At 38.6% G+C, this 66,289-nt stretch overlaps 2 protein-coding genes across 9 annotated transcripts; one reads left to right on the forward strand and one right to left on the reverse strand.

Annotated features, from left to right (window-relative positions):
• Positions 1–9,428: 9,428 nt before the first annotated feature.
• Positions 9,429–44,461, reverse strand: LOC485121 (lysine-specific demethylase 4D). Of its 4 annotated transcripts, XM_038568272.1 has the most exons (4): positions 44,035–44,427; positions 42,682–42,741; positions 42,334–42,427; positions 9,429–11,920 (listed from the first exon to the last, which is right to left on the reverse strand). In XM_038568272.1, the coding sequence occupies exon 4, from the start codon at positions 11,574–11,576 to the stop codon at positions 10,002–10,004; it is 1,575 nt and encodes a 524-aa protein (XP_038424200.1). In that variant the 5' UTR covers positions 11,577–11,920; positions 42,334–42,427; positions 42,682–42,741; positions 44,035–44,427; the 3' UTR covers positions 9,429–10,001. The 4 variants fall into 4 exon arrangements, with proteins under 4 accessions (XP_038424200.1, XP_038424201.1, XP_038424199.1 ...); XM_038568273.1 differs by lacking the exons at positions 42,682–42,741; positions 44,035–44,427 and adding an exon at positions 44,434–44,461; XM_038568271.1 differs by lacking the exon at positions 42,682–42,741.
• On the forward strand, positions 44,424–55,863 carry CWC15 (CWC15 spliceosome associated protein homolog). Of its 5 annotated transcripts, XR_005375475.1 has the most exons (8): positions 44,502–44,637; positions 46,014–46,152; positions 46,710–46,822; positions 47,643–47,731; positions 50,096–50,209; positions 50,467–50,599; positions 54,307–54,425; positions 55,395–55,863. XR_005375475.1 is itself a non-coding variant. In XM_038568276.1 (7 exons), exons 2-7 carry the CDS (start codon positions 46,022–46,024, stop codon positions 55,522–55,524), a joined length of 696 nt encoding a protein of 231 aa, XP_038424204.1. In that variant the 5' UTR covers positions 44,424–44,554; positions 46,014–46,021; the 3' UTR covers positions 55,525–55,858. The 5 variants fall into 5 exon arrangements, 4 of the variants coding, with proteins under 4 accessions (XP_038424204.1, XP_038424203.1, XP_038424205.1 ...); XM_038568276.1 differs by lacking the exon at positions 50,467–50,599 and having other exon boundaries at positions 44,424–44,554; positions 55,395–55,858; XM_038568275.1 differs by lacking the exon at positions 50,467–50,599 and having other exon boundaries at positions 44,503–44,637; positions 55,395–55,858.
• The last annotated feature ends 10,426 nt before the right edge of the window (positions 55,864–66,289 follow it).

The raw sequence follows: 66,289 nt of genomic DNA on the forward strand, positions 1-66,289 counted from the left end.
GAGGCAAAAATACAGAATATAAATGTCCATATTAATTATGCACTTAATGTACACACCCGTTATTCTTAATGGGTAAACACTTGAAGCAATCTATTTAAAACCTAACCATATCACATTAAAAGACAAGTTATTAGACATAATAGTGTTCAGCAAAGTTTCTGGACACAGATTAGCATCCAGAAATCTGTAGCATTCTGTTTGAATCCAGTTAATAACCACCTGGACAGTAGTCTCCACTGATCTTCCGGGGATACATTCCAAGACTTCCCACGGATGTCTGAGACTAAGGATGGTACTGAACCCTATATGTACTGTGTTTTTCCTATGCATGTGTATCTCTGCTAAAGTTTGATGTAAAAATTAGGCACAGTAAGAGATAAACAACTGTAATTATAAAATAGAACAAGTATAACAATACGGTGAAGTAGAAGTTATGTGAATGTTATCTCTTCTTCTCTCCCAAAAGATCTTATTGTTTGTACACATCTTTCTTATGAGATGATAAAACGCCTATGTGACCAGTGAAGTGAGGGGAGTGACAATGCACTAGGATGTAGCATTAGGCTACTATTGACTTTCTGACCAAGCATCAGAAGGAGGACCCTCTGCTTCTGGACCCTGGTGACCACAAGTCCCTGGAGCTGAGGAAAGCGACACTGTGGATTAAGACTACTATAATGTGAGATAGCAAAAAGATTTCAATCCCTTTCAGCAGCAGAAATACAAGATTTCAGGGAAGAAATCTAAGAATGATATGCACATAATATTTGTACTTTGAAGGCATAAGTAAAGAAGAATTTTGGGGCACCTGGGTGGGTCAGTCGGTTAAGTATCTGCCTTCAGCTCAAGTCATGATCCTGGAGTCCCAGGATCGAGGCCTGCATCGGGCTCCCTGCTCAGCAGGGAGTCTGCTTCTCCCTCTGCTCCTCACCCTGCTCGTGCTCTCTCTCCCCCCTGCTCCCAAATAAATGAATAAAATCTTTTTTAAAAATAGGAATTTTACCAGGAAAAAGTTGCTCCCTGATATAAAATGTCATTGTTTCATTTGTTTTATGCTTTAAAGGAAAAACCCAAAGCAAAACCAAAACAAATGCTTGCTTACTACTAATTTAAGATCTTGATTCCAAATGATGATCCACTAGGACCTAGAAAATGGTCCCCTTTAAGGATTCAGCCTCTAAATGAAACAGGTTTTGCTTAAACTCCAGCTCAGTATGTCCCACTCTAATTCTAATCCAATTAGCACCACCCAATTCTGCTACTCCCATATCCAATCCAGGTCTCTAATTTAGTCTCACAAATTTCCCAGTTCCCTTTCAATTGGCTCACTCCTTGGCCGGTTCTAGAAACCTCTCTTGATTCTGTTGGATACCAGCCTGCTACATGCAGTGCTTTCTCCTGAAAATCTGTGTTTTTTACCAAGAAGATATTAAGAAAAAAGCTAACTCTGCAAGTCTGAAAACAAGTTTAAAAATTAAAAAACTCTTTTAACTCAAGGAAATGATAATCCCAATGCATATTTCTCAATTGTAAATATAGATATAAAACTAGTCACTTACTGAAACTTGTAACAGAAAAATAACTCTTTTGCAAGCAAGCACAAATAAAAGAAAGTGACCTACCTTCCACCAACAAAATCCTGATTCCAGTTGAAGGTACTCCAGGACCCAGAGAGGCAGTTGCCCTCTTGGTAGCCAGACTCCAAATGTAGCCGCCAAGTCCTTATGGCTCTGGTTTTATACCTGAGCTGCAGCCTAGTTTGATTCAATCACTGCCCATATAATGTAATCATGGGGCTAGGGTCTTGAGTAGTCATCCTACTTCCTCTAAGCTCTTTCATTTTTGGAAATTAATCTTTAAACAAAGCAAACTAAGAGATTAAAAATAAAGGAGTGGGAAAGTCAAACCCTGCAAATAGCAAAAGATAGTGATTAACATTAAATGTATGTATAGGATAAAAGAAAGACATTTTATCGTTATCAAGTCAAAAAGCTCACTAGGAATTATTACAGTGATGCACTTCATGTACCTAACCACATAGCACTGAGACATAGAAGGCAAAGATGGGAGAATTCTATGGGAAATGATTTTCAATACATATAAAATATTTATAAAATTGACTGATATAAGACCACAAAATAGGGACACCTGGGTGGCTCAGGGGTTGAGCATCTTCTTTCGGCTCAGGTTGTGATCTGGGATTCCAGGATCGAGTCCCACATCGGGCTCCCCACAGGGAGCCTGTTTCTCCTTCTGCCCCTGTCTCTGCCTATTTCTGTGTCTCTCATGAATAAATAAATAAAATCTTATTTTAAAAAAAGACCACAAAATAAATAACAATGAAAATTCCATAGAATCAACCCATTGAGCAAAATCTGGGCCACAATGAAATAAAATTGCAAGTCAACAATAAAAAAAAAAAAGACTGCACACAACTGTATTTATTTGAAAGTTAATATCCACATCATATCTACAATAATATCCATATAAAAATCTATTGATTTTTGTGTTCAACTGCATCAATTGGTAAAAAAAAAAACAAAAAAAAACAAAAAAAAAAAAACAGTATTATGCAAAAGAAAAGGAAAAAATCAAAATAATGATAATGTGACAAAGAAACAGAAGGGAAAATGAACATTGCAAAAGTAGCATTGATTAATAAAACAGAAAACTGATACTTTTAAAGAAAATAAAATAAAGAACTGGCACCACCATGAAGGAAAGGAAGTTTCTAGGACTGGGGCAGGAAATAGATAACATGACCCTGGGGCTTCTTGCTATGCTTGAAATTAAGGACACACTAAACATTGATGGGGGCATCACAAAGGAGCAGAGGAGCCAGAAGAGACAACTCCTATTGGCCAGAACTCAAACAATATGGGCAGCAGAATAATTAAAGTACTATTGAATTGTAACTCAAATTATAAGATGAAAATCTGAGTCACATTAATATAAATGATTAACAAATTGAGGGAAATAAATCTGTCCTGCAGAAGATTCCAGATAAACTGCACATACCTCGCCCTAAAGGAAGAGAATATGACACCCTGATCCCTGAGTGTGGGCTGGGAATACTGGCTGCCCTCAGGAGTACAGAATGGCCCGTGGGGGTGGGGGCAGTAACTGGACAATGGAGAGCCTTGACAAACTATTTCAGTCAAGTCAACCTCAAGAGCCATAAATTATGCTGATAGTATATGGCCTGATAAGATGTGATAAAAATGGCACTGTACCTCTGTAATCTTCCTCCAAAGAACACATAAACCAGAGGGTAATCATAAGAAAAACAAATTTTTACAGAGGACATCCTATAGTATAGCTGAGCAGTACTCCCCCATGTTGTCAAGTTTCTATATACGCATTTTTGTGAAAAATAAAGACTGAGAATTGGTTACAGTCAAGAGAAACCTAAGGAGATATTTAAAAACTGAATGTAATATGGTAGCTTGGATGGGATCTTGGAACAGAAAAAGAACATTGGGTAAAACCTGAGGAAATCCAAATATACCATGGCCTTCAGTAAATAATAATAACATTGATGTTCATTCATTAATTGTAACAAATGGATCATAAAAATTAAGATGTTAGGGGGAAAGAGGTCATGATCCCGGGGTCCCGGAATTGAGCCCCACATCAGGCTCCCTGCTCAGCAGGAGTCTGCTTCTCCCTTTCCTTCTGATCCTCCCCCCACTGCTCCTGCTCTCACTTGTACTCTCTTTCTCTCTCTCTCTCTCACGAATGAAAAAAATTATTTAAAAAAAATACTAGGGAAAACGGTGTGTGGGAGGGGTTGGGAGATATGGGAACTCTTTGAATTAATTACCTTCTTAATTTTTCATAAATCTAAAACTGTTCTAAAAAATAAAGTATTACTAAATATAATAAACCACAAATAAGAGAAACCATCCATAAATGACATTAGAATGAAAAATATTAAAAATATAATCTAGATTTTTAACAGTCTACAAAAGAATACAAAACAATATAAATCAAATGATTTTACGAGCCACTGAATGACTTAATTTTTTTAGAGTAGATTTTGTTAAACACTTTAAAATTATGAAATATAGAGTGCTTACAGAAATTTATAAAGTATATATGTACTGTTTAACAAACAACTATAGAGTAAGCAAAAATAGAACTACTGAGCAGGTCAAGAAAAGAAAACGTCACCAGGTACCTGGGAACCTGACTTGTGTTCCTCCTCTGGGATTACGGCCTCCACTGCATTCTAGACTAATCTTATCCTAACAATAGGCATATTGATTTTGGTAAGCACATACAATTAAAATTCTGTCCATTTTTGAAAACTTTATATAAACATATCAATAGAATCCTACTTTGTGTAGCTAAATGTACTCTTCTACTTTAGGGGTCATTTTTTATGTTACTGCATGTAGCTGGACTTTGTTCTGCTTCAGGGCTGTCAAGTGTTCAGCCATATAAACATTTATGCTGTTGGCGTTCCTGCAAGTTGCCTCCACTTCTGGTCTCTTACAAACATCGTTGCACTGAAAATCCTCCAACAAGTCTGTTGGAGCACACACATGCATTCATACCGAAAAATGGATTTCTTGATCATAGAATGTGAATTCACACTTTATCATGCCCAACTGTTTTTTGGTCGTTTTCACCAATTTATACACTCACTAGCAGCGTATGAGGATGCTAGCTGTTCTTCACTCATGCAAACCTTTGATGATTTATCAGCCTTTTAAGTTTTAGCCAATTGGATAATGGTGTAGGAGTATCCCATTATGCTCTGTATTTCCCTGACCACTAATGAGGGTGAGCGATTTTTTCATATGTTTGTAAGTCACTTGGGTTTGCCCCTTTGTTAAGGACTTAACCAAGTATTTTATCCATGTTTCTGCTGGGTTGCCCATCTTTCTGTGCTGTTCTTTATTCTAGATACTAGCTCTTTATTGTATATGAGTAATGCAATGTCTGTTTCCTCTCCATGATTTGTCTTTCACTTTCTTTTTCATATTTTTTTTTTTTGAGAGAGAGAGAGAGAGAGAAAGAGAGAGTTCTGGGGGTAGGGGCAGAGGAAGATGGAAAGAGAGAATCTTAAGCAGTCTCCATGCCTGCACAGGGCCTCATCTTACGTCCCTGAGATCATGACCTGAGCCAAAATCAAGTCAGCTGCTTGACAAACTGGGCTACCCAGGTGCCCCTCTTTTCCATATTTTTGATGAACAGAAGTCCCTCTTTACCTCTAATAGTACATATTTTATTAAAAGTAGCTAATACATATGGTGACTATCAAATGCTAGACACTGTTCAAAATAGGCTGCATAGATAATTCATTGAGTCTTCATAATGACCCTGTCAGGAAAATTCTATTAATCATCAGCTTTCTCATGTAAGGAAATTGAGTCAAGGTGACACTAAGCAATTTGCTCAAGGTGACAGATCTAGGAAGTGGTGGAGTCAGATATTCAGACAAGAATCTCCAAGATAATTCTTTATAAGGAGGACAGAGAAGGGTTACTTCTCCACTATCAGACTGTGATAGTTGAGTTGCAATGGACAAATACATCTATGTACAAGACAGAGAGACCAGACACAGATACCTTGTAAGCGGAAATCTATATATAATGGAGGTGGTGCACCAAACTGGTTGGGGGGAAATGGACTATTTTTAAGAGGGAAAAAATAGAGCTCTACCTTACACCACTTCCAAAGATTTGAGGTGGATTTCAGACTAAGATTCAAAACAGAGCTTTAAGACTAATAGAGAAAATATTCAAGAATGTCTTTTTGACCTCAGGGTGAAAAAAAAATATCTTAAAGAACCAACAGCACCATGATAGAAATATCTGGTATATTCAGCTGATTCCAATGTCATGACTCTGATGGTTAATTTTATATGTCAACTCAATTGGGCTAAGAGATATCCTGGCAGCTGGTAAAGAAATTATTTCTGGTGTGTCTGCATAGGTGTCTCAGGAAGAGATTAGCATTTGTGGTCAGCAAACTGCGTAAAGACCACCTTTACCAACATGGGTGGGATGATCCAAGCCATCAAGAGCCATAATAGAAAAAAAGAGCAGAGAAAAGGTAAATTCAGTCTCTCTGCTTGAGCTGACACATTGTCTTTGCTGGTCCTGGAGCATCAGACATAGGTCCCTCTGGTTCCCAGGCTATTGGACTGTGAAAATTAGCAATGGGAAACCTCAGTAAAATGGAGTTGGTAAGTTTTGGCAGGGGGAGATCTCATGCCCTACCACTCATAGTTAATGGCAGATTCAACAGGAAGAAACAGACTTGACCTTATAGTCTGTCTTGCAGGTGAATACTACTGTACTCTAGCTGGAGGAAGAGACGCTTTCCTCATCTCAGGCCAAACCCAGCCAATGAAAAACCACCACACTTGAGACTTTGTTTACTCCAGTGGACTTAATTTATAACATCTTTCCCAACTTACCTTTCTTCTTAAAAAGCAGGTCTCCTTTGTTCCCTGGACTTGCCTACAGTTTTGCCTTGGCTTGCTTGTCCCAAACTGCAGTCCTCTTTCATTCCCAAATCAACCTATCTTTTGCTAGTAAAATAACTGTTTTTTGTTTTTAAGGTTGATGGGACCCAGACCCAGACTTAGACCACTGGCTCCCACATTCTCAGGTCTATGGACTTATGCTGAATTTCACATTTCTGGTTCTCCAACTTGCAGAACATCAGTCCCGCAGATTATGGGATTTCTTGGCCTCTGTGAATCAATTCCTATAACAAAAGCTCCTCTAATGTGTATCTAGATACCCTATTGGTTCTGTTTCTCTACAGAACCCTAATTCAATTACATAAAAAAATTAAAAGATATTACAGTCTAGAAGTTTTTCATCATATAAAAAACAAGGAATTAGTATCCTGAATATCACAAAACTTCTACAGATTAAAAAAAAAAAAGTCAACTCCCAAAAAGTAGGCAAAGCCTGAGAATAGGCAATATACAAAAGAAAAAAAAATCCAAATGGCCAATAAATATTAAAAGATGTTGCAGGATCAATAACAATGAGACAAATACAATGAAATACTAATTTTTATTCATTTACATTAGGAATAATAAAAGTATGTGATAATTTTTTAAATGGGCCAAGATATGGAGAAACCAGAACTCTCCCACAATGCCAGTGGAGATATAAATTGGAGGCCAATATTGACTGTTCTAAGAAAGTTGAAAATGAACATAAATACAACTCAGTCATCCAATGTCTTTGTACAAAGCTGTTCAGTAAAGCATTGTTTGAATTATGAAATATTTGGAAATAATCTGGTTGTTCATCAGCAGAAGATGAATAAAATAAAAATTGACACCAGATGATTTCTTTTTGGATTAAGATCTATATATAGCAATGTCTTTAGAGCTTGTGAATGTCATATTTTTTAAAAAGGTAATGGGATAAAAGTGATAAAACCACACATGCCATATTACCTTTGGCTGCATATATTTTTGTCTGTAAACTTGAATATACACTGAATATTTCTCAGAACTGAAGAGAGGCCTAGGAAAGAGCATGGCATGAAAACAAAGGTGGCACTCTCCTGGCCTTCGTACAACTGTTATACCTCTTGCTTTTCCAAGATTGAGTATAGGAAAAACTTATTGGACAAAGAGAAACAGCAAGAGATGAGTGTCTTTTACTGAGAAGAGAAGTCCAAACTGAAGGTCCAAATTGAGTGTGTTGACACAAAGTAAAATAGGATTTTGAATAAAATTACTTGAAGAAGCCCCTTCAATACCACCCCACCTCCGGTCATTTCAAGAATACTAGTTTAGAAAACAGTGTATCGATACAGCTAAACTATATTCTTAATATTGTTTGTCCCTACTGAGCCAAAGAAATAGAAAATCACATTCAATACATAGAGGAGGGGACACCTGGGTGGCTCAGTGGTTGAGGGTCTGCCTTCGGCTCAGGGCGTGATCCTTAAGTTCCAGGATCGAGTCCCACATTGGGCTCCCTGCATGGAGTCTGCTTCTCCCTCTGCCTATGTCTCTGCTTCCCTCTTTGTGTCTCTCATGAATAAATAAAACCTTAAAAAAAATAGGAGTGCAATGAGAAAAATATTTTCTGAAAATTGTTTTTTCCCCCTTTAATCCTTCCCTCGACCCTATTTTAATGCCAGACTTTCCAGGGCATCTATCTGCCGGGGAAGAAGAGATTGTGATATTACTGACATATAATGAGAATTTCAATTTCTAAAATGGAAAATAGGAATATGTCTGCTACCAAGTAGACTTCCACCTCCCATTAGGAAAGACAAAGCTGCCTAGCTGCGTAGTGTAGAAATGAGACACAGGTTTTGGCTGCCCCACAATCAGCACTTCAGACCAGCACTACCTTTCATTACTCTTGCCTTCAGGTTTATATGGGGCTTCCAATTCCAGAGCTTTGCTGAATTTCTGTGGGGGAGAGCTGGAGGGAGGGGAGGGGTGGTTTGCTTCTCTGAAATGTTTCCTTCTGTAGCCAAACCATCATTTTCGATTTCCAAGGTTTATTCTGAGTTTTTCCACTTCTGTGCATTTTCAATACTAACATTGAAATAACCATCAATTCTCCCTAGTGTTACTTAGACCTTCTAAGTACTTCTTCTGCCCCCCAATTGTCACAGAAAAACTGCTTGTTTAAAAATGTAAATCACAGCATGTCGAGGGCTGCTTCAAACTTCCATGCCTTCTCATTTCAAGGTGAAAAAGAGTTCAAATACTTTACATGAGCCACAAGAGCCTGCTCCCTGTACCCTGTCTCTCTCTTTCTTCCTCTCCATGCCTCAAATGAGCTTTCTAATTCTTCCTGAGAAAACATAAGTTCCATGTTCAGTCTATTACAATGCTTGTTTCCTCTAAGGGGAAATCAGCTGTAGACCTTCCTGTTAGGTCTTGGAAAGGGTCTCCTGCTCAATGAAACCTCCCCCTGACTACTGGAACCCTGACCAGCCTCTGCCCATTCTGCTCTAGCATCCCATCCCCTTTTAGTTTCTTCACAGCACATATTATCAGGTGAAGTTATCTTGTTCATTTATTTGTGCACATGTTTACTGGGATGAATTGATGAACTTGCTACGTGAAATATGCAGACAGCATTGAAAAGGCAGTGCACACTCGGGGAGATGATATTCAGATGATGGTACGTTAGCCTTCTGCACGCTCACCCCCCAGCAGCTTCAGTGCTTCTGCCCAGCAAAGTACCAGGGGATTCTTGCCAAGTCATCCTTAAGGCAGAGTTGCAAATCAAACCCCCTCACCCCACCAGGCAGCTAGTACCCAATAACCATCCACCAAACTCATTCATCAATGAATGAATGCAGAGATGATTGCATACACAGTGCAGCCAGCCAATAAAAATCAGTCTTGTTTTGATGAATCAGAAATGTTTTGATACAATTATCCAAAAAAAGTACAGAAAAGAACAACCTTCATCCCTCAATTGGTTGAATGGACAATATTTATTAGAAACAGTCAGATTTGAACATTTTGGTTACCTTTAATATGTTTGTGAACAAATACTGATGAGAACACAGTTTGAATAACATCAAAGACTCAGAAAGATGATGAATTATTTTCCGAGTCTCTACTGACCATTTGGTCAAAAGGCCCTAGTTTTTTCAAGAAAATGGGAAAGGGGAGGGGGGAGTGGACAGGGAAGGAGATTGAGGAGAACCAAACCCAGCAGCATTTATAGTTGACCCAGAGGATAGGAGATGAGGCTCTGGTGACCTTGGCAGGACCCAGTTCACAGAGACACAAGAGTGCCTAGTGGATGAAACCTGCTGGCAACATGGGAAATCAGCATGTCCAAAGACATCCTAGGGTCTGGCAGGAAGAACAACTATGGCAAACTTGGTAAGGAACATGGACTCAACGTCTCAGTGGCAACATCAAAGGACTCTCAAGCAAGACCTGTGACTTGCAAGCTCGCCCAAAGATCTGTTGTTAATGTGGCCAGTCTCCAGCAGCCTCCACACACAAGAGCAGTGGGTTACAAAGGTGCCCCCTGGGTTTAAGGAACAGGGGCACAGGCAGACCAGGAAGCCTCAGCGGGTTGCTGGAGCCCGGGACTCAGCGGTGCAGGGCTGTGCATCCAGCCTCCACCCACAGGCGGGGGCTGAGCCTCCGAGTGCTGAGCCGTGTGCCCGGTTCCCACCGAGAGGCGCCTCTTGGCCCGGGCCTGGGTGCCAGATCCCTGAGCCCCCTGTTCCCGGGGACGACGACCAGGACCACACCTACCGGTCGAGGGCTGCAGATCTGGGGCAGAGGGAGTGAGGGTCGGTGGCCGGGTGGGGCCGGGGCCCCGGGAGGTGCGGCCGGCAACAGCACCAGCCCGGCCGGCAGAGGAGCTCTGGGTGGGCGAGGGGCGCGGAGAGGCCGGGCGCAGAGGGGCGCGGCGGCGGGTGCCCTGACCTGCCGCCACGGGGCGAGGGGCACGCGGGGCGCGGCGCGGTGGGAGGTGCCTCAGGCCCAGCGCGGCCCTCCCCGGGGCTCGCACCCCCCGCCAGGCGCTCAGCTCCCGGCTGTCCGCGGCCGTGGGCTCCGTGTGGTCCACAGCAGCCCGGTCCTGCCCGCGCTTCCACAGCTCATAGCGCTCAGGCTGCAGGATGCGCACGAAGGCGTCCATGGAGAAGGTGACCCTGGCCTCCCCGCAGCTGCACTGAGAGGCCACTTTGCCGTAGTCGATCCAGCGCGCGGTGGCGAAGTTGATGGCCTCTGCGCAGTTGAAGCCGTGGTTGAAGCCAGAGTGGTAGCCGTAGGGAAACGTCACCATGAACTCGCCAGCCTCCTGGGTGACCCGACTGAAGGGGATCCCGCTGTCCCTGAGGACCGTGGGCGAGATGAGAGCCACCTTGTGCCTCAGGAAGGCCTCGCAGGTGCGGGCGCTGCCCGGGAAGAGCTCCCTGGCCAGGCGTTCCAGGCGCTGGCCGTGCTCGGGGGGCACGGCGTACCAAGTCTTGGGCTGCCCGAAGTGCAGGTAGTTGATGCTGTACAGGTCCATGTCCTCCGTGTGCCAGGCGAAGGCGGTCTTCCACATGCCGAAGTACAGGTAGGGGGTGTTGACGCCCTCGATGACCACGCCGCACTCCTGCTCCAGCAGGTCTTGAATGGTTCCCAGGTGCCCAAGGTTCCACTCCTTCGTGTTTTCATCAAACAAGGAGCCGCTGATGTCAGCACCATAGATCGGAGAATCATAGAGACGGGTTTTCCAGTATTTTCGCTCCAAATCCTCAAAATCCAGGTGTGGTGGAGTCCGGTATTTTATGCTGTTTGCCAGTTGGCGATACTCCCCCACTGTCGTGGCTCTCTTCTTCTTATGGTATTGAGTAAACACACCTGCCTGCCCGGAGACCACCTGCTGGAGGGGAGTTGCTATTAAGATGTCACTGATATCATCGTAGTTCTGTCTGGCTTTCCATTCCTTGGGTGGAATCACCTTGGCGAGGCCCGCTCGGTGTGCACCTTGGGACTCCATGTAAGCAATATACTTATCAAAATCATTAAACTCTTCTTTGGTTGGATGAAAAATCATTATGGTACAACTTGCATTCTGAGCACAGTTGGCCTTGGATTTCATGGCTTCCATTATAAGCACCAAACTCCAAAGTTTTTAGGTATGTTCTGGATAGTTGATGATGCTGGAAAATGCTACTTTTTCAAAAATGGATTTGAGTGCCTGAGTCAGCAGGAACCACCAGTGGACTTTTATGCCAAAGAAGTGATAACGTTTATTAGGCTTGCTGATTCATCAGGGAACAACACTCTCAACAGAAGAGTTGCCCAGAATTAATGGTGGCTAAGCCTGTGATGCTCCTCAGTCAGATCCAGCTCTGTTCTCTGAGGTCTGTTGAATCACTGAGTCTGTTGAATCACCCACTGTTGAGTGGGTATCCTTAAGGATATATCTTCGGGGCAGTGTTTAGAGAAAGCCTATAAAGAATACAAAAAGGTTGACAATCAATGTTGGAAAAGTTATTAAAGACTTAAAAATAAAATACCACCATGGAATATTATTGCATATTCAAAGAAAGGCTAAAATAAGATTGACAAAACAAGAGGTGGTATGGATGTGGAACAATGGGAATTGTCATACTCTGGTAAAGAGACTGGAAATCATTACATGTACCTTGGAGAACTTATTGGATAGTATATACTAACATTGAGCATCTGTACATGTAAAGCTAACATATGCATGTGCTATGATTGAACTGTTACCACATGCCTAGGTAACATACATGGCTCTGCACTGAAAGCCACCTCCAAGAATGTTCATAACATTATTTCTAGTAGCCAAATACTGGAAACAACCTAAATGCCCATCAATGGACAAATACATTCTGGTCTATTCATACAATGGTATATAATGCAGCAATGAGAATAAACAAAAACACACAGAAATATAAAAATAATTGTATAAACATTATACTGAGCAAAATCATCCAGACTCAAAAGATCTATTCCATGATTCCATTTTTATAAAGATAAAAATGAGGCAAAGTAATCTATACTAGAAGTCAGAGTAGTGGTTACCTTTGGGAAAGAGAAAGATTATCAGTGGGGGCATAAGGGAGCCTCTGGAGCAATGTTAATATTCTAGTTCTGAACCGAGGTGCTAGTTACACAGCTATTAGTAGAGCTAATGTGATAATTCATCAAGGTATGATGATTTTTACAAATTTCCATATATTTATCTAAAAGTAGAGTTTAGGTGCAGCTCAGCCACAACAGTAGGGTGCACACAGCACACATAGTAGACATCTCTGAAGTGCCTGGTTCTGGTAAAGAGGGGGCATTATGCTAAAGGGTGCCACAGGACTTCTTCCTTATAGGGCCACCATTTGCCAAGAAAGGAGACATAGCTGACTTTCCTAATACATAGAAACAGACACAGAGTTTGAAAAAATGAGGAGACAGAGAAATATGTCCCAAACGAAAGAACAGGACAAAACTAAGCAAGAGCTAAATGAAATGGAGATAAGCAAAATGCCTGATGGAGAATTCAAAGTAGTGACCATAAAGATACATAAAGACTTGAGAAGAGAGTGAATGATCTCAGTAAGACATTCGACAAAGAGATAGAAAATATAAAAAGGAACCAATCAGAGATAAAATAATTCAACTGAAATAAAAAAAATAATACACTGGAGGGAATCAGTAGCAGATTACAGGAGGCAGAAGAGCAGATCAGCAATCTGGAAGACAGGGTAATGGAAAGCAACAAAGCTGCACAGCAAAAAGAAAAAAAGAAAAAGAAAATGAGAATAAGTTTAAGGAACTCCATGACATCATCAAGAGTAATAACATTGCATCATAGGGGCCCCAGAAGAAGAGAGAAGTGGGTAGAAAATTTATTTGAGGAAATAACTCAAAACTTCCCTAATCTGGGAAAGGAAACAGACATCTAGGATTCAGGAAGCACAGAGAGTCCCCCAAAAGATTAACCTAAAGAAAAAAAAGAAAGAAAGAAAAAAAAATTAACCTAAAGAGGTCCACACCAAGAATGTAATAATTAAGGTGGCAAAAATTAATAATAAAGAGAGAATTTTAAAAGCAGAAAGAGAAAATAGTTACATATGAAGAAAATCTCATAAAGCTATCAGCTAATTTTTCAATCGAAACTTTCAGGCCAGAGAGAGTGGCATGATATATTCAAAGTAAAGAAAGAAAGAAATCTGCAACCAAAAATACTCTAACTAGCACCATTATCATTCAGAATAAAAGAAAAGACAAAGAGTTTCCCAGACAAACAAAAGTTAAATGAGTTCATCACCCCTAAAACAGGCTTATGAGAAACACTAAAGGGAATTATTTGAGTATAGGAAAAAGGCTATAAGAAAATTATGAAAGGAAAAAATTTCACAGGCAAATGCAAACGTAGATTAATCACTTATAAAATCAGTATGGAAGTTAAATCACAAAAGTGGGAAAATCAACTAAATCTAAAAAATATCAGTCAAGGGACTCATAAAATAAAAGTATATAAAGTAAGGCATCATATACATAAAACATGGGAAGGAGAAGTAAAAATTTAGCGCTTTTAGAATGTGTTCAAACTTAAGTAACCATTAACTTAATATATAGACTCCTATATGTAGAATATATTCTATATAAACCTAATAGTAACCAAAAATCAAAAACCTATAATACATATACATAAAAAATAAAGAGAAAGGAATCCAAACATACCACTATAAAAAGCCATCAAACCACAACGGAACAGAGTAAAGGAAGAAAAAAGCAAAAACAAATGACAAAAACAAATGTAGATGTGAAACAAGTAGCAAAATGGCAATAAGTACATACCTATCAATAATGACCTTTTTTTTTTCCCAATAATTACTTTAAATGTCCATGGACTAAATGCTCTAATCAAAAGACATAGGATGACTGAATGGATAAAAAAGCAAGACCTATCTATATGCTGCCTGTAAGAGACTCATTTCAGATCTAGACACATGCAGATTGAAAAGGATGGAAAAACATTTACCATGCAGATAGAATTTGAAAGAAAGCTATGGTAGCAATACTTACATTAGACAAAATAGACTTTAAAACAAAGGCTATAATAAGAGACAGAGAAGGATACTACATAATGATAAAGGGAACAATCCAACAAGAGGATATAACAATTGCATATATGCACCAAATATGGGAGCACATAAATACATAAAGCAACTATTGACTGACATAAAGGAAGAAATTGATAGTAATACAATAATAGTAGGGGACTTTAACTCCCATTTACATCACTGGATAGATCATGCAGTTGGAAAATCATAAGGAAACAGTGGCTTTAGATGACACATTGGACCAGATAGATAGACCTAACAGATATTGAAAATATTCCATTCCCAAAGAGTGGAATACACTTTCTTTTCAAGGGCTCAAGGACCGTTCTCCAAAATAGATCACATTAGGCCACAAAACAAGTCTCCGTAAGTTCAAAAAGACTGAAATCATACCATGTATCTTTTCTGACCACAACAGTATGAAACTAGAAATCAAGAAAAAATCTGGAAAGAACTAAAATATAGATACTAAATAATATATTATTAAACAATAAATGGGTTAACCAAGAAATCAAAGAGGACATAAAAAAAATACATGGAGAAAAATAAAAATGAAAAAAAAAAAACTGTGCAAGAACTTTGGGATGCAGCAAAAGCTGTCCTAAGAGGGAAGTTTATAGCAATACAGATCTACCTCAAGAAACAAGAAATATCTTACATAAACAACCCAGGCTTTCACCTAAAGGAAATAGAAAAAGAACAAACAAAACTCAAAGCTAGTAAAAAAAGAAAGAAGAAAGAAAGAAAGAAAGAAAGAAAGAAAGAAAGAAAGAAAGAAAGAAAGAAAAAGAAATAAAAAGGATTAGAACAGAAATCAATGAAATAGAAACTAGAAAAACCAATAGAACAGCCCAGTGAAATGAGGATAAGATAAACAAAATTGATAAACCTTTAGCCAGACTTATCAAGAAAAAAGAGAGAGGACTCCCTATAAGTAAAATCAGAAACAAAGGAGAATAACTGACACCCCAGAAATAAAAAGGATTATAAGATAATATTATGAAAAATTATATGCCAACAAATTAGACAACCTAGAAGAAATAAATTCTTAGAAATATATAATCTTCCAAAACTGAATCAGAAAGAAACAGAAAATTTGAACAGACCAATTAATAGCAATGGAATTAAACCCATAATCAAAAAGCTTCCAAAACACAAACGTCCAGAACCAGATGGCTTTACAGGTGAATTCTACCAAGCATTTATTTATTTTTTTTTTCTACCAAGCATTTAAAGAAGAGTTAATATGTATTATTTTTTTAAAAAGATTTGATTTGTTTATTCATGAGACACACAGAGAGAGGCAGAGACATAAGGTAAAGGGAGAAGCAGGCTGCCTGCGAGTAGCCCGATGCGGGACTTGATCCCAGTACTACGGGACCACGAACTGCGCCAAAGGCAGATACTTAACCACTAAGCAACCCAGGTGCCTGAGTTAATACCTAGTTTTGCCAAACTATTCCAAAAAAATAGAAGAGGAAGGAAAATTTCTAAATTCATTCTATGAGGCCAGCATTACCCTGATATCAAAACCATATAAAAACACCACAAAAAAAAGAGAACTAGAAGCCAATATCTCTAATGAACATACATGCAAAAATTGTCAATAAAATATTAGCAAACTGAATCCAACAATATTATTTAAAAAATCATTCACCATCAAGTGGAATTTATTCCTGGAATGTAAGGGTAATTAGAAATTCACAAATGAAGCAACATGATACATCACATCAATAAGAGAAAAGATAAAAACCATATGATCATCTCAATAGATGCAGAAAAAGCATCTGACAAAGTGCAACATCCATTCATGATAGATTCAAAATAGGTTTATTTTTGCCATAGTAAAGGCCATATATGAAAAACTTGTAACTAACATACTCAATGGTGAAAAATTGAGAGCTTTTCCTCTAAGATTAGGAACAAGATAGGGACATCCATTCTCATCACTTTTATTCAACACAGTACTGGAAGTCCTAGCCACAGCATCAGATAAGAAAAAGAAATAAACGACATTCAAATTGGCAAGGGAGAAGTAAAACACTATTTGCATATAACATGAAACTATATTAACAAAATCCTAAAGACTCCACCAAAAAATCACAAGAACTAATAAATGAATTCAGTAAGGTCTTAGGATACAAAATCAATGTACAGAAATCCATTACATTTCTATACACAAATAATGAAGCAGCAGAAAGAGAAGTTCAAGATAACAATCCCATGTACAATTGCACTAAAAGTTATAAAATAGCTAGGAATAAACTTAACCAAGGAGGTGAAAGACCTATACTCTGAAAAACTATAAACACTGATAAAAGAAACTGAAGAAGTCACAAACAAATGAACAGATAATGCTCATGGACGGAAAGAACCAACATTGTTAAAATCTCATACTATTCACAGCAATCTGGAGATTTAATGCACTCCCTATCAAAATATCAACATTTTTCACAGAACTAGAACAAATAATCCTAAAATTTGTATGGAACCACAAAAGACTGAATATCCAAAGCAATCTTGAAAAACAAAGTTGGAGGTATCACAATATCAGATTTCAAGATATAGTACAAAGCTGTAGTAATCAAAATAGTATGGTACAGGCACAAAAATAGGCTCATAGGTCATTTGAACAGTAAAGAGAGCCCATTAGTAAAACCATGCTTCTACGGTAAATTAATCTATGACAAAAGAGGCAAGAATATGCAATGGGAAAAAGACAATCTCTTCAACAGATAGTGCTGGGAAAACTGGACAGCTACATAAAAAAGAATGAAACCAAACCACTTTCTTTTTTTTTTTTTTCCAAACCACTTTCTTATGCCATACACAAAATAAATTCAAAATATTAAGGACCTAAATGAGGAGACCTGAAATCTTAAAATTCCTAGAAGAAAACATAGGCAGTAATTTCTCTGACATCAGTCCTAGAAATATTTTTCTAGATACGTCTCCGCAGGTAAGGGAAACAAAAGCAAAAATAAATGATTGGGGGTAGATCAAAATAAAACTTTTTGCAAAGCCAAGGAAATCATCAACAAAACAAAAAAGCAACCTATAAATGGGAGAAGATATTTGCAAATGATATATCTGATAAGGAGTTATATCCAAAATATATAAGAAGCTTACACAACTCAACACCAAATACAAACAGACAAAACCACACACCAATCTGATTTAAAAATGGGCAAAGGAACTGTTGGGGATTTACCCCAAAGATACAAATGCAATGAAACGCCGGGACACCTGCACCCCAATGTTTATAGCAGCAATGGCCACGATAGCCAAACTGTGGAAGGAGCCTCGGTGTCCAACGAAAGATGAATGGATAAAGAAGATGTGGTTTATGTATACAATGGAATATTCCTCAGCTATTAGAAATGACAAATACCCACCATTTGCTTCGACATGGATGGAACTGGAGGGTATTATGCTGAGTGAAGTAAGTCAGTCGGAGAAGGACAAACATTATATGTTCTCATTCCTTTGGGGAATATAAATAATAGTGAAAGGGAATATAAGGGAAGGGAGAAGAAATGTGTGGGAAATATCAGAAAGGGAGACAGAACGTAAAGACTGCTAACTCTGGGAAACGAACTAGGGGTGGTAGAAGGGGAGGAGGGCGGGGGGTGGGAGTGAATGGGTGACGGGCACTGGGTGTTATTCTGTATGTTAGTAAATTGAACACCAATAAAAAATAAATTTAAAAAAAAATGGGCAAAGGACCTGAATAGACATTTTTCCAAATACCAGCATACAGATGACCAAAAGACACATGAAAAGATACTCAACATCACTAATTATCAGGGAAATGCAAGTTAAAACCACAATGAAATATCATTTTAAATATGTCAGAATGGGGATCCCTGGGTGGCGCAGCGGTTTGGCGCCTGCCTTTGGCCCAGGGCGCGATCCTGGAGACCCGGGATCGAATCCCACGTCCGGCTCCCGGTGCATGGAGCCTGCTTCTCCCTCTGCCTGTGTCTCTGCCCCTCTCTCTCTCTCTCTCTCTCTCGATCTGTGTGACTATCATAAATAAATAAAAATTAAAACAAAAATTAAAAAAAAATAAATATGTCAGAATGGCTAAAATAAAAAGAAATAACAAGTATTGGCAAGATGTGGAGCAAAAGGAACCCTCGCATACTGTTTGTTGGTAGGTATGCATATTGGTGCAACCACTGTAGAAAACAGTATACAGTTTCCTCACGAAATTAAAAATAGAATTATATGATCCACTAATTCCACTACTGGGTACTTACCCAAAGAATATGAAAACACTTATTTTCAAAGACATATGCACTCCTATGTTTACTGAAGCATTATTTACAACAGCCAAGATATGGAAGTAACTCAAGTTCTAGCAATAGATGAATGGATAAAGAAGAAATGGAGTTATTACTAAGCCATAAAAAAGAATAAGACCTTGCCACATGTAACGACACGGATGGACCTAGACTTATAATGCTAAATAAAATAAATCAGATAGAGAAAGACAAATGATTCCACTCATATGTGGAATTTAAAAAACAAATGAACCAATAAAAAGAAACAAAAAACATTTAAATTTTTTTTAACTTTTAAAATTTTAGTTCCAATATACTTAACATACAGTTTTGTATTAGTATACAGGTATAGTGTTTCAACAACTCAACACATTATCATGCTTAGTACTGGGTAATATATAGAATTGTTGAATCATTACATACCTGAATCTAATGTAACATTGCCTGTTAATTATACCTCAATAAAAAAAGAAAAATAATAAAAGAAAAGAAAAATAGAGTTTAGGTATTAAGCTAGCACTAAAGAAGACTAAGAGACATATTTCATTGTATTAAAAGGAGAGTGAAAATAAATAAATAAATGCATACATACATACATAAAAGAGTGGTTGAGAACAAATGAACTAAGCATTGAATTGAAGGAACTAGAAAATTGGCAGAAGGAGGAGGAATAAAGATGACATTAATGAAATATATGCAAAACAGGGATGAAGACCAAAAATGTTCTGTGAAGAGACTAATAAAAGCAACACACCAGTGTACAACTGATCATAAGAGAGAAGATAAAAAGCAATACTAGGAACTAAACAGTACACAAATCTAATAATATGATAGAAAAAAAAAACTTAAATTTCTAAAGAAAAGCTTATCAGCATCTTGACACCAATATTTTCAAAAGGGAACAATTTTCTACAGAGGAAATATATCCAAAATGGACCCAAAAAACCTAGAAAGCATAAACACAAAAATGTAAGAATCCAGTTCAAAGTATGACCCCTAAAGGCCCAAAAGATACATTATATTATAGGCAAATCTGGCAAATTTCTAAGAAACAGGTAACTCTTAGTAATGCAAATTCTCTCAGAGTATAGAAAAAGTTAGAATGCTACTCAGATGCAGTTATTATGTCTGATAACAAAATCAGAAGAGGACAACAGAAAATTAAGCTATAGGTCATCTTTAGTTATAAACATAGATGAAAGCTACATAGGATGTTATCTAACCAAATAAAGCAATATATTAAAAGAATAATACCTTATGACCAAATGGAACGTATCCCAGAATGCAAGGATGTTTCAACATCCAAAAATCTAATGATATAATTCAGAATATTGACAAAGAAAATGAAAAATATAATCTTGTAGGTACCAAAACACCATTTGATGAAATTTAACAGTCATGACTTTAAAATTCCTTACTTGTAAAGAACTAAGAAATATTTCTATAGTAAGATAAAAGGATTTCAATGTAGGGGGCACCTGGGTGGCTCAGCGTTAAGCGTCTGCCTTTGGCTCATGTCATGATCCCGGGGTCCTGGGATTTAAATAAAAATCTTTTTTTTTAACATTTTTTAAAATTTTTATTTATTTATGATAGTCACAGAGAGAGAGAGAGAGAGAGAGAGAGGCAGAGAAACAGGCAGAGGGAGAAGCAGGCTCCATGCCCCGGGAGCCCGATGTGGGACTCGATCCTGGGTCTCCAGGATCGCGCCCTGGGCCAAAGGCAGGCGCTAAACCGCTGTGCCACCCAGGGATCCCTAAAAATCTTTTTAAAAAAGATTTCAATGTAAAAAATAGCAAATATCATTATTTACAGTGAAACAAAAGAAACATTCTTTAACAAGAAAAAAAGATGCACCAGCTACTTCATTAACGTAATCACAGAGGTCCATTAATACTGCTTGCTAATCCTTTTATACTCCCTTTTTCTTTAAAGATATTATTTATTTATTCATGAGAGACAGAGAGAGGCAGAGACACAGGCAGAGGGAGAGGCAGGCCTCCTGCAGGGAGCTTGATGCGGATTCAATCCCATTTGGGCATGCCTACTCCATCTCACTTAGAATCCTTCAAATGTACTAAAAGTCTGTACCTACATGATCTGGCCCACCATTACCTCTTTTTTTTTCTCTCTCTCTCTCTCTCTTTTAAGATTTTATTTATCTGAGAGAGAGAGGGAGGGAGGGAGCAATGAGGGGGGTGCAGAAGGACGGGCAGAGGGAGATGGACAAGCAGACTCTTTGATGAGCAGGGAGCCTGATGTGTCAGGCTCCATCCCAGGACCCTGGGATCAGGACCTGAGCCCTGAGCCGAAGGCAGCCACTTAACTTGCTGAGCCAACCAAGTGTCCCCCACCATTACCCTTGATGCTCAACATCACCACTTTCTACTCTACCCCTTGCTCCCTCAGTTCCAACCACATTCCTGTGTCTCAAAAAAGCCTGGAGTACTCCTGCCTGATTATCTTGCACACAGGCAACTTTCTTACCTTTCTCAGTCTCAGCTCAAATACCACCTTCTCTTGATAGTTCTGTTTTGGATAAAATTTGAGATGGTTTTCTCTCACGAAAACATATACTCTCTCAAAAAAGCACCTCAACTCCAAATGAAACATGAACTGATGATGATCAGTACTTATACATCTCTTCAAAATTCTAATTGGCCCCACCCCAACTTCTTCATCCCTAGTCCAATCACAATCTAATCCAATTTGCTATCCAACCATCTCTTCCGATTGAACCACTATTCCTTGTTCTAATAAATAGAACATTTATTATCATTTTCAATGTTACCAGCCCACAAAGCACAGGTGTTTTGCCTGAATTTTTTTTCTTGGAGATTTCTTTTTTCTTTTTCTTTTTCTTTTTTTAAGATTTAATTAATTAATTTATTTATTTGAGAGAGAAAGAGGGAATGAGCAGAGGGAGGGGCAGAAGGAGGGGCAAAGGAAGAGGGACAAGCAGACTCCCTGCTGAGTCGGGGAAGCCTCTGCTTTCAATTTGGAGGATCTTGATCCCAGGGTCCTGGGATCAAGCCCAGCTGCAGGCTCCCAGCTAAGCAGGGAGTCTGCTTCTCCCTCTCCCTCTGACCCTTGTTCATTCTCTCTCTCTCTCTCTCTCTCTCCTCTGCTCTCTCTCTCTCATGCTCTCTTTCTCTCTCTCAAGTAAATAAATAAAATCTTTTAAATAAATAAATAAAATTAAAACAATTTGTAAGCTCAAACAGAGCTGCTGTGGCTGGAGAAACTGATAAGACAACATGTAACTGAGTAAGGAGGAATGGCTGGGAGACGATATGGAGGGGTTAATGTTGCCCCTCTACTACAAGATAGATTACCTAGTCTTACCTATCAAGGGGAACAAATAAGCCTACTCTTATCTTAAGTTGGTGTGTGAAATCAGAGCAGACCTACTAGAGATTCTCAATCCACTTGGAGTCACATTACAAAATTATTGGAAACTTGTGAGTGGCTGTTTCTGGACAAAATCCCTGGAAGATTGCAGAAACCAAGAGCACATGCACATTCTGTGGGGTCTGGAGGTTATACAAATGTTAGGGCCCTCCCAGGAACAGAAAGATTTCCCTGGGAACACTGTCAGGATGGGAGGGGTAGTAGTATTATAGGAAAGCTAGCACAGTTGTTAGGGCATAAAACACCATTAGTATTTGGATCTGCATAAGAACCATGAGGAAGAATAGAAAACCTTGCAAAAGAAATGGGGTGAGGAGGAGTTCCTGGGGAGGAGTTAACCACATTATGGCTAGAGATCAAAGCATTTAATCTTACCCTACAGTCTTCCCAGTAAGACTACTAGGGATCACCTTACCTGCCACTGCTCAAAAATAATAGAAACCACCCACATCTTCTATGGTTACCAAGAGTCTTGGCACCAGAAGTCCCTCCACCTTATTTGAGGTATATTCAGACAAGAAGAAGCTGGGGCTAGGGCCCCATCCTCTCCCATTGCCATTTTCCTGCGTTTCTTTCTTATGAAACACAAATCCTTTTTCCTTTGGGTCTGGGGTCTGAGGCAAAAAAAAAAAAGCCAAGGAAGGGCTTGTTCTCTGTGACCTGATGGCTTTTGTAAAAGTGTACCAAACAAATATTTGCTGCTGATTCAAATGCCAATGGTAGGGGCACTTTGGGTTAGCAGTGGTAGCTCTCAGCACTTCTGCTTTAGATGGACCCTAAGTCACTAAAGAATCTGCAGAGGTGGCATAAGGAGGATCTCCTTTTCCAACTTTAGTGTCTAATGACAAAAGGAGGGTTACAGCTGCCAAAACAATCTTTAGGGCTCTATAGAACTTATTGAGTAAGGGGAGTAGATGACAATCTGGCTCATCCTTGAGGGAGCATGACAAAGATTGAGTGGAAGTCAAATAATATCTCCCTCTTCCTATTCCAGATATAACTGATGAGCCCTCAAGAGTCTTGGGGATGGATGGTTATGAAGGAGAAGCAATGTCCAAAAATGACCCCAGATGATCACCCTAGAATGCCTGAACCATAGGCTTAGGCCAGATCCCTTCCCTTAGCTGAATAAGAAGTGCTCATGGTCAGCTTCCTATGGGGATAATGGCTTGCTTCCCATGGCTAGAGAAAAATACCATCCAAAAGGACTCAATGTCCCCAGATGTCTCCTTAAGTGCAGGGCCCAGAAAATAGGATAATTGGCTGGTATGACATCTAGACAGCTTGATTCACCAAGCAGTCTCTACGTATCTCTCCTGAAAAAGTTGCTGTCATTGAAGACCTATATGAAGCAAGAGCAGTGGGTGAAGGAGCCCTTCCACAAGAACAAAACCAAAGTTGTATCCAGCCTGCCTCCTGAACATGAGACGCCTCTCTGGAGAGATGCTAAAGAAATAGGGAGACTGTGTGTGCCTTGGTCTTTATGTGTTTCCTTAACTCATGCTGTATAACTTTGAAGTCTTGTCCCAAGCCTTGTCCAACTGGTGACCACCCCACAAAGACCTATCTAGCATGACAAAATTTTTTCCCATAAAGAAGGAGAAAATTTCAAAAGATAAGGAGAAAGCAAACAGTAAGGTGTCATCAGGGTTAATGTTTTCCCAGGCAAGTATATCTCAAGCAAAGAGGGACACTGATGCATTAGGTGGAGGTACAAGAAAGTGATGGTAATCACAGGCTGTTAAATCTATCCTGGGTTAAGAAAAGAAATGAGAACATGTGGGTGGTGATGGAGAATGAAACAGTATTTGATTTGTGGGCTGAGTTTCTCAAATAATCTTGTTAGAGCACTAGGAAATGGCAGCTAAGAAGAGAACGGGTGAAACAATTTTTTTTTAGGTTGGGCATTTTTGAACTGAATGTCCATCCTTTGATGTCTCGAAAACTTCCTTTTTATTTTACACTATTAAACCTCAAACTGTCTGCCTCTACTCACATTCTCTCAATCATTAAATTCTACCCCTTTTTAAGTGCATAAACATGACCCTTTTTCTTCCTTTACTGCCCCAACAAAACACCATCTGTTCTCTCACCTCCTACAGTTCTTTCTTAGCATGTATCCCTCAAACTTTATATAATGTGAGCAGCAAGAGTTACCTTTGAGATGGCATCTCAAAATTAGAGTTACCATCTCATTTTGCCAGGCCTTTTATTAAGCATTTCCTAATGTCTCTTTCAAACCTTACGACTAGTCTATGAAGTTGGTACCATCATTATCCTCATCTTATGGAGGAGAAACCAAGGTATAGAAAAATTTATACTTAACTCAATAGCTTGTGGTCCCAGTCTCTAGAGTGATTTCTGTATTTGTCTTACCTTCCATATAAACACATTTTGGAAGCATGATCTATGTCCTGTTCATTAGTGTATTTTCCAAGTGATCTTGGTACTTTATATAGTGTGCACTCCAAAAAAAAACTTTTTGCACTCCAAAAACTTACTGAAGAAATAATTAAGTGAGGCCATTTGGTATATACTCGGCAGCCCCTCTCCTCCTGGTCACATGCCATGCCATCTTCCTTCTTCATGCCCTCCTTTCTGAAGAGGATATACTCTTCATGGCTAATCTCATTTAAACTCCTCCAATCATCACCTGTCACTTGTTCCAGGACAGTCAATTAAATAATCACTATCTTCCTTGTCTTTTTTAAATTATCAGTCATCCACCTTTTTCCTAATTTAAGTTACTCTCCTTTCTCTCCCTTTCCTTTCAGTGCTTAATCTCTCAAAAGCTGAACTGAAAATAGTCTTTGTTCGCCACCCATTTCCTGATCTCTCTCTCTCACCCTCTGGTTCTGCTCTCACTCCTCCACTGAAATTGACCTGTCAATCATCAGATTGCCTCCTCCCAAAGGCAGTGCCAGGAGTTCCCCCTCCACCTTCCTCCTAAAATTCTGACCTCTGGGTGCTGTTCTTCTTCCTCCTCAAGCTGGTTCTTCTCTTAATCCCTGCTTCCACTTCCTCTTCCTACACACCAGTGCAAACTTACTTTGAAGCTCAAGTCTCTTAACTCTGTATTTCCTTCTCTCTTTACATTTCCCATTTATGCGCTCTCTCTCTTCAAAGATATTTCTTGTCATAATTTTCTATAATACCGACCTACCCCTAACTTTATTTTTCTTCCTTATCTTGGGTCAGCTCACTGAGCCCTAGTTAATCGCGTCTTTAGTACAAACTGGTCATCTTTCTCCTAAAACTAATTTTTAATTAGACACTCTTTTAAAGATATCCTTTAAAAAGACATCCTTTAGATGTCTTTATTTTTATTTATTTATTTTTAAAGTAGGCTCCATGCTGGGTTTGAACTCACAACCCTGAGATCAAGACTTAAGCTGAGATCAAGAGTCCAACCCTTCACCGACTGAACCATCGAGGTGCCCTTTCCTAGATGTCTTCATTTCTGCAGTTAATAGTTATCCTAGTCACTATCTGCCTCAGATATTAACCACTGTTTCTGCTGATAATATTGAAGTTCTGTGTTAAATAATAAAAGTTCCTTCTTGAGGTAGAACATCTATTTATCATTCATTGAAAATTATAACCATGGGATTTAGTGGCTGAATAAACTCTATTCTATAATCGACTCAAACTTCTCCCTATTATTGAAGTTACTTAATTTACATTTTCCTAACAATCATTACTTATAAATATGTATCCTATATTTCAGTACCTCAAACAGTATATATGGTAAAATACTGTTGAAATTAATGAAATTCCTTAGGTATGTGGCAATAAAATTACTGCATTGTAGGATTTAAATATCTTAAGATCTTCAACAAGTATTTCCAAAACTCTTCAGAAGGAATGCATCTTTTCACATCCTTACCACTGAGCAACTTTGGGGATGGGGGAAGGAAAAAGAAATGACGAATTTGGTAAGTGAAAAAGCGTAGCTCAAGTTTTCATTTACATTTCTTGGAGTACCATGAAGGTTGATTTTTTTTTTAATTTTTATTTTTTTTTTCTTTCCTATGAGCCATTTTCATTTCATCACATTCATTGGTTCATATTCTTTTCTATCTTTCTCTAATAGGGCCCTAGTGTTTTTTTCTCATCTGCCTATTATGAACACTTTACCTATTGCTCATATGAAAATTTTACATATTAAACCTTGTTAGATACATTCATAGGTTTTTCCCAGTTTCCCATTTCTTCATCTCTCTTTAATTTTACTTAACCTAAAATGCTTTTGACATATATTTCAGTGTTTTATGCTGTCAAGTCTCTTTTGCTTTGTAATGTCTCTTACATCTCTTTAGAAAGCTACTTCCCCATTCAGAGGGAGATAAGTATTATCTTACTTTTTTCCTTTTTATAAATTTTAATTTTCCCTCTAATTCTAATTTTAATTCTACCTTTGTTTTTGTTTTTGTTGTTGTTACATTGTGTTATTGTTTTGTGGGGATGAGTAAGGAATAGATGTAAATCTGATGCCTGGTCCTTTAAATATGTTCTGTTTGTTGTATGTTTTCCCTCTTTCTCCCACATTTTTAAGGGCTTTTCTTTATCCCAGTGGTCTTAATTTCATTCCAATCTCAAAATTTAGGTTCTTTAGTTTAAGGAAAGTTTTTAAGTTATTTCTTTGATGACTTCCCCTACTTTTTTTCCTCTGTAACATGAACTGCTGTTATTTGGATATCAGATCTCATGGACTGGACCTTTAATTTTTGGCACTTTTCTCTCCCAGTTTTCTATCCTTTTATCCCTATGCTCTCTCTTCTGAAGAACATCCTCATCTTTACCTTCCCAAACTCTTTCTGTGGTCTTTTCCATCTCTCTCAAAATTTTAATCTCCAATAGGTCATTTTTTATCCCTTTCTTGTGTATATGGAGCTTCCTTTTGTCCCCCCCCCCTTCATGTCTTATTGCCCTGTTCTTATTTCATAGGTACAGTTCTTCTATCTTCCTGAAAATATTAAAACATCAATGGCTTTTGAAGGTTTTTCTCCCCCTGCGTGGTATGCTTCTTCGAAATTTCCTTTAATTAATATTTTTGTTTCAGTTTCTATCTTTCAGTTTAAGACTTTCCTCAAATGTCTGGTGATCCTTAGTTGGCTCACATAGGAGAATAACACAAAAAACTGTTTAGAAGCTCAGGGTGCATGGTGATTATGTTTCCCTTTATGGCCATCTGTCTAGGCTGTTTCTTGGGAAAGTCTCTGATGCTGGTATCTGTGAGGCTGGTCATATTCAACAGTGATGAATCTTCCAATCTTCCTCTTAGAAGGGACAGGCCTGGCTTCCCTACCACATGGAAAAGGGGTCCTGAAATTTCTAATATCCAACTTGTAAATTTCACTAAGTCAGCTTGTTTTCCTTGTGACAACCGCACTCAACTGGAAATTTCCAGTCCAGAGTCCATCTTTTTTACCTACTCTAGAAAATGAAGCTTGGTCTTCATCAGGGTGAGAATGGAGCAGTTTAGGAAGGGAGGGGATCTGAGGCTCTCACTGCTTCTTAGACACACTTTCAAGAAATCCTAAGCCTTTGGGTTCTGTAGAGACAATTGTATTGCTCCTTGGCTTTTCTCACTGCCAATTTAGGATTCAGCTTTACAGGGTGTGGTAAATCAGTTTCTATTTGTCTGTCTTTAAATTTTGCTACTATCTTATCTCCTTCACCATTTTTCTTGCTTTGTAAATTATTCCATAAACCAAAAATCTTGTTACTGTTACTTCAGGGGAGTTTTAGAGGGAGCAAAGTAAATGACTGTACTTAAACCACTATCTTTATATATCTTTTTGTTTCCCCAAATATACTTCTCAAAAATACCTAACCCTGGGCTCAAATTCTTTTTCATTGTCCCTCTATGCTCTCCATCCCTCACTTTGCTAAACTATAACCCCTGCCTTCCAAACAAACCTCTTCCTTGAGAGACCCCCACCAACCCTAGGCCTCCCCACCAATTATTTGTCTGGGCCATTCATTTGGTGCTTAATACAAACTGTTGAAGTGGGAGCTCTCCAGAATGCTCTACTTGACAGCTTTCACCTCTAATGGATACTTGTCTAAAGTAATAAATCCTTTCTGTGAGATGTGCTTGCTTCTATTTCCAATATATCTGTATGTTTATGACCCATAAATTTCAAAATTCTCTTCTTGGTAAACTGCATGGAAAAGAGAAGATAAGAAGGTGATTTTTCCTGTGTACACTTTGTGCCTCAAATGCCAATATCTGACATCTATTTCCTATTTAGGAACATCCAGGAGTTTGGATATAGAGAAGACAGATGGTAGGGAAGTGTCAGGCATGAACAGGATAGATTAAGTTGTGACAGATTGGGACTTGGACTTTATTTGGTGGGGAGGACTTGGCCTTTAAATCAATTTAAATGTCACATTGTGGGAAAAAAAAGTCACATTATGATTTCATTGTGACATAATAAATTGAGCATGAAAATATTAATCTTATTAGAATCTTTTCTGTTTACTTTCCTCTTGTTACATGGATACTGGAGCAGTCACAGTGGTATCTAATAATAGAGAGAGGAAGGAGCCATGTCTTTTTTGAACCCCATTATCTCCAAGACATAGCCACTCTATGGAGCTTTGAGGCAACTTCTAACAGGCTTCTTTAAACTATCAATACATTTTAAATACTTTTTTTTGAGAGAGAGAGAGAGTCCGCACGTGCACGTGCCGTGAGTGGGGGCTGGGGAGGGGCAGAAGTTGAGGAGAGAATCTCAAGCAGACTCTGCACTGAGCATAGAGCCTGATGCAGGGCTCTATCCCATGACCTTGAGATTATGACCTGAGGTGAAACCAAGAATCAGACACTTAACCAACTGAGCAACCCAGGCTCCCCCAAATACACTTCTTGAGTAGCATGGAAGTCTGGTTCTTGGACTTCCCCAGAGATTCTAAACTACTTAATGTTTGGGGAAAAAATTGCAAAAACGAAACAAAACAAAAACCAAAAAAAAACCTTTTCCCTTAAATTTCTATAGTATGCACCTAAAGAACCCTGACAGGTATGCTTCCTATTCTCACTCCTCAAAAACAATCACTCTTTTTTTTAGCTGTTTCTTGTGTTTTCTTTTTCCAATATTTCTAGGCTTTTCAGTTTTAGATATTGTGGACAGTCATACTATAAAAGACAAATTTAATTCTCTTATGCGCCATCCCAACACAGACCTTCCCTACCCCATCATGTCATATAGCTATATCAATTTTTTTGGTTACATCAAGTCTATATTTTTACCATGCAAAACTAGTTACAGCTGATGATTGAATTTCCACGTACAAAATTGTATTTATTGGGGAGTTAATAACTGCCTCATTGTTTCATTTGCTTGGTTTCATAAATATTCATTCATTCCCAAATTCATTTCCAGTAGTGTAAATACATAAAACACATCAGGTACTAAGTCAGATTTCTCTCTTCAGAAATATTCTTCCTGGAGCCCTCCATATGCTTACTTGAATCTGACTGCTTAGTCTTTAGGTCACTGCATAGTCTGCAGCCTGGGGTTTCTGTTTATCATAATCCTGGGGATTCTCCTTCCCTTCTATGTTAGATCCCTGATTCTTCCCATCTCAGTCTTCTTTCCTGGTTTACCCCCTCATGTTGATGGAGCATATTCATTAGGAGCATTCTTGGAGGTCATATTAGAGATTATTAAGTAGCTCACAGAATCTCCAGAAGGACCAGAGAACAGGTTTTGGAGACTATGCATCTAGGAACGATACCCAAAGTATCCAACAATCTATATTAAGGTATTTCTATAACTTCTTTGGTCCAAGGTACTAAAGACCATGACCAATGGACCTTACTAACTAGAGCCTACGCCACTGCTGCCTCTGAAAGCTCACTGTCTCTCACCACCTCCTCCAGGAACAGATCCTATGCAAAACTGACCTTCTCACAGTTCTTCAAAGTGAGGTCTTTCATGGAAGTTTCTGATGGGAAAAGGCTAGGTCATATGCCTTACGTCTTTGCTGAAACAGATGCTGGATAATTGAGTTCTGGCTTCAATTTTGGAAAGGCAGGGGTCCTAATATGGGAATTTCCCCAAATATAAAAAGGGAATTCAAAGTTGGTCACAAATATAACAACTGTCTACTAAAGTTTGCCTGCCTGAAATGCCTTTTATTTCTACCTTTATGCTTTTCTTACAGGATTCTGAAGAAATTGTTCCATTGAATTTTAACTTCTAGAAATCCAAAAACCAATGTGTTTTCTGATCCTTTTTGTGCAACCTGCTTTTACTCTCTTGACATTTTTAGGATATTCCTTTGCTCGTTATTTTCAGAGATTTCATTAAGATATGATTTGTAAGTCTTTTTGTTAACTATTGAGCTAGACTCTCTCACATAGAAACTCATGTGCTTCATTGCTGTGAAACTTTCTGATAACCGATTTTTTTTTTAATATATATTCCTTCCCACCATATTTTCAGTTCACTCTCTCTGGAAATACAATTAGTTGGTTATTAAACCTCTTGGTCTGATCCTCTAATTTTCTTATCTTTGTTCTCCTATTTTCCATCTTTTTGTTCTTATATTTTATTTTCAAAATCTTTTAGCAGTTATTTTTAATTTCCAGAAATTCTTTTTTGCTCTCTGAATATTCCTTTTATTATAGATTTTTGATATTTTCCATGGCTGAGGATTTTCTCTTCTCTCTCTAGAAGTATTAATTCTAGTGATTCTTTTTAAAGTTTCATTTGCTTTCTATATTGTGTCTGTTTCCCCTTAATTGACCCTTCCAGGATGTTTTGGTTTTGGTCTTTCATGTTAAGTGCTTTCCTCATAGTTATTCTTGGCTTATGTTTAAGAGCCAAGCACTGAAGACTTGCATTTGCTATGTATGGTTGGTAAGCTTCACTGAGAGTGCTCTGACAAAGATCTAGTCATTTCCTTTGAGGAATGGGGCAACTGTCAGTACCCAAAGTTAAGAGAATAATGAAAAAACTTTAAATTTATGTATCTTATTCATTTGAAATTAGGGACCAGGAATTTATAGTGTTTTAATTTACTGTTTTTGAGAAACATTAAATAATAGGGAAAATTGCACAAATAACAAAAGCCTGCATTCCAGTCAGAATTGACATTCTTAATATTGTGTCATATTTGCTTCAAGTGGCTTTTTTAAAAACAGCTTTATTGAGATATAATTTACAGAACAAAAATTTCACCCATGTCAAGTGTACAATTCAATAATTTTTGGTATATTTACAAAGCTGTGCAACCATCACCATAATCTAGTTTTAGAACATTTCCATCACTTGAAAAAGAAATCTCATGCCCATTTTCAGTCACAACCCATTTCCACCCTCAGCTCTAGGCAACCACTAATCTGTCTATAGATTTGCCTATTCTGGACATTTCATATAAATAGGATCATATCATATGAGGTTTTATGTGTCCGGCTTGTTTCACTCCACGTTTTTGAGGTTCATCCTTGTTGTAATATGTATCAGTATTTTGTTTCTTCTTATGGTTGAATAATATTCCATTGTTACGAATGAATTGTTCATAGTAGTTTTTTTATCCATTCATCTGTTGATAACATTTAGGTTGTCTTCATTTTTTGCTATTATGAATAACACTGTTATGCATATTCAAGTACAAGTCTGTGTGGACATGTGTTTTTATTTTTCTTGCGTACATACCTAGGAGTGGGATTGCTGGATCATATGGTAACTCCTGTGTTTAATGTTTTGAGCTGCTGCTACATTGTTTTTCTGAAGCCTGCAACATTTTAATTTCCACCAGCAACATAGAAGCATTCTTAAGTCTCAACATTCTCACCAAAACTTTTGGTCTTTTTTTTAAAATGGTACTTCTAGTTGGTGTGAAGTATCTTGTGGTTTTGTCTTTCCTTAACAACTTATTTGACACTGAACATTTGTTCCTATATTTGTTGCCCATTCATATGTCTTTCCTGAAGAAATTTCTATTCAAATTCTTTGCTCATTTTTCCAGTTGTCTTATTATGGAATTGCAAGAGGTCTTTAACATGTCCTGGTTTTAAGTCCCTTGTTGAGTATATCATTTGCAAATATTTTCTCCCAGTCTGTGGATTATCATTTCACTTTCTTGATTTTATCTTTTGAAGTGGACAAGTTTTGAATTTTGATGAAGTGCAACTTATCAATTCTCTATTGCTTGTGCTTTTGCTGTTGTTAAGAAATCATTGCCTAACCCAAGGTCATGCAGATATAGTCCTGTTTTCTTCTAAGACTTTTTTTAAAATTTTTATTTATTTATGATAGTCACACAGAGAGAGAGAGAGAGGCAGAGACACAGGCAGAGGGAGAAGCAGGCTCCATGCATCGGGAGCCGGACGTGGGATTCAATCCCGGGTCTCCAGGATCGCGCCCTGGGCCAAAGGCAGGCGCTAAACCTGGGTTCCCTTCTTCCAAGACTTTTATAGTTTTGCTTACATTCTAGATCAATTTTGACTTAATTTTTGTATATGGGATCCAAACTCATTCTTTAAAAGTATGTGGATATCCATTGTTCCAGGAACATTTATTGAAAAAAACTATTCTTCCACTGTTGAATTGTCTTGAAACCTTTATCAAAATCAACTGGCCATATATCTAAGGGTTTATTTCAGGCTCTCAATTCTTATTAAATATATATATATATATATGTATATGTATATGTATACATATATATATACACACATATACACACATACATATATATTGATATGAGTATATGTAAGCAAACCAATGTCTTCTTATAACTTTGTATTAAGTTTCAAGGTCAGGTAGTCCTCCGAATTTTTTCTTCTTTTTCAAGATTGTTTTGGTGATTCCAGGTCCTTTGTGTTTAAATATCAACTTTAGGATGAAATTTTAACTTCTGGAGGGAAAAAAAGCCAGGAGCAATTACAATAGGATTGCACAGAAACCATAGATCAATTTGGGGAGTATTGCCATCTTAACAAAATTAGGTCTTCTGACCATGAATATGGAATGACTTTTCATTTATTTAGTTCTTCTTTAACAATGTTGTGTAGTTTCCAGTGTGGAGGTCTAGCATTTCTTTTGTTAAATTTATTCCTAAGCATTTTATTCTTGTTGATGCTATTGCAAATTGAATTATTTTCTTAATTTCATTTTCAATTCAGATTGCTCACTGCTAATGTACAGAAATCTGGTCTTGTATCCTGAAATCTTGCTGAACTTACTAGTTCTAGTAGTCCTTTACTGATTCGTTAAGATTTTCTCCATATTAAATCACGCCATATGTCAATAAAGATAGTTTTATTTCTTTCTTTCCAATTTAGATGCCTCTTTTTCTTGCCTAGCTGCCCTGATTAGAATCTTTGGTGTAATGTTGAAAAGAAGTAGTAAGAATAGACATCATAAAGGGTTTCATTCCTACTTTGAATTCTTTTAAATAGAAGAAATAAATGTTTCAGATGATGTAAACCCCAAATCCTAATCTCCTTTTCCTCCAAAGCCCCATAAACAACTATTATGAATTTGGTGAATTTTTTATTGGTAGATGTCTTTTCATTTGTACGTGTGTATGTATTGTGGATCCACTAATAATATGGAGTATTGTTTTATGTATCTATTTTATTTTATATAAAATGATTTAGTAACAAATATGCTTATTTTTTTCAATTTTTATGTCTCAATTCATATATACAAAAATAGTTTGTCATAAGAATACATTTAATCCATTTCCCTATTAGTATTTAGATTACTTTCAGTGTTTTTTTATTACAAACAACACTGCACTAAAAACCTTGTACATGTGTTTTTGTAATTATATGTGAGAATTTACCTAGGGTAGATATTTTTTAGGAGATACAGAAACTACATTTTGTATTTTATTAGCAAGGTCAAGCTCCTAATTAACATATGCACTAGCAGAGTAGGAGAGTTTCTTTCTCCACACACTCAAATGCACTTGGTGATGTCCAATTTTTAATTATCTGATTGGCAAAATAATTTATTTCCTTTTATATTATTGTGTGGCTTGTTTCCTGATGAGGTGACATAATTTTTCATTGATTACTGACCTTCTGTGGGTTTCAGTTTTAGGAGTTAGCAGTTACATCCTTTGCTCATTTTTTCAGTTACTTTTCTTTTTCTACTGATTTGTAGGAGTTCTTTAAATGTTTGTGATACTAATTGTGTCTATTGTAATAAGTATCTTACCTCATCCCACCACCTCCATCTAAATTTGCTTATCACATATTTTAGTTGTTTTGAAAAATTAAATGTAATCAAACTCACTAATCTTTTCTATTATGATTTGTTTCCTTATCTCCTGTTTTAGTAACCCACTGTTCTCAAAGTCACAAAGATTTAATTTTCTTTTGTTTCCTTTGTGTTTTATCTTTATCTGTTTCATCCATTCAGAACATCATCTCGTTGTTGGGAGGTAGGGATCTATATTGTTGTTTCAGGTTTGTTTGTTGTAGAAATCTAATTGTCTACCACCATTTTCCCACTGAGTTGGAATCCTCCACTCTCATATACCAAGTTCCAACATAAGTATGGATTTCTTTCTAAATTCTCAATTCAGGGATCCCTGGGTGGCGCAGCGGTTTAGCGCTTGCCTTTGGCCCAGGGCACGATCCTGGAGACCTGGGATCGAATCCCACGTTGGGCTCCTGGTGCATGGAGCCTGCTTCTCCCTCTGCCTATGTCTCTGCCTCCCTTTCTCTCTCTATCTCTCTCTCTCTGTGACTATCATAAATAAAAATTTTTAAAAAAAGTAAATTCTCAATTCAAGTCCACTGATTTGCCCATTTCTGTGCCGAGTCTATACCGTTTTAATTACAATAGCTTCAAAAAATAATAATAATAATAATTACAATAGCTTCATACTTAGTATTGATAATTGATGAGGCAAGTTCCTATGTGCTTATTCATCTTGTCCAGAATTAATTTGGGTATACTGGTAGAGTTAAACTTCAGTATTAACTTTAGGACACATTTTTCAACTTCCACAAAAGTCCCGTTGATTTGAATTGAAATTATATGAGGTAGAAAAAATTTGAGATAGACATAGTTCCCATATTGGGCATTCTCATTTCCTAATTGGTATTCCCCCATTTATTCAGATCTTGTATGTATTTCAAAAAATTTCAGAATTTTATCAATAAAGATAATGCATCCATTGCCTTAGATATATTCTTAGGATCTTCTTAATTTTTTGAGTGTATTGTAATGACATTTTTTCTATTAATTTTCATTATGTATTGCTCTAAATATCTTTTCAAATGTTGTACCTCTTTATCCTATTATAGTAGCCTGACCATTGATTCTAGAGTTTTCCAAATAGATGATCATATTTTCTGAAAAAAATGCAAAAATTATATTTCATCTTTTCCAATAGTCATAGTTTTTTTTCTTTTCTTTCCTTCTTTCTTTTTTCTTTTTTTTGAGCTGGGCAAGAATGGAAGTCTTATATAATTAGATATAATCTCTAGTAAAATATCAAATGTTGACTGATTTAGTAGAAATTCTACACTCATTTCAGATTTTATTAAGAGTGATTCTAAACTTTAAGTTACATCATATCATTTATCACCTAATATGACACATTTTTGAGTGACAGGGACCCAAGATAGATAGACATAAACCAGGACTCTACTAAATTGACCAAGTATTTGAATATTTGAACAATGTAATCTAAAAATTGACCTAATAGGCATATGTTGAATGAAGTTTGTACTCCCAAACCACAGAATGTAATTTTTTCAAGTATTATGCAAACTTTACAAAATTGACCATAAAACTGTGGCCATAAACCAAATCTTCACAAATGTCATAGGGTAAAATTAAAAGCAGGCAGGATATAATTAGAAACAATAAAGTTAGAAATTAATATTTAAAAAAACACCTAGAAAACCCTCAATTTTATAAAATTGAAAATAAATTTCTATACAAACCTTTAATCAGAAAGAAACAGAAATGAAAATTAGGAAATACTTTTAATTAGAGTGGGTATTCTATATTTCAAATCTTGTGGGATGCTGGTAAAGGGTATTAAAAGGAAGATCTACAGACTTAAGTAAATATCTAAGAAAGGAAATAAAAGAAGTTTGAAAAATTCCATCTCAGAAAGTTAGAAAAAAAGCAAAGAAAGTAGAAAAAAGAGAATAATAATAAAAATACAAACAGAAATTGATGAAATATTAAACCAATATAAATTAGGGAGGACAAACAAAACCCCAGAAGTTCGTTTTTTGAAGTCAAATAACATTGACAAACCTCTGTTGAAAATAGTAAAGACCAAAAATAGAAGGCACAAATAACCAATGTCAGGAAAGATAAAAAGATCATCACAATAACTGCTATAGACATTAAAGAAGATATGATAGTATAAACCACTTTAAGCCAATATATTTTAAAATTCAGATGAAACACATTCTTAGAAAAACATAATAGCAAAATGGACAGAAATTTCTTCTGAACAGCATATATCTATAACCATCAAGAAAAGTGAAACAGTAACCAAAACTCTCTTCACAAAGAAAATTCTAAGCCCAGATGACCTAACCTGCAAATTTTACCAAACATTCAAAGAATAATGCCAACCTTAGACAAATTTCCCCAGAGAGCAGAAAAAGAATATTTTCCAACACATTTTATGATATAAATGTCATGATACAAGTCTCCAATGAGGACACTATGAGAAAGGAACATAATGGGCTAATCTCACTTATGAACATAGATGCGAAAGTCCTAAATAGAATCTGAGTAAACTGATTCCAGCAATAGACTCATCATGATCAAGATGGGTTTATTTCAAGAATGAAAGACTGGTAGTTAAATTAATTAATACATAACACACTAATAGACTAAAAGAACCTCACTAGATGTAGAAAAGTGTTTGATAAAATTTACCATCCATTTAGTAAACTAAAAATTTTATGGAAATTTTATCAAATAAAGTGCATCTACCCCAAAGCTTCAGGCCACATAATACTGAATAGTGAAAGTTAAAAGCTTTCCCTTTCTGATCAAGAAAAAGACAAGATGCCTGTGATTTCTTTAATCAACATTGTGCTGGATGTCCTATCCAACATAAAGCCGCAAGGAAAAAAAGAGAGGAGGGGATAAATTGGAAAGGAAGAGAAAAAGCTGTCATTATTCACAGGTATCACTGTATATGTGAAAAACCTAAAAGATCTACAAATAAGCTATTTTAACTAATAAAATGGGTCTCTGAATTTAAAATAGCAATATATAAAAAAACAATTTATATATACCAGCAACAATTAAACAATAAAAATTTAAGAGACCATTTACAATAGTATTAAAAATTAAGTGGCACCCTAACGCTTACCCTAACAAAATCTTGCAAGTCTTCTATAAAGACAATAATATAAGTTTACTTAGAAGCAATTAAAGTAGACCAAAACAAATGGAAAGATATAACCCGTTAGTAGGTTTAAAGATTCAATATTGTAGAATTGCCAATTCTTATGGTAAACAATAGATTTGCTGTTATTCTAATCAAAATCTTAAAAGTATTTTTGTAGAAAATCTTACATTTTATATTGAGGCATGAAGGGCCAAGAATAATAAAGCACTCATAAAAGAGGAACAATAGAAGACTTGCTTTACCAGACTTCAAGACCCCTCTACACACTATGCATAAAAAGGAATTACTGGTAGAACTGTGAAACATAGAACTACAAAACTTTCAGAAAATAATATCCAAGAATATCTATATATATATAACTTCAAAGGAGGAAGACCCTCTTAATAAATACCATATACTAAGCAGAAAAGGAAAAGATTCATCAACTGAACTACCCAAAATACTACAACTTTTTGTATATCAAAATATACCAAAAGGAGGAGCCAAGAAATGGAAAATCCACATGTAGCACAAGTAAGTAACAGAAATGGTACCTAAAGTATTAAGAACTCATAAGAATCAATAGGAAAAAAGACTTGATACCTCACAAAAGAAGAAATCCAAATGGACATAAAACATATGCGAGGTGATTAGCAATCAAGAAAATGCAAATTCAGACCTCAATAAGATATTACTATCAGCCACCAGGTGACCTAAAATTGAAAAGCTGGACAATATCAAATGTGGTGAGACTATGGAACAAAAACCCTCATCCTGCTGATAAGGATATATATAAACGAAACGTACACACCTCCATCTCTGCACATTTATAAGAATGTTTATACTGGCATCATTTGTAATACCCATACCAGAAAACATAATTATTAGAATAAACAACATATATTGTATACGTTTACACAATGAAATTCTACATAATATACTACAGCTACACAATATACACATTAAGTAGAAAGGGAAAAACAAACACAATCAACACATATGATTCATTTATATAAACATTTTGGACATCTAAATAAAGTTTAAAAATTGGCAAGACTAAATATCATTTAGAAATAAATACATATGGGATCCCCGGGTGGTGCAGCGGTTTGGTGCCTGCCTTTGGCCCAGGGCGTGATCCTGGAGACCCGGGATCGAATCCCACATCGGGCTCCCGGTGCATGGAGCCTGCTTCTCCCTCTGCCTATGTCTCTGCCTCTCTCTCTCTCTCTCTCTGTGACTATCATAAATAAATAAATATTAAAAAAAAAAAAGAAATAAATACATAGCATTTATTGAAACTTATTTGGGAGCTTTATATTTGATTAAATTTTGTAAATCTTCAATGTTTATAAAAAATAATGTGTATTCTCTTAAAAGGATTTTATATACATATAAATGCAATATACAAATACATATGCATATATAAGTGCAATAAGCATATGTATCTATGCACACAATGCATCACTGCTGTTAATTTGTCTGCCTGAGCAATCTGAGAGAAAATGTTTAAAAAAATGCCCATTGATTGTGGATGTCAGTTTTACCTTTTAATTCTTATTTTTGCTTTATATTTTTCCACCAAACTATGTACTTAGTTGCATACATTTTTAGGATTGTAGTATTTTCCTAGTAGATTTTCTTTATGATTCAGTAAGATGGCCCTATTCATGTCCTTGTTAATGTTATTCTATTTAAAGAAAACTTTTGATAATTCGTGTTGCTACACAGTTTTTTTGTTGGTATTGCTTAGAATTGCCTGGTATGCCTGTCTCTTTATTTTCCCCATTTTAGTTGTTTAGTTTTAACTGTTTTTTAAGATGTTTGTTTTTAACTGTCTTAGTAACTATGGGCTGGCCAGCTAATGAGATAGCCATGTACTCAGATTACGTAAGAGGTGGTTAAATTATACTATTATCCAGTAATCTAGCCTGGACCATCAGCAAATTTCATTTTGAAGCTGTCTCCAGAAAAGTCCTCTCTCTGGGCCTCAGAGCATCATCATTTAAAATCGGGATTTTGTTGGTGTAAGGCAGGGTATTATTCTTATCAAAGCAAAGGACCAGTTTGTTTGTTTTTTTCCCTTAGAAAATTTGTCATTTTCAGGTTAAAAATTTTAAATGGATGTCATTATTTATGTTTATTTTTAAATGTGATTTCTGACTTGTGATCATTGGGAGTTTTCTCTCAATTTTCTTATTAAAAGCCTCAAAGAAACATTTTCAAGCAAAATTTTAACATTTTGTGGGTTGGTAGCTTTGTAAAAGAGGTTTACAAGAATTGGGGGAAATGATTCAATTGAAAAATGAGGCAGGTTGGGTTAAATTAGAATTGTGATTGGATTGGGGGTGAGGCTGATTGAATTAGAATTTTGATGATACATGTAGAGCCTGATAGTCACATGACTTTTCATTTAGTGATTCTTTCCTGAAAAGAAATCATGTTTCTGGGTCTTGGCGTATCTTCATGTCAAACCTGGATTTCAGACTAGTAGAATGAAAGTTATTTTTTTTCTCCTTTAAAATATAAAAGAGATTAAAGCAATGACTTTTTCCATCAAAATGTGACTTTTTTCCTGTTAAATTCATTCACTCACTCACTCATTCGGCCATTCATTCACTCATTCACTCATTTGGAAAAAAATGGGTGGGCACTCTTGGTACCAGGCACTGTTTTCAGTGCTTGGGCTACTTTACTGGGATAAACAAAGATGCTGCTCTTTGGGTTAGGTAGAAAAAGAAATACTAAACGTAACTAAATTATATAGGCTTATGGAAGATGATAAATGCTATGTAAAAAAGAAAAGTATAGCAGGATAAGCGAGATAAGGAGTACACAATGTTGCAGGACCCACGTGGAAGATGGTACAACTTTAAATAGGGCTGTCATCGTTGGGTGACCTCATTTAAACACAGACCTGCATAAGACAAGTAAGAGTGTTCTGAACAAGGAAATAGCTATGGCAGGAGCTATGATCAGATAACACCAGGAAGGCATGTAGCCTAGAGAAGCAGAAGCAAGACAGGAAATGGATTAGGTAGGAAAGAGCCTTGTAGGTCATTGGGAGCACCTTTAATTTTCCATGAGACAGACAGGGATCCAATGCCTATTGTCTAACTAGATCTCCTTTTCTCCAACCCTATCCAATTGTATTGCTAATTTTTAAAAATTAATGCCAGTCTGATACTACAGTATAATTCATCATTGGTTTACTTTCATTTTCCTAATAGGGAGGTTTTGTGTCTTTTATATTTACTGTTTCTTTGGAAGTGCTTTTTCTGGATGGCCCGTTTATGTTCTTTGCTCATTTTTTTACCGGGTTGTTTGTATTTTGTTATGTGTAGTAGTAGTTGTAGTAGTAGTAGTAGTAGTAGTAGTAGTAGTAACATTTTATATGTCCTAGGTATTACAAAATTTACCTGTTCATCTAACATTTATCTTTTGAGTTTGTTTTCAGCATATTCTGCAACAAAATTAAAATTTTATATAGATAAATTTTTACAATTGCTTCTTTTACAGGTCTTAGGTGTTGTGTCTTGCTCAAAGGATAAAGTTCCTAGGTTATACAAATAGCCTCTGAAGTTTTCTTAGATTTTTATGGTTTCTTTTTTCCTTTTGGATATTCAACAGGATGCAGTGCCTGTGGCAGCAGCTTTGAAGCTAGAACTCCTGCATTGCATGGTGCCACAAGAATAGTCAGTTTTGAAATCATAGTTATTTTATAAAACATCCTTTTCACATTGAATTAAAATCCTACCTTTGTCATATGAAAATGAAGGAGCATTTTAAAAGTTATGATATATTAGATCATATCCAAAACCTGGTAAGAATGATCTAAAAGGGACAGATTCATAGATTATGAGAGAGAAGAAATATAACAGGATGCCAGTTACTATGAAGGCTGAAGGGATTGAGACTCAGACCACAAAGGAGAGGGCTGAGATTACCTCAGCTCTACTAAACCATTGAAAGCTGAGGGTATGGGTATAGTCATAGGCAGCTTGCTAGAACTGCTGGAAGGCACATGAGAAATCCTTATTTAAGAACTTTAATTTTCTGAGAAAAGTCATATCACTCACTCCTGGGAAAGAGTATGAGAAGAGAAAAGAGGTTGGAAGAGGTGTGTAGATTTGAAGAAAGAGGGGAAGTGTGGGAAATCCTATCATTGCAGAGTGAGAAAATAAACAATCAGAAGAGTCTAAGAGCTTTGGTAGGCAGAATTTAGGGCGTAGCTGGATTTCTGTGGTAATGAGTATCAAATGAGAATTCCTGGGAGATTATCTAAGATTTTTGCCAGTAAAGATAGCTGATGGGGTGAATTTTAAGTTTTTAGTAAACTTTTAGTTTCTTTTACTAATACCTTCAAATCATTTAAGTGAAAAGCTTTTAGTTTCTTTTATTAGTACCTTAAAATCACCTAAGGAAAAACTTTTTAGTTTCATTTTTTAATAAATAGTTTCAGACCATTTAAGTCAAAGCTTATAATTTTGTAGGCTGATTGTGTTGTATGTTGGTGTCAATAAAATTACAGGGATGATTACTTAATCACAGTGATCCAAAGATTAGGTGATGGGCTAAGAGATAAATGAATCAGGGTGACTGACTCAGGGCTGATAAGGGCAGATGGAACATAAAAACCAGGGGTATGTTCTATAATTGTGTTTCCCACTTTGTTACTTCATTCCTCCACTCCATAGTACATCAATCATTCATTCATTCAACAAATACTTACTCAGCACCTATTATGTGCCAGGCACTGTTCTATATGCAGAGGATACACCAGTGAACAAGAGAGACAAGGTTCCTGCTTTCCTGGAACTTACATTCTAATACAGGAAGATAGACAATAATAATAAAAATAATATTAATAATAATAATAATAGCTAACATTAATTTAGCTAGTACTGTTTGCTGAGATTGTTTTAAGTACTTTACAAGTATTCATTCACTTAATCCTTATCAGAACAATAAGAGGTAAAGACTAGAATTATCCCCATTTTATGTAGTGGGCACTGACAACATAAAAAAGGGAAAATAACTCCTTTTAAAGCAAAGGTTAAATAACTAAGAAAAGGCACACCTGGAATTTAGCACCAAGAAAGGCTACAGATCTCTTTCCCTTAATGACTTTGCTGTGCTCCTTCTCAGACAAGAAACAAGGAGAGAAACAATAAATAGAATAACTTTGGTAGTATTCGGGACTACAAAAAAAATAAATAAATAAAGGAGGGCGACACGATGGTATTTGAATGTTGGGGGTGTGGGGAAGAAAATGAAGATGTCAGGGAAAGCCTCACTGATGCAGTGACATTTGAGCTGAGGCTTGAAGGAGGTTAACACGGTTATCTTGAGGCACAGGCAAGAGAAAACCCAGTGCAAAGGAAATCTTATCCTTTGTGAAACAGAAATGCCCTGTTGGCTGTGGCTGGAGTTCAATATGTAAAAGAACGTCTGATTAAAAGTGAAGTCAGGCAGATAGGCGGGAACCAGACCCCTTGGGTTCTCAGGTCACATTAAAGAATTTGACCTTTATTCTAAGTGCAGTGGGGTTTTTAGGCAGAAGAGTAACACTACCTGATCCATAACTTTCAAAGATCACTCTCACTGCTATCTGCAAAATTAACCGTATGTAGGGCCAGAGTGGAAGCAGGAAGGTCCATTAGGGAGCAATTATAATGCAGGTGAAAAATCCCAGTGGCTTGAACTAGGGTAGTGGCAGGGGAATGAAATTTTGGGTATCATACTTTAAAAGTAAAATGGACAAGTCTTGGAAATAAACTATATGTGAGGAGTCAAGTAAAAGGGATTTAATCAGGAGCCTTGAGGTTTTGGTTTAATAAGTGGTACCTGGCAGTGTCCTTTACTGAGACGTACAAAACTAGGGGAGAAACACCATCCCTAAGAGAAAAATTTTTTATCTTGACCTTCAGAAAGGAAGGGGCTGCTTCTACTTTTTAAAAGAATTTACAGGTTTCAAAGGAAGAGTTCTGGAAATAAAGCTTTTTAATGCTCGATTTTATGAGCTGTTTATATTTGACACCAAGTTGGAGATGCTGAATTTTCATCTGTCTAATATTTATTGAGCATCTACTGTGGCCAAAGACCATGTGATGAGATACCAAGATGGACTAAACAAACGAGCTCCCTGCTCCCAGTGCTTTTTGGAAAAGGGAGAACGGACGACTGGCGTTCGTTGTCTCATTAAAAGTTCCCCCAACGCCCGAGTAGCCATCTTCCAGGAACTGCATCTCGCGCTCCTGGCAGTTGGGCCCAGCGTTCCAAACGCTCATCATCGGGCTAATAAGTGAATCTCTAATAGTGACATCTCCCCTCCCGCTAGAACTCAGGCTTTTTTAAAAAAAAATGGAAATGTTAACAAACAATACGAATACAACCTTTGCCTTGAAGACTAGTATTTTTGCAGGAATGGTACCTTTATAAAGATCGTGGTTGCCCCCGTACATATTTGTTCTTTCTTCATATCCAATTAAATGAAAACACTAGTTTTTCCGCAGCCCACTCTAGGCTGGCTGGGTCTAGCTCAGGAGAGAGGAAGCCGGAGCCGTTGGCTTTAAACACTTGGGTGTAATCCTTCTCTACGCTCCCTCCCGCTAGCCGGGGACTCGCGGTCCGCTACCCGGGGCTTTCCGTCCACGCAGCGGCGGAACGAAGGAGGCTGGGAGGGGGTCGGGGAAGGGAAGGACGCGAGAGACATTAAGTAATTGGCTCTTGAAGGTATAAAACGATGTTTCGGGTCTACTCGAAAGCACGGATTTCAAACGCCCGCCCCCTGGGCCGTTTCGGCCCCGCCCCCCGCCGTCATCACGCCGACCTCCACCCCGCCTGCTGCCGATTGGTCTCCGCCTCGGCCTCGGAAGTGCGGCTGAAGAGCCGGGGTTTGCTTCCGGGTCGTGGGGCTCGGGCCCGGTCCTGGGCGCGGAGGCTGCTGGGAGGTGAGAGTCGTCATGGTGTCTGTGTGACTTGCGGAGGCTGTCGCGTTAGACCTTGGTCGACGTGTGCCGCGGGAGGGTAGCAGGTTGTCCGTCCCGCGCGGGTGGGGCGGGGAAGGCCGGCAGCGGCCGGAGTCGGCGGTAGCGGGCCGGGCGTGGGCGCAGGGGCCGCGGCGGGGGCGGGGGCGGGGGCGGGCGGCGGCCGCGGAGCGCGCAGCGTGAAGGCAGTAGGCGGGCGGCGGTAGCGGGGTCCACACCCCTTCCTCCCCCGAACCCCCTGCGAGTCGGGCCTCGGGGTGAAGAGCCAGCGAGCCTCTGGTAACAGCCCGAAGGCCAGCCCCCGGGAGGCGGGAGTGACCGAAATCCGGGAGTGTGCGGGCGGCGGCGGCGCCCCCAGCGGCAGGAAACCCGGGCTCTCTCGGCGCAGATCCCTTTTCCCTTTTTAAAAAATCGAGGGACGTACACTCAGTGCCCGCCTCCCCCACCCCGGTTCCCCGCACCTGGCTTTTCGGACGCTCGACGGGACTTGAGTAGCCACGTCTGCTAGGCACCCCTCTTGGCAGCCCCAAGCCAGAAGTAACGGAAGGGGTCCCCGAGTTTTGTTTATCGGAATCCTTTGGTGGTGACTTTCCTTTCATGAGCATCGTCACCTACAAAAATCTGCTTTGTATTCTAATCGTTGCTATAGAAGAAAGTTGGACCGACAAAAGGTTGTTGGAGAATCCTGCCCGTGTAACTGTCCTTAAAGTTTAGCCTACTTTACTCCAGGACACTCCGTAACCTTGTCGGTGATTTTAAAACAACCTGGTTTTGTAGTTAGTAGCCTGTTTTCTGTTGTATGAGGTTAAGTGCAAACCTTAGGGCATCTGGTGGACTAGGGTTAAGCTGAGAATTTTTTTTTTAAGATTTTATTTATTTATTCATGACAGAGAGAGAGAGACACAGAGGCAGACAGGCAGAGGGAGAAGCAGGCTCCATGGATCAGGCCCTGGGCGGAAGGCGGCACTAAACCACTGAGCCACCTGGGCTGCCCATAAAGCTGAGAATTTTTAAAACTCAGTGTTGGCAGTACTAAATTTTGCAAGGCTTTGACATTTCAATTCCTTTTTTTTTTTTTTTTTTGACATTTCAATTCTAATAATAACCCTGTGGGGGACATTGCCCATTCCTCAGAACTTGGAGCTGGATGACTTGCCCAGGGCCCCAGATACAGAAGGAGAACAGGAACACCAACTCCCATCTTCATGAGAGAATTTTTTGCCCTAAATAAGAGTTGCCTAAGAAGCTATATTCCTTATATACCCTGAGCTTCATTATGTGTTTTCTTGAGAACTTTTGTTTGAGATTATTAATTTTGGAGAATGAATTCTGGAAATTATTTCACAAGGATGAATATTATTAATATCTTATGAAATGAGAATATATCATATTGGAAATAACTTGATACAGTTTTTCTTTAAAGCATAAAAGATGACAACAGCAGCTAGGCCAACTTTTGAACCTGCAAGAGGTGGGAGAGGAAAAGGAGAAGGTGATTTGAGCCAACTCTCAAAGCAGTATTCAAGTAGAGACCTACCTTCTCATACAAAGATAAAATATAGGTAATGAAGACTTTTTATTTTCTTGTTCAGAAGACAAGACTAAATCTGTTAAATGGCATGCTCATGAGATTCTAGCGTGTTTGGGGTATATCACTAACCTATTTTCATAGGGATAGAATGCAATAGAGTGTTTAACATTAAAACTGTGCTCTGATTATTAAAACACTACCATGTACTACTTATGCAGAAATCCCTATTAATTGGGAATTTCCGTATGTAGATGGCTCAATAGCAGTGACCTCAGGGCCCATCCACTATCAGCACTACTCAGTGTGAGGTGAAAAGTGTCAGACTAATGAGCCCTGAATTGATGTACTAACAAAAAGTAAAGACATTTTAATTACTCCCCAGCCTTATGGGAAAATATGTGACTCAGTTTGGGCTTTCTGAAACGTTGGAAACATTACAAGAATGCCTGTTAGTGACCTTCAGATTAGGGTAATGATCTCATTTAGTTCCTTGAACTTGAGGACAAAGTGGCTTTTTGCGAACTGTCTTCCCCTGCTACAGCCATGTATCTTTTTAGTAATATTTTCACCAAATTGTTTCTGCTTTAGACAAACTACTCAGGATGCCCCTGAAGAGGTTCGCAACCGTGACTTCAGGAGGGAGCTGGAAGAGAGAGAGAGAGCTGCTGCAAGAGAAAAAAACAGAGACCGTCCAACAAGAGGTACCAACACTGCCCCCAGATATTTGTCATCATGAAATTATGTTGACAATGGTTTTTCTTTCATGGCTAATTGGAGCTGATTAATATTTTTTGTTTGCTTGCTTTAAAATGTTGGCGTAAACAATATAAAGTATTGTTTGCTTTAAGATTGGTAACACTTTCTTAAGTGATTAGATTAGAGTTGACTCCAGTTCCATCTCTTTGTGCTTCCTTAGCAGAAGGAACAGGATGATCTGGGGATATCTGGCAGTTCTTGTTTCAGTTTACGTAAAGGTTTTTGTCTTAAGATTTATTTGAGAGAGAGCACATGTGCATGAGCAGGGGGAAGGGCAGAGGGAGAGATAATCTCAAGCAGGTGGGCCTCAATCCCAGGACCCCAAGATCATGATCTGAGCCAAAATCAACAGTCAGATGCTCTACAGACTGAGCCACGTAGGCACTCCTAAAGGTTTTGACTGTTTACAGCAACGAGACTTTTTAAGGCTTCGTGTTTTCTCTATGTGAGGGTCTCCTGTTTTTGTCACTGGGTTTTGGAAGGCATCTAGGGGCATAAGTTATAATGTCTTTTTTGTATTTTCAACATATGTAAAGTATTCCCTAAATTCCCTGAGAGAGACTACAGTTCCCATATTAAAATCAATACTTTCATTAATTCGTTCAACAAATGGCATGTGACCAAGGGCACATGCCAGGCACTGTGGTCCCTGTCCATGCTATCTTGATACTTATAATCTAAGCTCATTATGCCCACAGATCCGTAAAGTGTTAAAAGAAACACAGTGTTTATTTTAGTAAGCTAAATGATGTTTGTTTTCCCCAGAACATACAACCTCCTCGTCGGTGTCAAAGAAGCCTCGGTTAGACCAGATTCCTGCTGCCAACCTTGATGCAGATGATCCTCTAACAGATGTATGTTTTATTTCCTCCATTGATTTCCACATAGTAATTCATTTATTATGCTTTCTGAAATGCTTGTTTTACTTTTTGGCTTTAAGAAGTGGCCTATATTTGTTTTTACTTACTGTTACTCAAATGTAGTCCTGACTTCAATGTTAAGCTTTATGGTTGATTTTTTAAACAAAAAAGTAGTATTACAATAGTAATTAAACTTTCAGAGCAAGTTTGATTTTTGGAAAACCAAAAAAGAAAGTAGTCTATTAAAAGGATAAGCTTCCCCCAAAAATAATTCTCCATACTAAGCCCTGGAGGTTGACCATGTTCTATACCTCCATAGGGCATTCTTCATTCTAGGGTCTCTATCAGTAGTAGAACCCCAATAATTGAACTCAGAGGCCTTTCCACAGTAGGTACCAAAGGTGCCCCCTCTAGATGTGCTATTCAACTTAATGGCTGAATAGCCATTGGCTTTTTTTTAGAAAGGGACATGATCTAGGTGAAAGCGTTTTTAGGATTAGTGCTTCAGTTAACATTCAATTAAAATTCAGTGGCCCTAAGTCTATAATCAACTTGCAGTTTTGTGCATACAGTCGAAAAACATGAGTGGCCTTTCATGGGTCACATCTAATTATTTTTTTTAATTTATTTTTTATTGGTGTTCAATTTGCCAACATACAGAATAACACCCAGTGCTCATCCCATTAAGTGCCCCCCTCAGTGCCTGTCACCCAGTCACCCCCACCCCCCGCCCACCTCCCTTTCCACCACCCCTTGTTCGTTTCCCAGAATTAGGAGTCCCTCATGTTCTGTCTCCCTTTCTGATGTTTCCCACCCATTTCCTCTCCCCTCCCCTTTATTCCCTTTCACTATTTTTTATATTCCCCAAATGAATGAGACCATATAATGTTTCTCCTCCGATTGACTTATTTCACTCAGCATAATACCCTCCAGTTCCATCCATGTCGAAGCAAATGGTGGGCATTTGTCGTTTCTATTGGCTGAGGAATAGTCCATTGTATACATAGACCACATCTTCTTATCCGTTCATCTTTCAATGGACACCGAGGCTCCTTCCACAGTTTGGCTATCGTGGCCATTGCTGCTAGAAACATCGGGGTGCAGGTGTCCCGGCGTTTCACTGCATCTGTATCTTTGGGGTAAATCCCCAGCAGTGCAATTGCTGGGTTGTAGGGCAGATCTATTCTTAACTCTTTGAGGAACCTCCACACAGTTTTCCAGAGTGGCTGCACCAGCTCACATTCCCACCAACAGTGCAAGAGGGTTCCCCTTTCTCTACATCCTCTCCAACATTTGTTGTTTCCTGCCTTGTTAATTTTCCCCATTCTCACTGGTGTGAGGTGGTATCTCATTGTGGTTTTGATTCGTATTTCCCTGATGGCAAGTGATGTGGAGCATGGTCACATCTAATTAAATACACATATCAGCAATTAATTCCGTAGTTGACAGATTGAGTTAAATAATGAACTCAGTAATTAAATAAAGAGAACCTAATATTAAATGGGATTTAATAATCATTTGGGGCAGCCGGGGTGGCTCAGCGGTTTAGCGCCGGCTTCAGCCCAGGTCATGGTCCTGGAGACCCGGGATTGAGTCCCACGTCGGGCTCCCTGCATGGAGCCTGCTTCTCCCTCTGCCTGTGTCTCTGCCTCTCTCTCTCTCTCTGTATCTCTCATGAATAAATAAATGAAATTAAAAAAAAAATCATTTGTTTGAAATTATTCTTTTTTTTTTTTTAATTTATTTATGATAGGGAGAGAGAGAGAGGCAGAAACATAGGCAGAGGGAGAAGCAGGCTCCATGCACCAGGAGCCCGATGTGGGATTCGATCCCGGGTCTCCAGGATCTCGCCCTGGGCCAAAGGCAGGCGCTAAACCGCAGGCGCGCCACCCAGGGATCCCTGTTTGAAATTATTCTGAGAGTGTAGCACAATTTTTTTGTACTTTTGATTATCCTTCTAGCTTAAAAGTTGTTTTAAGCTAGTAAAACTATTTGACTCTTGGGGTGACAATGTGTACATATGTATTGTGTGTATCAGTGTAAAGTATTCCTTGTCTGATTTTACAATATTTTCATATGTAAATTCCCTTTTGACAATGTAAATTTGAAGGATACTTTGTTACACTTTTTGCTGTTACAATCTCTCAAGCATATCAGGGACATTTTAGTAAGTGTTATGTAAACTTGTTTGTGGGGTTTCATTTTATGTTTTGGTTGATTATTGATTTTAATCATATTTAGGTGCACTTATCTTTCTCAATAGGAAAATTAATCCTGCCCCAAAGATTTGATAAGTAATTTTTATGGGAAAAATAAAGAATAACGTACAGTTTCTCATGGACTGTCATTCTTTTTTAGGAGGAAGACGAGGATGAAGATTTTGAAGAGGAGAGTGATGATGATGACACTGCAGCTCTTCTTGCAGAACTAGAAAAAATTAAAAAAGAAAGAGCTGAAGAGCAGGCCAGGAAGGTAAAAGCAAAATATTAAAATGTGCATCTTCTCATCTATACTAAACTAGGAATATTCTTTAGTTTAAGCAATACTATCATGTTAGAAGTCATCCTTGCCATGTGTAAATATTAAAGCACCTATAGATCTAGAAACCCGATTATTTTTGCGACATCCTAACTTTCCTTGTTATGTTAGAAATTCTCTCCAAATAGTTCAGGCATGCCTCATGATACTCATCAATTTTTTTTTCATTCACTTGTTCATTTTTTCAACAGACATTTAGTCATTGTCCACTAAGTGGCAGAAGAATTAAAGATGAATACGATACAATCATGGTCTACAAAGAACCCATGGATAGAATGAAGCCATCTTTATCCCTTTGTCTCCTGCTTCCAGCCTTCTTTCCAGGCATTTGTTGATGCAGTCTGTCAATAGATTTTATATAACCTAGGGCAATTTACCTAACTTCTCTGGGTCTCCATAGTCTCTCCATGTATATAATGGAAGAAAAAAATGTCTGTCTCATAAAGAGTTACAAGGATTACATAGAATTCACAGTATATACCTTTAAACTTCAGATGAATTTGCCATAGTAGTAACAATAAGAGATGAAAAGGTGAGCAAGAGCAGGTCAGAAAAGTAGAGGTTCATTAGCCAATGCTAAAGGGGTTTGGACTTTGTCTTATTCTTTTTTCTTTTTTTTTTTAAGATATTTATTTATTCATGAGAGAGGCAGAGACATAGGTAGAGGGAGAAGCAGGCTCCCTGCAGGAAGCCTGATACAAGACTCGATCCCAGGACCCCAAGATCACGACCTGAGTGGAAGGTAGACAGCCCCTGAGCCACCGAGGTGCCCCTGGACTCTGTCTTGAAGGCCATGAAGAGCTAGTTGATTTTAGCAGGAGACAAGATTTGATATGCATTTTATTTTTTTATTATGAAATATTTCAGTAACATAGAAAAATATAAATAATAAATTTAATAGTCATCTACTTGGCTATGCATTTTAGAAGGATAACCCTGGCAGAAGTATAGAGGATTGGGAAAACTGATTGAGGAAGCTGTTCCAATAATCCTCATATGCAATTAAGATAATTTTGCATAATAGAATTGGAATTGAGAGAAGTAAATAGATGCTGAGAGAGTTGTCAAGGAGGTAAAATTGACCAGATAAAGTGACTGGTTAGCTATGGCAACAAAGATGACCCTCAGTTCCTGGGTAGATGTTGTTGACATTAACTAATACAGGGGATGGCAGAAGGATGCACATGTTTAGGTGGAGAGAAAAGAGATGATGAGCTCTGGAACGTGTTGAATTTGACACATTATGAGATACTTAGATGGAGATGTCTGTCTCCACTTTCAAACAGAACAGCTCAGCTTTTTTTTTATGAGCTTCTGTGTAAATTTTCATTTGAACCAAGAATTACTCTGTTTAAAGAGGGGGGAAAGACTGACATGGGTTCATGTGAGGAATCCAGAGAAGTAGAAGATTGCTGGAATTCAAATTGGAAGAATATTTTATTTATTTATTTTTCAAAGAATTTATTTGTCCATTCATGAGAGAAACAGAGAGAGAGGCAGAAACACAGGCAGAGGGAGAAGCAGGCTCCACGCAGAGAGCCCGATGCGGGACTCCATCCTAGGTCTCCAGGATCACACCCTGGGCTGACCCGGCGCCAAACCGCTGAGCCACCCAGGCTGCCCAAGAAGAATATTTTAAATACAATTTCCATCAAAGTTTGGCATTGGATAGCGTGATTCCCATAATAGCTTATAATTGTCATATTTAATTTTTAAAAATCAAAGAATTATAAGAACTTTCCTGATAGTAGATATTACTTGCCCACCACTAGAGGGCAGTTGTATTCCATATTCTTTTGACTTGCCTAACAGCTCTGGATACATAGAGACAAGAAATATAGGTGCATTTGGTTGACCCTTAAAAAGGATAAATATTTTAGACAGAAGGTCTTGGAATTTTGTAAGATTCCTCTACTCTCTTTGTACAAAAATATATTGGTGTTCCTAGGGGTTGAAGGACAGTTTTACTTTGGTTTCTGTTTCCCTGGCTGGTTTTCTAGCGGCTGATTTTTGAAGTGTCCCAATATAACATTTTCAAACCAATTAGCCTGTGTCAGGGGCTAGGAAGCTTTCTGTAAAGGGGGCCAGATGGTAAATATTTCAGGATATTTCTAGCTTGCAGACCATGCAATCTCTAGTGTGGTTCTTTAGTTCTGCTCACTGAAGTGTGGAAGCAACTATAGACAATGCAGAAATGAATGAGTTTACTGTGTTCCACTAAAATTTTGTTAACAACAATGGGGTGGTTTGGATTTCATCTGCAAGCTGATTATAGCCTGTGTTTGTGAACCATAATGTTTCTGGGACTTGAATATGGAAAGAGTTGGCACCTTTTTTTCCCAGTGGTTTATGTGGCAGCCAGCCAGGACTCTAAAGGAAGTAATATTCCAAATATAAAATGGCCAGAACTTTATTATATCACATACATTATTATAAGATGGATACGTTGTATGTTTGAGCTCTTATTTTTTTAGAATCTCAGAGAAATGTCTTTTCACTTTCAATATCAATATAATTTGCAAAAAAATACATTGTTTTTAGAAAGCTATCTGTTCTTAATCTGTGATGGAACACATGTGCCTGATTTTGTTTGCTTAAGGTCTGAGTAGTGACCTAAAGGAATTTACCTGTTTATTTCCCTGATTATTGCATCTTCTCACTTTCCAGTCATTTGGCCTCTTAAAAATGAAATCTGTTGTTCACATTTGGATATTAAAATGAAACATCATTAACCTGTATGGAAAATTTTGAACTTTCTTAGGCTTTGTTTTTTTTCTTTAAGATTTACTTATTTGAGAGAGTGTGTGTGTGAGCAGGGGATGGAGAGAATCCCAAGCAGATTTCCCTCTGAGGGTGGGGCCTGATGCAGGGCTAGATTTCACTGCCCTGAGATCATGACCTGAGCTGAAATCAAGAGTCAGATGCTTAACCAACTTAGCTACCCAGATGCCCCTGTTAGGTTCGTTTTAAATTGGAAGTCCCTGGGGATGCATGGGTGGCTCAGTCAGGTAAGTATCTACCTTCAACTCCAGTCATGAGGCTAGAGTCCTGGGATCAAGCCCCATGTCAGGCTCCTGGCTCAGCGAGAAGCCTGCTTCTCCCTCTCCCTGCTGCTTTGCACACATGCTCTCTCTCTCAAATAAATAAAATCTTTAAAAAAAAATAAATTGAAGGTCTCTTTTTCCTTGATCTATTAAGTCATCAGTTTTCCCCTTCCTAAAATACAATAAAGTGGGATTTATTTTTGGTTTAAGAGAGCATGAACAGGTAGATCTAGCAGTTGCTATGGCTAAGAATTGTAGGCATTTTATGTTTCTAATTCTAAGAATGAAACTGAGGCTGATTTGAGTTTAAAGAAATTAATGCTAAATTAAAAGTAAAGAAAGACAAGCTCATAACTGATGAAGGATGAGAGGTATGAAAATGGAAAGTTAGTAACAAATCATAAGAACAAAATGGATAAACGTGGGGTAGATTAGTAGAAATGCATGTTAACTGAATATAATATTTTACATGATAGTTTTAGCTACTTATGGGCTAATAATAACTTATCACTAGTCCTGGAAGTGCAAATTTACACTGTTAATAATTCAAAATAAAATTATTTTTAATCATAGTTCTATATAGCCCATCTTTAAAAATCAAAGTAATAGCTTTGCTAAATGTGTTTCTTTGATGTTTAACATACCCTTAAATGACTAGAATGTATTATTGATGGACTCTTAAAATAAGCAATTAATTTTGGATGTACTTCAAGAAAGAAAACATTTAAATAGGCATTCATAGAATTTCAGAGTCAGACTAATGAATGTAGACAAGCATGAACTATTTATTATAAGGCCAAATTATTTTGGTAAGTGAAACTTTTCTGGTATTTCTTATATCTTAAAAAACAAAACAATAAACAACCTACCTTGATGCTTATTCCTTCTCCATCATAAAATCCTAACAATCTTTTAAAATTTGAGTTATGAAAGAAGATTGACCCCAGAATTAATGTAAGTAAATGAGTCCTCCTCTGTCATTGACAGGAACAAGAACAGAAAGCTGAAGAAGAAAGAATACGTATGGAAAACATTTTGAGTGGAAACCCTCTCCTTAATCTCACTGGTCCATCCCAGCCACAGGCCAACTTCAAAGTTAAAAGAAGGTACTTTACACAACCCAGTTGGATGTATATTGCAGATTGTGCATTTTATGCCAAACTATTATATAAAGCCTCTAAAAAACCCCTTTTTATTGATAATAATTCTCCAGCAGATACGAGAATAATGGAAGAAGCAGAATGAAAGAAAATGTACTTACTTTCAGTAGATATTTATGATAACCAGCTCTGTGGCAGATACTGTCCTAAGCACTAGGGATGGAATAGTACATTGAGCTCTTGGCCCTACAGAGCTTACATTGTAGATGTATGTATGAAGAGCCCCCAGGATCATATTCAGAAACTAGCAGGACGCAGAGGACTCCATGTAGAGTTGTACTTGTGACTAACATAGTAAAGATACAAAGATCCACGTAAGGGAGAAAGCTACTGGAGGAATCCATTTGCACACTTATGCTCTGTCCCTCCTACGAGCGGTCACCCAGCACATTCTTTCCCCTAGGACTGAATTGTAGATCGGGGCAAGTCTGGGAGCCTTACTGGTTATACCCCAGTTTCTTCTCCTTTTTGTTGCCATAAATGCTAATACTACAGTGGATGATTACTAGTGGTAACTGATGAAAGAGGATAAAATCCATAAAACTGTGTAATCTAAACTATACTAAGTTATTATCTAGAACTATCTATGCTAATCAGGGTGCTGCCTCTTTGTTTTAGACCTGAAAACATTAAATATTTATGTAATTAAGCCAATGTATTCCTGCTTTTTAACTCAAAGTTCCTATACAGGGGAAATAATGAGAATGTTTGTGTTAGATAGGAATTACCCTTCCTGCTGTAATAAAGCAGGGTTACAACCTAGTAAGAATTACTTTATTCTTTTGGGTGTAATTGCTGTATTAGGTGATGTACATGTTCAGCATCTTTCTGGGTAATAACCAAGCTTTGCAGTTCACTTGTTCTTGTCTCCTGATACAGACATAGAAGACATTCTGTTTTCTTTTTCCTCTTTAGGTGGGATGATGATGTTGTTTTCAAGAACTGTGCAAAAGGTGTAGATGATCAGAAGAAAGACAAAAGATTTGTAAATGATACACTGCGATCTGAATTTCACAAAAAGTTCATGGAGAAATATATTAAATAGTACAGTTTTATGTGCTTAATTAAAGACTGTAAGGTGTAAACGATCATTCTCACTTTGTTCTGTTTTTCTCTTTCCCCATCTAAATTGTGTATAGGCCTCCCTAATTTTAAGTTCCAAACTATCTTTTCCTTTATTGATAACTTTATTTGATGAGGACTTGGGAATTGGTTTAACCTAGTTTCCATCCTCTGAATATTTCCAGTAATATGCTTTCCTTTTAATATGGGAAAGGGAATCTTCTTGTAATAAATATTTTCAAAACTCGAAATATCTAAATCTGTGCCCCCAACTTTTTTTGTTGAAATGTATACAGCTTATAAAACGTTGCACATTTTCTTTTGTGAATTGTATTTCTTTATGCATCAACTTCTTGTTTCTTTGACATTGATTTAAGGTCAGTTAATGTGTGATACTTTCTCTGTGTTTTTGCCGATGGTGTTTTAAGAGTGTGATGGAGGATGAAAGGCATTCTATTTTGGCCTACATGTTGGTATGGAAGAGGATCATCGAGCTCTCAGCATCCTGAGTGCATGTCTGAGGGTGCATGGAGCATCTTTCCCTTCCGTAGGCGCTCCATTTTTTCCTCTTGGCCCAAAACTGCTCCGTAAGCATGCCCAGGGAACATGTGGCTCTCCTGCGTTCTCCTGGATACTCAACGGCCATGTGCCTTGAATGAGGTAGTTTGCCACCGGCACACTTGAGATGCAGAGAGCCTAGGGAAGTTTAACCTCAAACCAAAATAAAACTTTGGGAAATAGGATTTTGTTTGTTCGTTTGTTATCTTGGAGGATATATATGTGGGAGGTGGGGCTGTCTCTATACAGCTGGGAAATGAAGCTTTTCTGAGCCTGGACTGGGATTGGAGGATGCCACTTTGGTAGGGAAATTGGGACCAGGAATTGAGCCACTTACAGAGACTTAATCATAGGATCCCTCAGTTGTAATGGTTACAGATAAAACTTTTAAAGCAATAACATGCTGTTATCAGTGGCTCTTTAAGCCCTTCTCTCTAAGAGCTCATTCACTGCTCCATCATTTCCATACGTAGCCTGAGTCAGGAGTAAAGCTGGACGTGGTGCCCAAGTCTTGACTCCACTGTCACATTCTCTGTATTTTTTCCAGTTGATCCATTTACACAAAATTTTGAATCCTTCAATTAGTGTTTCTTAAAAGCCTTTAATAATATTTAAACCTAATCTTTAAAATATCTCCTTGGGTGGCTCAGTCAGTTAAGTGTCTGACTCTTGATCTCAGCTCAGGGTTTGATCTCAGGGTGGTAAATTGAAGCCTTGCATTGGGCTCCATGCTGGGCACTAAGTTGATTGATTAAATGACCTCCAGCTTTACAATTAATAAGATGCTTCCACGTTCATTTTCAATTTTCTAAATAGTACCGCTGTTCCATAGGATGAAGACCTGGGGCCTTCCAAGTGAAGGACAATGAAACAGGCCAAATCACTGGGTCACAGTTAATACATGATGGGACATGTACAAGTGCCTTTAAACTACATGAAAAGGTGCTTCCAGATGTGACTTTAGATTTCCAAAACTAGTGCTTGAGAGTCTGGGTAAATAAAGTGTTGAGGAAAAGAGGCAGCAGCACTTAATCAGAATTTTTTCCTTTTTGGGATCTGAAAGGCCCACCACATACCCAGGGGCCTAGTCCAGGTGCACTTAACTTCAGGTTCCCTATTTGGTTCAGGGAGAATTGCAGTAAAGGTCATTACAGTGATTTCATTCTCTCTTTCCCTATGGTTTTCCCGTATAAAACAAGTTGTGTGGCCTGAGTCAGATTTGAGACCCATAAGGATCCAGTGTCAGCTCTCAGCTCTCACAGCAGGGAACAGCCTTCTTAGCTAAAACGCCTTGCAATCTTGAAAAACATCTTACTGAGAACTTTTATCTCTCTCTCTAAGGGCCCATGCTGAGTGCAAGGAGCCAGGGCTTTGAAGCCACACAGATCTGGATGTGAAGCCCAGCTCCAGCAACACCACTCCCTGTAAACAGGGGGCATAATTTTCCCTGTTTTATAAGACAAGGAAACTGACATTTGTTTAAAAGCAAAGTCGTAAACCTTTAAAGGGGGTAGGGTGGAGATTCAAACCTACAACCATCTTCATTCTAAAACCCATCCTCCCAATTGCTAGGCCTTTATAGTCTCTTTGTGTTCATTTGTCCCCGACTTTCCTCACCTACAAAGCGACAGCAATGAGACAATCACAGTAGAGTTGGTAGGAACTAATACCGTAAGGTGTGCGTATCTGGCAGGCACGTAGTAGGGATTTCCTATGTGTCCTTATACTGGCATATAGCAGGGGCCGGCTAATATTTAACAAAGTCTGTTGTTCCCGGTCTGTCGTTCTGTCCTAATTGTCTAGTTTTTAATCAAGAGATTCCCAGGGATCGCTGGGTGGCTCAGCGGTTTAGCGCCTGCCTTTGGCCCAGGGTGTGATCCTGGGGTCCCAGGATGGAGTCCCATGTCGGGCTCCCTGCATGGAGCCTGCATCTCCCTCTGCCTGTCTGTCTGTCTGTCTCTGATGAATGAATAAATAAAAAAAAAAGATTCCCTAACCCCTCAGAGCTTGGGTTGGGCAATAGATACAGTACTTGTTTATGCTTGGTGGCTAGGATTAGAAACCCAGTAACAGAAACCAGTGAAATAGAGGTTTCTCTTAGGAATACTTAAAAAGGTACCTCCTCTGCCCTGCTCCAATTCTGCTTCTGTCAATTCATCTGTGCAGCCACTTCCTCTGCAAAACTAGATGTCTGCACCCGAGTACTAAGAAGTCATTCTTTCCTGCCATTGGCTTCCCTGGATCAGTGTGCTTCCCTGCTGGGTCTGGAACTACTGGGTACCGGAAGCACCAGGGAGCAGGGGGCCCCTTGGCCTGTCTGAGACACCTGCTCTGGGGGACCACTTCCATCGAACCACTCTGAGGAGCAAAGATGGAGGGAGTCAAAGGGAGAGGAGCTCAGCGGCGCTCCTGCGGGCTGCCTTTGAAGCCAATCCCTCTTCTCCTTCTGGGGGCAAGGTCTGCGGCACATGGAAGACACAGGACCAGCCTCTGGATCGTCCTTCAACAGACACTGGGTGCCCTTGTATCTGTGGTATTGTGGGATGTGGTTCCCACACCTTTCTCTAAATCACATTCCTGCACAGGCCCCTACTACCTCCGAGCGATTGGAATATTTTTATATGGAAGTTTTTAGGTGTTTTTCCATTTTCCTGTTTGAAAATGTCCTGCTAGGCGCTGGCCTCGCTGTCAAGCACCATAGGAGGGGCAAGGGGGGAGTGAGAAATCCGTGGCGTTCACACCCTAGAGAGGCATCTGCCAGGTTCCCTCTCTCCAGGGAGACCTTGTCATCTCAGCACATTTTCAAGCGGCCTGCCTTTTGAGAAAGAGGCAGAGAAATGGTCCTTGAGGCCCCAGACTAATTAGAAGCAGCTTCCTGGGAGCTGGGCCATCTCTCCTGTGCCAGAGTCTGAGGAAGGAGGGAGGAGGAAGCAGTGGGACCTTCAATATTTGCTGGCTTCAGAATGTCATCCTGAGATTTCCTCAATGCCTTGAAAGTCTAACTCCTGGTCCCCACGGGGCTATTTGCAGGGACTGGGCTAAATAACTCCTGGGACTTAGTCACTCTCCTGAAGAGTTGACTGTGAAGGAGCCACCTGGGGAGAAGAAGCTGGTGATTCAGAGACAGAGGGTAAGACCAGTGGCCATGCTAGGACGGGGGCCCTACAGATATGCAGTGCCTCGCCCTCCCCCCTACTCCTGCCCCAGCCCAGAATTGCAACCAGTCACCTCCCTGCTTGAACCCCCAACAATCACCATTTAGGATATGCAATGGGAAACAATCCCATTCCTGACAGCCACATACTGTAAAACACGTATCCAGAAACAAGAAAGGTGCAGGGCTTCTTTGAAGAAAACTCTCATACTCTACTGTGGGGCATTAGACAGTGTCAATAACATGGAGAAATACCTATTCCCAGATGGGAAGACACACTAATCTAAAGCTGTCAGGTCTCCACATGAAAAAAAACTCTCATAAAATTCCAGGAGGTCAGGATTTTAACATTTATTATTACTTTTATAATTTATAAAATTCCAGATCAGGATTTTAGCATTTATTTTATTATTATTCTTAAGTGAAATACAGTTGACATAAGAGTTGGGATTTTTTTAAATGGCTGATCTGACCGAATTTTTGACTTTTCTAAACTTTTTCTATTAAAATAAATTTGTAAGAACATCCTGAAAAAAAGTCTGTCAAAGAATAGTAAGAGGGGTTTTCTTCACCTGTTTTCTTTCTTTTCTTCACCCATTTTAAACAAGGTTATAAATGTACACAAATTAATGTGGTTCTGGCACCAGAAAAGATAGCTGGGAATAAATGGAATGTGACGAAAAGTTCAGAAAACAGATGCCAAGTACATAAAATAATCTCACATATAAGAAGATCTTTCAAAGGTAACGAAATAACGAAGAAGAAAATCTGTGAGGGAGAGAATGAACTGTTCAGTGAATGGTGCCAAGAAGTAAATTACTAGCATCTAGCGTGAAGTGAAGGCAGGGTAAGGCTCATAGATTTAGCTGGTCAGGGAACAAGACGCCCTTTTTAGATCCTGAAAATTCAGTATTTAGACAGTCAGAGAAAGGAAGTAACCAAGGGTGCTCGGTCCCTGTGGCCCTTGAACAGAGGGACCCTGACTGCAAAGTGGACCAGGTGACCGCGGCATGAATGACTGGAGGAGCAGGCGTCAGGCTGCAGGTAAGTTTCACAGCTTCCTGCTTGTACCCTAAGGAGGTGAGGCAGAAAGCCTCAAACCCCATCAGAACCAGGAGGCCGTGGGAAGCTGTCTCTGACCAAATCCCTGGGACACAGTGAAGCCAGGAGCAGCTTCTCTGAAGTCTCCCATTTTCCCACATTCTGGAAAGATGCCAAAGCCTGCTGCCAAGCCTCACATCAGCTGTGTTCAAGTCCTGCCCAGGGGCCTGTGCAGGTGCATGAGAGGTCCTGGGTGCCTGCACACAGCCGGTCCCCCCACAGCTCCTCACAAGTCCTCCACCGGAAATTCCCGGTAGTTTAAAGATTTAAAGGAAATGAACAGATAAACGTACGAGGGAAAAACATAGATAAATGTGTGTTTGATCTTGAGGTGAGATGGCCTCTCTATCTCTCTTTTCTTTTTTTTTTTTTGTAAGTATGTGAGTTATTTCATGGAAATGTTTATTTTTTTTGTATTGAGATATGATCGACATAGAACATTGTATTAGTTTTAAGTGTATAACATAATTATTCAATGTCTATACATATTGCAAAGCTATCACTACAGTAAGTTCAGTTAATATCCACCACCACACGTAGTTACACACTTTTGTTTCTTATGATAGGAAATTTTAGGGATGCCTGGGTGGCTGGGCAGTTTAGCGCCTGCCTTCAGCCCAGGGCCTAATCCTGGAGACCTGGCATCGAGTCCCACATCAGGCTCCCTGCATGGAGCCTGCTTCTGTCTCTGCCTCTCTCTCTCTGTGTCTCTCATGAATAAATAAATAAAATCTTTAAGAAAAAAGAACTTTTAATATCTTTATCTTAAAAACGTTTAAATATACAATGCAGTATTAACTAGAGTCCTTTGTAGAACTTTTAAAATTTTTATATGTGGGGATCCCTGGGTGGCGCAGCGGTTTGGCGCCTGCCTTTGGCCCAGGGCGCGATCCTGGAGACCCGGGATCGAGTCCCACATCAGGCTCCCGGTGCATGGAGCCTGCTTCTCCCTCTGCCTGTGTCTCTGCCTCTCTCTCTCTCACTGTGTGCCTATCATAAGTAAAAAAAAAATTTTTTTATATGTGTATGCATGATTGTGTGAACTTGACCATTACATACAAAGTAATTCTTTCTGTGAGTTATAGTCAGAAAAATTTAAAAGCCATTGATGTAAGCCAGTGCTGCTCAAAAGTTATTAGCCAGGAAATGCCTGTTGGTAGCCCTAAAGAAAAATCATTGCTGTATATAAAAATTTAATCCCTTCATCAGCACCATCTATAAAATATTAATATATCCGGGATCCCTGGGTGGCGCAGCGGTTTGGCGCCTGCCTTTGGCCCAGGGCGCGATTCTGGAGACCCGGGATCGAATCCCACGTCAGGCTCCCGGTGCATGGAGCCTGCTTCTCCCTCTGCCTATGTCTCTGCCTCTCTCTCCCTCTCTCTCTGTATGACTATCATAAATAAATTTTTTAAAAAATTTAAAAAAATTAATATATCCAAAAATATTTATCAGTACTTATTTACACTAGCCACTGCAGAAAAATAGTTCCTTTCTTTTTTAAAATATATTTTTAATTGAAGTTCGATTTGCCAACATATGATATAACACCCAGTGCTCATTCCGTCCAGTGGCCCCCTCAGTGCCCGTCACCCAGTCCCCCCATCCCGGTGCCTGCCTCCCCTTCTCCTACCCCTTGTTCGTTTGCCAGAGTTCGAGAGAGCGCGTGGGCAGGGGGTGCTGGGGGCGGCAGGCAGAGGGAGCAGGGGAGGAAGAGTCAAGCAGGCTCGGGAGCCCACCTGGGCTGAGCACAGACTGAGACTGACTCGGTGCTGCGCTCTGATCCTGCAGATCTCACAACCCTGAGATCATGACCTGAGCAAAATCAAGAGTCCCACACTTCACCAGCTGAGCCACCCTGGCCTTTCTGAGCATGATAATCAAAAGCAGAAAGTACAAAAGAAAAATAAAAGAGGTAAACTGATTATATAAGAAGATTTCATAGATCAAAGAATTTAAAATGCCAGTATTAGGATTAAATTCCTTGCTTAAACGCTTTTCTATTTTCTTAGTTTCTGATTACCTTTCTCTTCTTCATCAGTATCTTCATGCATCTTTATTTAAAAAATTATTTCATTATATGAGATTAGCCGTCAAGTTCTCTTTTCTGTACCCTTCCAGATGGAATAGCGGTCACGCAGGAGTGTAACTCTAGGACTGCCGCTAACGCTCTCCCACGTAGAATCTCGCGTTCTTAGTGTCCCATGTCTTTCTCCTTGATTTGTTCTCACGGATTACAACATGCAGGAACTTCCTAGGGAAGGGTGAATGAGAGGTAACACAGGTGAGTCCTTGAGTGTCTACCTCTAGCTTTAGTCATCCGCCCCCCGCCCCCGCCCCCAGCCCCACCCACTTGCACCCCTACCTGCCCCCACACACGCCTTGCTCCTACCGCCCTTCCCACATCATTGATGATCTTCCAGAATATGGGTTTAAAGTAAATTTCTCTTAGAATTTGAAAGCTTTGGTCCATTTTTTTCTAAATTCAGTATTGCTCCTGAAAACTGATGTCAATCTCCCTTATATTCCTTTATATGTATCATAGTATTTTGTCTTTAAATTGTGCGGTCCTTTGGGATGTTCTCTCTCACTCTGGCTGTTCTAAAATTTCATAATGATATACTAGTCTATGACCATTTTATTTGGTTTATCAGTGAGTCTTTAGTGATTCACCACCTTCAGGTCTGGTAAAAATTTCTCCCCTGTATTTCCTCCTGTTCTCTCTGTTCAGAACTCTAACTAGTTGGTAGATCATCCTTCTCTCTTTTGTTTTTTTCTTTATGTCTTGGTCTCTTTTTGCTCTGTTTCCTAGGGCATTTTTACCGCAGTTCATTTCGTTTATTTTGCTGATTTGTTGTTTAATTTTAGCAATCATGTTTAAAATTTTCAAAATTTCTGTTTTACTCTTGTAACCTCTCTCCTGCTCTCAGTGATTTTCAACCTTGACTGCACATTAGAACTACCTGGAACTTGGTAAAAACCTTGATGCTCATGCCATACCTCAACCAATTAAATCAGAATCTTTGGGACATCCATATTTTCTCAAGCTGATTGATACCAATCTTTACCCTAGTTTGAGGACCACTACATTATCCTGTCTCTGTCTCAGACCCCACAGTATCTTTTCCTTCAATATTATATGAGTATTGAATATTCTTCAAAATTATATTAATATCTAACATTATGTATATCACACACACACACACACACACACACAAATATACACACTAGCTAGAGAGATAGGTAGATAGACTATCAACCTCATTCCTGGGGGCACCTGGGTGGCTCAGTGGTTGAGCATCTGTCTTTGCTCAGGGCACGATCCTGAGTCCCACATTGGGCTCCCCGCCAGAGCCTGCTTCTCCCTCTGCCTGTGTCTCTGCCTCTCTCTGTGTGTCTCTTGTGAATAAATAAATAAAATCTTTAAAGAAAAAAACTCAGTTCCTGGCCTATATTTAGAAGGTATAATTCGCAGGCTACAGATTCGGATATGCAGAAATATATATATATATATATATATATATATATTTGTTTGTTTGTTTGTTTGTTTTACCATAATGCAATTTTATTTCTATTTCCAGCCCCTATTCTCAGACAGAAGAAACTTAATCTTAGTCCACGCAATTTTTATTTCAGTTCTGAGCTTCTATATGCAATATCTTTCGAATCTCTCTTATGCTACTTATTATGGAGAGGAGAGAAATGCACTTGTCATTATTTTTAAACTGAGGCACCTTTGGATAAATTATTGGGTGTCAGAATGAAATGGGGCCATCACCATTTTCGTTTTTCCTCTTAGCTTTCTTTATTCTTAGAAATGAGATGTCACTGGTTCAGATACAACACATATATTAACACATGTATTCTGTCTTTTATAAAAATTTATTTGTGCCTTTGTCTTATCCCTCCCATAGACTGTATTTTTCCTTCCCGAAAGAACTGTATGCTACTCATTTCAAGTTCCCAGCATGGTACATTACATAGTCATTTTTTTTCTAAACTGAATTCTGTTTTTGTCTATATATCAGGGCAAGTGTTAATGGGCAGAATGGTTATAATAAAATGTTTTACAGTCAAGCACACACACACGTGCTTTCCCTCACACACACCCACAGGTGCGCATCCATGCACACAGGTACACATCATCCTTTTTCTTCAACCTACTCCATACTGCCACTGTGCGTGAAGCTTTTACCAGCCTGGCTGCTTCCCTGTGATCTAGGGGGTGGCATGTGTCCTGGCTGCACTAACTGCTCCATAAGAAAGGACAGTGAGAAATGACCTCCCAGATCCAGGGCCGATGATGAGGTCACACTGGACTGAGCTGAAACCAAACTCAGCTCTCGGCTCTTCCTTCCTATAATTTAGGCGGCTCTGGTACTTGTAGCCCATTTTCAGAACAGGGAGGATAAGATGCCCTATCACGTTAGGAAACTGTGTAGGTTCTGAAGGTATTTCTAACCCACACCGAGGCATTCTTCGAGCTGATTTATGGGCTACACCCCAGTGTAGCCTGGCCAGAGCTCAACTAACTACATCTGGTGTGAGAATTCTAGATACACAGAGAAGCCCAAAGTATTGGGAATTCTGTGCTTCTGATCTTGGGAGAATGTTCTAATATCAGGGGAAAATTATTGCTGCCATGTTCTGTCACTCAGACTGTAATTAAGAGATTTAAATTCCAAGAAGTTCAGCTCTTGAACTTCTGTGACTATGTGGCTTGATTTTTCATATCCACAAATATATATTTAAATCATGTTATAGGGGATCCCTGGGTGGCTCAGTGGTTTGGCACCTGCCTTTGGCCCGGGGTGCGATCCTGGAGAATCGGGATCGAGTCCCACATCGGGCTCCCGGCATGGAGCCTGCTTCTACCTCTCCCTGTGTCTCTGCCTCTCTCTCTCTCTCTGTGTGTGTGTCTATCATAAATAAATAAATCTTTTTTAAAAAATCATGTTATAGTCCATTTAAAAGTTTGTAAAAGTTATTTCCTGATCAGTTGACTAGCCTGGGTAATAGGACCCCTCCTCTCTGTCCCAGGGTTGACTGGCTACCTTCAGGGCAGAGTAAGTCAGCGTTCTTCTTACTGTTTCTCCAGGACAGCATTCCCTTCTGCCTGGTGGTCCACTGTGGACACAAAGTCAACATCCATGAGATGAAGGGTTACCCCTCCATATTTCCCTGCTCACCTTCCCTTTATTTCCCAAACAGAATACACATCTTTGCCTAAGGAGGCAAAATTTAATTAAAATTAAATTTTAATTTAATGTACTATTTTATTAATGCATTATTTATTCTTCCTTTTTAATAATTATCATGTAAAACTTTCAGCATATGTCAGTTAATACATACTGTTCACCACTGAGCACATCTACGTTGCTTTTGCCTTACTTTGCCTCGGTTTGTAAAAATTTTTGTTACACATATGCACTTTCATGTAAAATGAATTTAATTGTGTTTCATATATTATGTGTGCTTTTTAAAAACTAAGATAGAAAGACCCAGTATTTTTCTACTTTGTTTCTTGCTTTCCCTTTTCTCTCTTTTCCCTCTCCTTCCATGTTAACACCCATGAGATAACCCATGCCAGCAGCCTAATGTGTATCATCCGCATTTTTCTCCTCATTCATATGATCACCCATATGCTTGCACCCACATACTTACTTGTTTTACATACATGGGATCACATGACATAATTCCCTGCCTTTGTTATTCTTACTCAACAAAATTTAATAGAAATATATCCAAGATAACTAGTATGATTCTAACTCATTCTTCTTGGTTTTTAATTTAAATCTAATTAGCCAACATATAGAACATCATTAGTTTCAGATACAGAGTTCAGTAATTCATCAGTTGCATACAACACCCAGAGCTCATCCCATCACGTGCCCTCTTTAATGCCCGTCACCCAGTTACCCCATCCCCCTAACCA

Source organism: Canis lupus, chromosome 21 (genome assembly GCF_011100685.1).
Source record: "Canis lupus familiaris isolate Mischka breed German Shepherd chromosome 21, alternate assembly UU_Cfam_GSD_1.0, whole genome shotgun sequence".
NCBI classification, from domain to species: Eukaryota; Metazoa; Chordata; class Mammalia; order Carnivora; family Canidae; genus Canis; species Canis lupus.

Excerpts from the sequence above, each read along its gene's own strand:
- LOC485121 (XM_038568273.1), bottom strand. The coding sequence starts at position 11,576 with ATGGAAGCCATGAAATCCAAGGCCAACTGTGCTCAGAATGCAAGTTGT.
- CWC15 (XM_038568276.1), top strand. The coding sequence starts at position 46,022 with ATGACAACAGCAGCTAGGCCAACTTTTGAACCTGCAAGAGGTGGGAGA. Across the intron at positions 46,823-47,642 it reads CAGAGACCGTCCAACAAGAG|AACATACAACCTCCTCGTCG; the intron begins GTACCAACACTG and ends TGTTTTCCCCAG. Across the intron at positions 50,210-54,306 it reads CTGAAGAGCAGGCCAGGAAG|GAACAAGAACAGAAAGCTGA; the intron begins GTAAAAGCAAAA and ends TGTCATTGACAG.